Below are 72089 nucleotides of genomic sequence, written 5' to 3'. Positions count from 1 at the left end.
AACCAGTACTTCTTGGAGGCTTTGGGTATCAACATAATTAACTGTCTTCTCGCTCGACTGTATGGTGTAAACACGATTGCTTTGACAAACAAAAGAGGGGTTCTACCATCCCTCAGTCTTAATCCCATGGTCAAAACTACCTTGATATTAACAAGGATGTAACAAAAGCAATTAAAGATGTCAAATCAATGAGTGACCTAGAATTCTTCATTTAGGATTAAAATAACTAGTGTGTGGCCCAAGTGATAGACCATTACATGACCTCAACCTCTGCCAGGTCAAACCAAGCTCATTCCCTTCTGTCATGTAAAATACAGCGCTGTGTTTTGCTTCTCACACTGCTTCCAAGGAGCCAACGAGTTCTGTTAAACCAAAATTAGATTAAAAGATTGTACGGTATTCTTCTTATCATATGTGTACATAACACAAACAAGGTGCGTTCTTCATATATTCAGTTGTCAGATTCAAAGCCTTGGTAGCTATGAAATAAGACAGCTAATTTCAAACAAGATAAACAAATATAGATGATTGTCATTCAAATTGAGCTTTTCTGTGCTAGAGAAGACATAGCACAGACAGTGAGTCTCAAGAAGGGTAACTTTCTTGAAATTATTAATTCAAGGGTCCATTATATCTGTTGTGGGGTTTTTTTAAATGTTATGTGGTTGTAAATTTAATATATCTGGTTTTCACTTTTGGTTGGGTAAAACAAGCAATTTGAATATATCATTGTGGACTGGGGGGATTGCGATGGGCATTTTATCTAAGATTTTATTGAAATCAGTGTCCCCCTCAAGAGGAAATGTAAAAACTTCTTTTCACCTGGCGCCATCATTAGGTCAAATTTTGTATCAATCAATCAATCTTTATTTATAATAGTGCCAAATCACAACAAAATCATCTTATGGCATTTTTCACATAGAGCAGGTCTAGCCTGTGCTCTATAATTAAATTTAAAGAGACCCAACATTCTCCCATGAGCAGCACTTGGTGACAGCGGCAAGGCAAAACTCCCCTTTAACAGGAAGAAACCTCAAGCAGAACCAGGCTCTAGGTTGGAGGTCATCTGCCTTGACCAGTTGGGTTAGAGATGGATAAGGCAGAGAGAGGAAAGAGAAAGAGGAGAGAGAAGCACAGTAACAAACAACATTGAAAACAATAGGAGCGTGATTTATGTGGTGACAGCAACTGTCCGCAAGGCCCTGCCTATCAGGACTCAGACATCATGGGATCAGGATGTTGATCTGCATACAGCTGTGAGGCGAGAAAGCACAAAGAAGTCCAGGGAAGAGTTAGTTAGAAGTTAGTGAAATGCATTAATAGCACAGGAATGTAAATGGATAGAGAGAGGAGCTCAGTGCATCATGGGAGTCCCCCGGCAGTCTAGGTCTATAGCAGTATAACTAGGGGCTGGTCCAAACAAGCCTGAGCAGTCCTAACTAAACAGAGCACAAACAGTAAGGACATTTGTGTTTGGTAGAGTATTTCTTTGTTGTAACAATGCTTCTTGGCAATAATTTTATACCATTGGAAAGCCTGTTTATTTCCCTTTTAAATGGTGCCACATTTGTAAGGAACATGCATTTGTGGGATGAACAGCAGAGCTGAGTATGTGGGTTGCGCCCATGAAAAATTTGGCAAATCTTCTCTGCCTTCTTTGGTGGAGGCAGTGTGATGATCACTGATCACTTTGGAGATTGTGGTGTATAAATTATACTCATAATGATAAGTACATTTAATAATGGCTATACTAGAGATTAAGATGAAGGGTTAAGTTAACTTTTTGTGTTTCATTATAGATGCTATCACAGGAGTCAGCCCAGTGCATTCCCTCTGATAATATGAGGAATATTAAAGAAAGCATAAAGGATTTCATCATAAAGGAAGGTTTGTTTTTGTACTCACATGATTATTTTTTAATTCCTAGATGAATTTATCTATCCTGATTCACCAGTTTTACATGATTTATGGAGCACTGCTAACCAGCTTCACATTTTACTCCGCTTAACGCATCCTACTGTGTCTCTGCCCTGCCATGTCATGTCACAGTTCATAATGTAAATGATTTCCTCTAAATTGCTGCAATCACTACTAATCAGATTACATTGGTGCTCCCTGATTTTACCTACCAGCTGCGTGCATCACTCCTGACTCCAGTTTGTACAACTGAATTAAAGTAGAACAATGCATGCAGCATGTTTACTTGCCAAAAGACACAAGCTCATAGATTAAAGCAGTGAGAAGAATGTATATTATGAAGGTCACAGTAAGTATTTGTCCCAAACACACTTGTGCCCTGCTGTCTCATTCAAAGGCAATTGACCTCACAGCGCACTGCTGAAACGTCAAGACAGTTGTTTGAAATGTAAGTGTGGGTTTAAACTAATTAACTGGCTTGGAAAAAGGATGTTCCTCTATCCAAACTTAGCAATGTCTGTTCAGCCGTTTTTTTAGCAGTTTGGCTAAAATTTTTGCTGACATCTGTCTCTCTGCAGGGGTATGAGTGCCATGTGTGTCTACACGATACAAGAAATTGACAACGTCTTCAACAACTCCCCTTTCAAAGGCTCTGACAAACAAAACAGCAGGCTTAGACGGGTATGTATTATTGGTATATATTCAACTATTCTTGTCACAAAACAATTTCTTATGATTAATAATCAAAAATTAAATTAAAATACTAGTAATTACACTGCATCTAGATAATCCATGTTAAGAATAAGTCAAAATGTTGCTTTATTTAAGAAATTATTACCAAAACAGGAGTTATAAAGTAATACTTGAGCCAAGTAGCTATTTATTAAAAGTACTATAAAGCCAATATTATACTGAATACATGTTTTGTTACCGGTTTTGCTGGTATCTTCCCCATAGTGAAAGTTGCTGTGTTGTAACTGATTTGGCCCACAGGCCCTCACTTGTCAGTTGTCTCTGGGTTGTGAAAAACCGGAAGTAATGGCCCCCTAAGATGTGGAGCCAGTCACGTCCTAGGCTTGTTTTAGTAGGTGTGTGATGTGACTCCCTCAGGCGTCAAACGTTTTATGGTGTGGATCTCACGTCATAACTTTTAAACTGAATGAAAAATTGAAATGCAGAGGTATGTGGTACAAGTTGGCTCAACACCAGAATTCCTTCTTTTCCTGGAAAAAAAATTCCTTTGAAGATATTTAGCTTTACTTTACTTTTTAAAAATGTTTTCTTATCACTCAAAAACAACTGACTGACCTACAGATGGCCTAGAACTACGCCTTCAGATTTGGTTTGACGCTAGTTGTTTGCAGTCCATTAGAGTCAAATTGAAATTTGTATTATCTTCATGTTCTTTTGTAAGGAAATGTAAACTATAATGATACTGTGCATAGTTTTTCAAAAGAGAATGAAACCATATTTGGACATATTTGCCTTACCAACAGCCTCCATTGATAGGTCTACATGTTCACACATTGACCTGGTTCTTTCCACTTTGTAGCAGTAACTGGATAAAGGTGTTAAGCAGATTTTGAAGTAGAAGGATCTTTTTTTCTATCAAAATGTTTGCTTTGCTAGATGAATCAGGAATCAGGTTTTTGTGTGTTTAAATGTTTTTGGTATTAAGTTATTATCCTTTCCCTCTCCTGTGGCTTTTAACAGAGAATAGAGGAGTTCACAAGGTAACAGAATAAAAGTCAGGCCTTTGTCATTGCGGAATTTCAACTTTTCAACCACAGAGACCACATCCTCAGCATCACCCTCAACCAACCCTCTGTGAGTAATGTTTTTCCCCACCCAGACACCATCATGGTGGGAGTATGGAAACTTTATTCATATTGCAACTGTGGTTATTGTGACTTAAATTAAAATAGTGATACTTCTTAAAATGTACATTTTTTGATTGCAATTTAAACTTTTCCCAGAACATTTGTGTTTTAATAAAAGGGTCAATAATGGATGTACTGTGTATTCTTTACAGAGGAAACTGTATGTGAGCTCCGCAAGTGAACTGGTCCAACTGGACGTGGCAGACTGTACCCATTATGGAGACACCTGCCAGGAATGTATCTTAGCCAGAGATCCGTACTGCGGCTGGAATGGCGAACACTGCGTCCTTGCAACACAGTAAGACCACGGATCTCTAGCTGGAAATCTTTAAACTAAATATCCAAACATCCATTTTTCAGTTGCAGCATTGTAACACACAACAAAAATGTCTTGTGGAGTTTGTTGTAAACCAACAAATATGACTTTCACTGTTTCTGACCAAAAGGCATAATGTGTGTATCTGTGAGGTCTAACTGATGTGTTGAGTCCATCACCTCACTCATAAAACAGTATCTTTAAGATAATTAGTAGGCTATTGTGGAAGTAAGGATGTCAGTTTCAGTTCATTTTGCTTTCAACAGACCGACACACATAAACTGTAAAGTAACTAGTTAAATGTTACAAAAAGTTGTGATGTAGCTTTTATTTGTGAGAGCTGTGCAGTCACTGGTCCGACCTAGCTTGTCTGCCCTGGTTAGCTTATCTGTTAGCTCATCCTTCTTCTCCTCAAAGTGTTTTCAGTGTGTTTAGTCACAGTAGCTCTCAATGCCATAACTTGAGGTTTTGAACTAGCTAGTGACTACAAGTCACTCTGATGAAGATGGTGACAGATCTGCTGCTAATTAAAACTGAGTGGGGTTGGTTTATTCTACACACTAACAAACACTCAAAAGCAGCACTACCAAACTGTTTTCAATCACATTTTTAAAACACATTTTTTGTAGTTCTTAGCATTAGTGTATTTACTGCTTGTAAAGATAAGAGAGGCCTCACTGGGGTCGCCGTGGCTCAGGAAGTAGATCAGAAGATCGGCGGTTCGATTCATGGCTCCTCCGGTCTGCATGTTGAAGTTTCCTTGGTTGAAAAATTGGCCAATGGTATATGAATGTGTGTGTGAATGATTAGATCCTCCTGATGAGCAGGTTGACACCCTGCATGGTAGTCCCTGCCATCAGCGTATGAATGCGTGTGTGAATGGGTGAATTTGACCATTTTAGTGTAAAAGCCTTTTGAGTGTTCAGAAGACTAGAAAGGTGGTATACAAGTGCAGTCCATTTACATAGGCTCTGATGTTCTCTTCATACAACAAAAACAAGCTGTCAAACAATGTAATTACCCAATAATAATATAATCTAATGCTAATAACATAAAATCACAGATAAAATCAACCTTAATATCTTATTTTTTTAAATCCACACCATAAATGACTAAATACAACTTCAAAGCCAGCCTTGTAATTCACATATAGCTCACCTGCCTACTTGCAGGTGTATTCATACTGGACTTGTGATGTTGCATCAGTTAATTTTGGCTGCTGAACAGACTCGTCCATGAATAATCATTAAGTTGTTTTATTATTTGCTGAGTGGACTGATGTTTAGTGAACTGAATGGCTGATGACAGGAAAATACTGCTCTGTGTGGCCTTGCAAGATACCTTGGATGTAAAGGGATGTCAGTCCCTGACAGGCAGATGTATTCTTAATATGATATAACAACTACTGCAAGCTAATATAATTCAAATGTAATGCAAATGATATTGAGTAAAGTATGGAGTCCTTAAAGCCATATACAGTACCAGTCAAAGGCTCTTTCTCATTCAAGTCAAAGTGTGTAAAAAGTTTGTTCTAGCCAAGCTTATATTTAGTCAGTATGTGTCGCATGTGTCAAAACCTGGTGCATACACAGGGCAGACATGGTTTCTTTTGGTTGTTGTATATTGTTTAAACCACCTCTGTTGATTTGTACACTTTGCATTTTTTTGTAAGTTAAGAAAACAGTTCCTTACACCTCTGTGTGTATATGAATTCTTCTTTTTTCTTATCAATGTATACATATACAGTGCCTATAAAAAAAACTATTCACCCCCTTGGATTTTTCCCCTGTATTGCTTTTGTAAAATAAAGTGATTGCATAAATATTCACCCCCTTCAGGTCAGTATCTAGTAGATGTGCCTTTGGCCGCAATCACAGCACTGAGACTGTGTGGATAGGTCTTAATCACACTTACACATCTGGACACTTGCAATTTTACTCCATTCTTTGCAAAACTGCTCAAGCTGTGTCACACTGCAAGAGGAACACACACTGCCATCTGCTGTCACACCAGCAGATGGCAGTGTAGGTTAATTTGTTTTTCTACAATAAAGATCAAAAAGTAAAATTAATTTTACCTCATCAGAAATAGCTAACTGTGTTATTAGGACCCTTTTTAATACATTTACACATACAATACAAAACAACTGGGATTTGAGTTTGGGATTTTGGGTCTCACATCACATAAACTCACCACATAGCTTTTGGATTGTGAGGAAGGATTTAAAGGAAAGATTTATGGACACAAGACAACATTTGACTCAACACAGATCTAACTCATGCGGAATATATATGAATATAAATGAATCCAATGAGATGTTAAGACAGAGTTTTGCTATTTATTAGTTCTGACTTTTTTTTTTCTCCTGGTGGACCTTTTTTTAGTAACTATTAAGCTTGATCATTTAGGCTGTTACTAAAACATTTTCTTATTTTCAAAACCAAGCTTTCTGTTTCATCTGCTTAGTCTAAGCAATGACTGTTTGATAGTGTAGCTTCACTGCCTTTGAACGTGTGCGTGTGTGTGTGTGTGTGTGTGTGTGTGTGTGTGTGTGTGTGTGTGTGTGTGTGTGTGTGTGTGTGTGTGTGTGTGTGTGTGTGTGTGTGTGTGTGTGAGATGCAGTACATGGGTGCAGTTTAGTGCACCTAAACATGGAAACACACAGTAATACCATTAAGCTAACTGCAGATGGCGCCAGATCTATTACATCACAGTAAGAAGAAGCCTGTATTGCAGCCCATACACATACATTTGACATCTCAGACTTAATGAGTGTTAATAACTTTTTGTTGTTTATTTTTAACATTTATCAAAGGGTAAATGTTCCGTCAACGACCTCCTTTACATTCAAACAGTTTCAGTGGAGTGAGAAGTGTTGAGGGTTGGTCACTCACTGCTTCTCTATGATCTCCGGGCTTCAAACTAACAATCTTCTGGTGGTTTCATGAACTTCCAAACTCCTGAGACCTGACTTGCTGTGTGGTTGAGTACAAATGAAGTGTTGTATGTATGTGCGTGTCTATTAGAGGATTGCATTGTGGGTAATGTAGGCACGCCCGCCGATAGGGGGGGACAAACGGGTCTGTTGTCCCGGGCCCAGGGTAGGTGGGGGGACCTCGAACTGGGCCCACATTAAATTATGGAATAATAGGCCTATTTGTGGAAAACATTTGTAATATTTGAGTTACATAAAAGCTTTTAATTGTTTTCTTCCTAATCGCTCTTGAAATAGTGGTCAAGAACCCCCCCACCCCCAACACAAAAATGGTTTGGCCACTGATCAAAATTTGATGTTGTCATTTGAAGTTCAGTACGCTAAAAATGTCCGGTCAGCACAAGTCCGGTGTTCAGAAAAGTAAATAAAAGAGAAGATGAAGAAAATAGAGGCCTTAGAGATTTTCTAAACAAATATTTTAAAAAAGGTGAAGCTGGAACTAGTAAAGTCAACGTAGAGCAAGGTAAGGTAAGAAACAGCGCAGCCAACGTTTACCGGCAGCCTTGTAACGTAACCTAACAGGTCAACTCTAATGTTAACGTCCATTAGCTTGTATAAAAGCCTGTCACACAACACGTTATCTTTGACAGAAACAGTTGAGTTTGGTAGACTTTTATTCTGCGTCACCTTGTGAACTCCTCCATTCTCTGTTAAAAGCCACAGGAGAGGGAAAGGAGGAGGATGACTTAATACCAAAAGCATGTCTAAATACACCAAAACCTGATTCCTGATTCATCCTGCAAAGCAAAATTTCTGATAAAAAATATTCTTAAGAAATCCTTCTACTTCAAAACCTGCTTAATGCCTTTATCCAGTTACTGCTACAAAGTGGAAAGAACCATATTAATATGTGAACATGTAGACCAACCTGGGCATGGACGCAGTATTTATGATTTGAAGCTGACAAAAACAGCTGAAGTGCTGATTTAGGATTGTTTTGGCTACTTGGACTGTGCCAGTTGTTGGGCATTTTATAACAGTGTTCAGTAGGTTCATTCACACTCACACTTAGAGGCTGTAGGCTACACTTGCTGTAGGTTGTTGTCATATATAAAGTACCAGTCAAAAGTTTGGAAAAAAACATGTACTAGTGAGAGTCTGGATGTCAAAGGAAGGTGATGATGATGAAAGTTCACTCTGTGTGGGGCTAACATATAATTATAGAGCACCCTAACTTTAGCTGATTTGGTTTAAAGTTACAAATATCCACTGTCCAAGTGTAACGCAAACTGATGACTGATACTCATACTAAGAATCTTCACAGATGGGAAGGACTTTATAGGAAGAATGACAACACTCCAGTCAGTATCACATACAGTAACAGAAGTTGGCAATGTGTTTTGTTATCAATGCTGACTCTATGTTGACAGTTGACTGCGGTCATATGAAATGAGGATAAGGCAAATATGTCCAAATATTTCATCCTGTTTTGAAAATTTGAAAAACGTATGCACAGTATCATTACAGTTTATGACAGTACAAATTTCCTTACAAAATAACATTAAGATAATTCAAATTTCAGTTTGACTTTACTGGACTGGAAATGTGTTTCTCTTCATTTTTTGTAAGAGCAATCATCTAGGACAAAGTGCCACAGAGAGTGCAGCCACACAGCATGTAAGTCATATGAGATAAAATAAAACACTATAAACCCACACGATAACTGCAGATCATGTATTTTTGGGAAGAAATGCAACTGGCCTTATACCAAAACCAAAGGCGTAGTTTAAAGGCCATAGGTCAGTCAGTTGCTCAGTCATAAGAACTTTTTTTTTCAAAAAAAGACTTCCCTTATGTATATTTTTAAGAGGCTAAGTAAAGCTAAATATCATTGATGGGATTCAAATATGGGAGTTTTGGTGTTTAGTCCAAGCCAACTTGTACCACATAGCACTACACTTCAACTTGGCGTTCAGTTTAAAAGTTAAAGCATGGTGTAAGATCCACACCATGAAACTTGGTGCGTCAAACCTCAGGCATCAAACTTGTGTTTGAAGCCTGAGGGAGTCACATCACACACCTACTACTATTCAGTAATGCTTCTCCCTACGATGATTCACAACCCAGAAACAATAAACAGGTGAGAGCCTGTGGGCCAAATCAGTTATAACCCAGCCGAAAATCATTTCTTGTGATATCCGCTGCTGCCAAATCTGTCATTTGTTTCTTCTCTTATTGAATAAAGAGTTACAAGTATTTTGCTCTCCTTGGTATATCCTATGCACTGCCCATGTATCAAAGCCAGTCTTATTTAGCCTTGTGCTAATGAATGCTTTAACACAGTATAACAAACTAGTTAAGGGATTTCAACCAGTGTGCGTAATCAATCTCAAATATGCACAAATATACAGTACAGTACATTATTATTAGTATCAACTTCCCTGATTCATGTCACTGTTGTACTCACTTAGAGACAGAAACAGGACCGGGTGGTGATTATTCCTCTTCTGCTGCGGACTGTCAGCAAGGATGTGAGTGTAGCTGTGTCGATGAATCAGAAGTGGGCCAGAGTTTCCCCCAGGCTGGACCCACTGCTCCATCTCTGAGGTCGTCTTGATCAAGTTCAGGGCTTCTAAAGACATCTTTATGCTAACTGCAACACACTGAAGAAAGAAGACTTTTGGTTGTAAACTAATGAAAGAGGGACAGACTCTTGCAACATTCATGGTAGAAGTGTTAAGTACACATATAGTCACGAAATTTAATCTATCGAGTTGTGTCCGTGGACACGAATTTTCCTTTTTTCCTGTCACTTGGCAAAACTTTCATACTATTGTCTTTCAATAGCAAATACATTCGGTGCCTGTGTTTATTTCATTTAAACAACTACTGTAATTACTTATTACATTATTCAATATTTAATCAGATTTTATCCTTGCTGTGTCTTTATCAGTTCTGTGGGCAGACCAGATAACCGGCTGCCATGAAGTATTTTCAACATTTCTCAACACAGAACCACTGAATTGTTCTTGATAACTGAACTAAACAAAGGGAGAATGTTACGGCCATTGGCTTTAATTCTTTCACCTTCAATTCTGGGAAATCCTTTTAGACAATAGCAGAAGCAGCTACATTAGCCTACCCATGATCCCCAGCTGCCTTTACAGTGGTGAAGATGCCAGCAAAACCATTAACAAAACATGTTCAGTATAACATTAGCTGTAGTACTTTTCCTCACTGCTGACTTTAACTTTCTCAACATTTCTCAACACAAAAACACAGCATAGAGAGGGTCATTTTTGACTCGGCTCAAGTATTACTTTATAATTTGTCCTTATTTTTTAATGTCTCGCCGGGTTGCTATGGTGGTTACTATGAATGTATCCAGTATCGCAGTGGGCAGTTGGCACGTTCAACTCCTGTTTTTATTATATCTCAAATAAAGCAACATTTTTATTTAACATAGATCATCTAGATATAGCGTAATTAATAATTACTAGAATATATTAATATTAATATTTTTCACTTCAAAGGGTATCTGGAGGACACATACCATTCTAGGCCTGCTGTTTTGGTTGACAGAGCTGGAACCTTTGAAAGAGGAGTGTGTGAAGACGACGTCAATTTCTTCTATCGTGTAGACACGAACAGCACTCATACCCCTGCAGAGAGACACAGGAGTCACCAAGTCTGTACTGAACTGTCTGCAGTAACAACAAGACATTTCTTGGAGGTCAGCAAAGATTTTAGCTATGATCCTTAAAAAAAATAGTAAAAAAGGCTGAGTAAAGACTGTTTTTAGAGACACAAATCTTTGCCATCACAAAAGAACACGCAGACAAGTAAAGACAGAGTACTCATATTCTTGTATTTCTGTGCATGCTACTACTTGTATTTAGTCTTTATTCCCATGATATGATATGTTAGATATTTAGGTTTGTTTTTACCGCTGGACATAATGTTTGACACTGTTTCATGTGAAGACACAACAACGGCTAAGTCATTCTGGACTTGATACCACATTCTTGTTGCTGAATTTAATTACCTGATACCAGTGGCGGCTGGTGACAAAAATGTTTGGGGGGGGGCGCAGTTTGATGCCGTTTCAAACAAGCCGTAGCACCACTTCATACCGCAGCATAAAAATAAGAAAGGAAAACCAATCTAAAAATAACACAACACACTATAATGTTCCCTGGTTTGTCCCAGTATGGTATCTCTGCCCCACAGAGAGAGGAATAAAATATTATTATTATCAGGGTGTTGACAGGTTGTGATGTAATCCTCTGTTAACCTGCTCCGGAGCAGGTTAATTCTAATGCCTAAGATGCCATGGTGATGTACCATGCAGTTTTTTACTTTCATTGCAGATCTCAGTCTCAGATAAAAGAAAAAAGAATGGCCAGGTAAGTTGTATTGTTTTTGTAAATCTTGAAATGCACAAAGGCCTTCATCACCACAGACATCTTTGAGTACATGAATTCCTTTGTCTGACCACTCAGGAAAGGTAAAAGGGCGAGAGTCAGATAATAATGAATGGTTGTGGAAGATTGGAGAATTTGAATGCCATTTTTGGGTTGTTTTTATTATTTTCATTGCCACTCGCCAACTGACTATCAAATGGGTAATTATGGAACCAAACTGTAATTTAGTTTTCTTGAGAGTAATTGCAGAATGAACTACATCCTGGAGTCTATAGGGGTGGACTAAATGTTCTTCAATAGATCGCCAGGACGTCTGTGCGTGTGGATCAAACCAAATAGATAAAGATCTCAGAGTATATGCCAGAGCATATAGTTTCAGATTGGGGAGAGATAATCAGCCAGCAGTTCTGTCACGTTGCAGAGTAGATAATTTTACTCTCGGCTGTTTACCCTTCCATATAAATTTTGATATAATAGAATGAAAATGTTCCCAATACTTTGGTGGAGGAGGCAAAGGAATCATTGAAGAAAAAAATTAATACGAGGTAAAATATCCATCTTTATAATAGAAACACATGCTTGGAATGAAAATGGCATATTAGAGTTAGACCATCTCATTAGATCTGCCTCAATTTTCTTGAAGGCATTTGTAAAATTAAAATGTACAATAGAATGAAGATTAGAAGGAATTTCAATACCTAAATAAGTAAAGCTTTTCTTAATTGGTATGTTAAATGAACTCAAGGAATTATCAATGCCTGAATTAAGTGGCATCATTGCAGACTTAGACCAATTTATCTTGTAACTCTTTAAAAAGAGTTCAAATATGAGGTATTGATTCTAAAGTTCTATGTATATATAATAAAAGGTCATCAGCAAAAGCTGACACCTTGTGGTGAGTACCATTAAATGAAATTGGATGTATTTCCGCAGACTGACGAATAGCTTGAATCAGAGGTTCTAATGAAATAATTAATCATTTAGGAGAGAGAGGGCAACCCTGCCGAGTAGAATGTTGTATAGGAAACTGAGAAGAACAAAGATGACCTGTGGAAACCATGGCAGAGGGATTGGCATATAGTGTTTTGATCATATTAATGAAACTAGAACCTAGTCCCATATGTTCCAATACAGTCCAAAGATATTCCCATTCCACTTGATCAAAAGCTTTTTCTGCATCTAAAGACAGAATAGAGCAGGAAGAGGGACTATCTTTGGCAGCATCAATGATATGTAGCAGTCTGCGGATGTTGTCTGAAGCTAACCGAGATTTAACAAAGCCTGTTTGATCACTATGAATGAGAGTTATCATTAAATGGTCCAGTCTATTGGAAAGCAGTTTGGCATAAAGTTTAATATCGGATGTAATCAAAGATAAGGGACGGTAGTTGGAACAAAGAGTCGGATCTATGCCTATCTTTAGTAATAGAGATATAATTGCAGAGTTTGTATTCTTTGTAAAAGCACCTTTATCGATAACTGAAACATGGATAGTAAATAAGCACCGAGTGTATCCCAAAATGTTAAATAAAATTCTGTCGGGATACCGTCCCATCTAGGAGATTTACCTTTATTCATGCCTTTAAGAGCATTTTCTATTTCATCAAGAGTTAGTTATGAACCTAAATCTGCTGCATCATTTTCAGAAGGATGAGGTAAAGAAATATTAATATGGAATTTTTTACAGTTATTCTTGTTGAAAGAAAGATGAGAGGCATAAATGTTCTTATAAAACAAGCTGAATTCATTATTTATTTGATGGGGGTCTGTCAATATTTCATCTTTACTAGATCTAATAGATGCTATATCTGTAAGTTGCTCATCATTGTGCAGTTTGAGCACCAGAAGGTGGCTTGGTCACAAACCATTAAAATAATAATTGCGCCTTGTTCTGTGCATCATAAACTCAGCCCTATGCTTTAATGAAGCACAAAGTTCTGTCTTTATTAATTTAAGCTCCTTAGCAATAGTCTGAAAATTGTTGTTGTTGCTTGTGCTCTAAAAGAGCTAGTTTATCCTCCAGTTGAGTGATCTTTGCCAATTTAGATTTATTAAGTTGGCAGATGGGGCAGAGAGCTGGTTGGCAGAGGAGGATCTGAGCATCCGGGAAGGTGTGTAGATGTGAATAAGTTCAGAGAGATATGATGGTGCCAGGTTGTGAAGGATCTTGAAAGTGAGGAGTAGAATAGAATTAAGAATAGCATTTAAAATCCTTCTCCTCACTTTTAAAGCTCTTAATGGTCAGGCTCCATCATATCTTAAAGAGCTTATAGTACCTTATGTACCTACCAGAACACTGCGCTCCCAGAACGCAGGCCTACTTGTGGTACCTAGTATCTCTAAAAGTAGAATGGGAGGCAGAGCCTTCTGTTATCAGGCTCCTCTCCTGTGGAACCATCTCCCAGATTCGGTCCGGAGGGCAGACACCCTCTCTACTTTTAAGAGTAGGCTTAAAACTTTCCTTTTTGATAGAGCTTATAGTTAGCCAGCTCCTAGTTTATGCTGCTATAGGCTTAGACTGCCGGGGGACTCCTACCTCCATGATGCACTGAGCCCCTCTCTCCTCCTCTCTCTCTCTCTATCCATCCATCTATATCCGATAACATTCAAGTACTATTAATGCATTCAATAACCTACACTTCTTCCCCGGAGTTGTCTGTGCTTTCTCGTCTCACAGGCAATCTGGGCCTGTAGACGTCCGGATGACAGATTCCAGTCCCGGACCTTCTAGCTTCAATGTTTATTTTCTATGTGCTTCTCTCTCTCTCCTATTCTTGCTCTCTCTCCCCTCTACCCCAACCGGTCGAGGCAGATGGCCGCCCACTTTGAGCCTGGTTCTGCCTGAGGTTTCTTCCTGTTAAAAGGGAGTTTTTTCTTGCCATTGTCGCTAAGTACTTGCTCATGTGGGAATATTGGGTCTCTTTAAAATTAAAACCTGAAGAGTTCGGTTTAGAACCTGCTCTATGTGTAAAGTGCCTTGAGATAACTTTGTTGTGATTTGGCGCTATACAAATAAAGATTGATTGATTGATTGATTGAGTAGAATCTTAAAGTCAATGCGGGATTTGATAGGGAGCCAATGAAGTTGCTGCAGGGCAGGAGTGATGTGTTCAATAGAGGGGGTTCTGGTTATGATACGGGCGGCTGTGTTCTGTACCAGCTGGAGTTTGTGAAGAGATTTCCGTGGAAGACCAAAGAGGAGAGAGTTACAGTAGTCCAGACGGGATGTGATCAGGGTGTTTACCAGGAAAGCGGTGCAGGTTGGTGAAAGTGAGGGACGGAGACGATCGATGTTACGTAGATGGAAGTATGCAGACCGAGTAACGTTATTGATATGGGCTTCGAAAGATAATGTGCTGTCCAGGATGACACCCAGGCTCTTTACCTGAGGGGATGGATGAACAGTGGAATTGTTGATGGACATGGAGAAAGTGTTGAGTGTTGCTAAGGTTGATCTGGGACCGATGAGGAGGACATCAGTTTTGTCGCCGTTGAGTTTAAGAAAGTTGAGTGAGAGCCATGATTTAATTTCCAGTAAGCAGTTCGATAGGGCGATGGGTAGCAGAGTGGAAGAAGGCTTAGTGGAAAGATAGAGTTGGGTATCATCAGCGTAACAGTGGAATTGAATGTCAAATTTCCTGAGAATGTGACCAAGAGGCAGAAGATAAATAATGAACAGGAGGGGGCCAAGGACAGAGCCCTGGGGAACACCACTAGAGACTGGGGAGGAGCCGGATCTCAGGTTCTTGAGTTGAACAAACTGTGTGTGACCAGAGAGATATGATCTGAACCAAGCCAGAGGAATGTCAGTGATTTCAATGGAGGATAACCTGTCCAGGAGGATGTCATGAGAAACGGTGTCGAAAGCTGCGCTCAGGTCGAGTCCAGAGTCAGATGCCATCAGGAGGTCATTTGTGATTTTCACTAGGGCTGTCTCAGTGCTGTGGAGGGGATGGAAACCAGACTGAAATTGTTCATAGAGATTGTTGTCAGACAGATGGGTGTGGACCTGAGCTGCAACAGGTCTTTCTAGTATTTTGGAGAGAAATGGCAGGTTTGCGATAGGACGGAAGTTGTTCAAATCATTCGGATGGCCGCCAGGTTTCTTGAGTGTTGGAGTTATTGCAGCAGTCTTTAGTGATGATGGAACAACACCAGCAGTCAATGAGGATTGAATGATGTCAGTTATTAACGCGGACAGGGCAGGTAGGCAGTCTTTTACCAGGTGGGTAGGTAGGGGGTCTAACTGGCAGGTAGATGATTTGGATTTATGGAGGAGACCAGTTATTTCAGAGACAGTTGGCAGTGTGAAGCTGGCGAGCAGAGAGCTGAAGGAAAATGTAGGCCAAGTGTGTAGAGAGGATGCAGAGTTATTTGTAGCAGTCAGTGTCTGGTTTTCAATTTTGGCATTGAAGAAGGTCATGAAGGTATCTTACTGTATAACTGTGAGTAAGTGAGGTGGTAGAGCATCAGGTGGTTTCAGAATATTGTTGATAGTTGAGAATAGGGCTCTAGTGTTCCCATCAGCTGTCCTGATTAAGGTTCAGTAGTATGTGGTCTTGGCTGAAGAAAGAGCATCCTTGTATTGAAGTATGTGATTATAATACATTTCTTTGTGAACTGCAAGGCTGGTTTTTACATAAAGGCGCTCCAAACAACGGCCTTTAGTTTTGAGCTGGCGTAGTGCTGGTGTGATCCAAGGAGCAGAGTGGGTCAAAGAAACAGACCTATTTTTCAGAGGTGCAAGCGTATTTAGCAGTCCATGAAGTCCATCATTGTAATGAGATACTAGTTAATCTGTGGTGGATACATTTTCTTTGCTGGGGAAGTCATCAATTCCACTGGAGAGAGCCAACAAGTCAATATTCTTAATGTTTCAGAATGTGATAGAGCGATGCATATAAGTCTTGGATAATCTTAGATTGACAATGCAGGATATTAATTTGTGGTCTGATATAGGCAGATCTGAGGCACAACAGTTATGAGGGGTTACACCAAACAGCAGATTATGTCAAGAATGTGTCATTTGGAGTGTGTCAGAAAGTCAATATATTGCTGTATTCCAAAGCTGTCAAGGCATGAAGTAAAGTCCCTTGTAAAAGCATTGTTGATGTTATCTAAGTGAATATTAAAATCACCCAGCAAAAGTAAATTTGGGGACACAGAACATAAGGTTGGTAAGGCAGAGAATTCCTGTAGAAAGGCATTATTCGGCTTGGGTGGTCGATAAATAGTGGCAAGGATGGTAGGAGTTGGCCCCTTGATTTGGAGAGCAATGGACTTTTATAGATATAACCTCTTAATGTTGCTCTCAGAGTGCACCACAATGATGCATTTGACTTTATTTATTTCGTCCTTAAATTGGGGACCATTAGACCTATCGCTCATTTCAATTAGAGACCTTGCAGACGGAATTGTTGTTTGTTTATTCAAAGTCTAAAGATAGTCCAAAGTAACCTGGGCTATTCAAAGTGTTTTCAGTTTCATCCATTTTTTTGAGGGTCTGAAGTGTATTTCACATTTTAGCTGCCAAAGCTCCACTGCCTTACCTCTCTAACTCTTGTCCTGCGCTGTGCTCAATGTACTGTGTGAGAGGGGTAGTGGCCAGCGGCAACAGCAAATGTGTGCTTCTTTTACCCATATATGTATCTATATCTTTTACATTTCTTATCCAAACAACATCAACTTGGCACTGCACTTACTCGTGCCCGTAGCAAGACACCTGTCACGTTTGAAATCAATCGGATGAACAGTTCGAGAGATATGCGAATAACAGACAAACAAACAGACAGACGTTCCTGTCATTTAGAGATAGAAGATGAACAATATTTTCTTGGTGTCAGGACACTATCTACAACAGAATCGTTAGGTAGGTGGGGAAATATGGCAAATGTGTTATGAGCAAAGCTACAGACCTGCAGATATCTGAAAAAATGGTGCTACAAATACTATATCTGCAAGTGAAGAGGAAAAGAAGAGAAAATGCAACATTATCATTACAATCAGTTTCTTTAAGACAGTTTATTAACAGTCCATTACATGATACAAATACAAAAGCTCAGGTGATTCACTGGGAAACCATATGTCCGATCTGTGCTCATAAGATTGACCTCAATCATTGTTCCTGTTTTTGCAAGATTTTACAATCTTGCAAAAACTAAGCACACGGTGCAACCGTGGCCACAATTAGAGAAATCATATAACCACATCAATGTCGCGCAACTCTGAAGAGTTGTGTAAATGTGAAAACCAAGTGTTTTCAGTTTCATCCATTTTTTTGAGGGTCTGAAGTGTATTTCACATTGTAGCTGCCAAAGCTCCGCTGCCTTATACCCTCTCTTACTCTAGTCCTGCGCTGTGCTCAGTGTGCTGTGTGAGAGGGGTAGTGGCCAGCGGCTAGAGCAGCAACAGCAAATGTGTGCTTCTTTTACCCATATATTTATCTATATCTTTTACATTTCTTATCAAAACAACATCAACTTGGCACTGCACTTACTCGTGCCCGTAGCAAGACACCTGTCACGTTTGAAATCAATCGGATGAACGGTTCGAGAGATATGCGAATAACAGACAGACATTCCTGTCATTTATAGATAGATGAACAATATTTTCTTGGTGTCAGGAAACTAACAGAATCGTTAGGTAGGTGGGGAAACATGGCAAATGTGTTATGAGCAAAGCTCCGGACCTGCAGATATCTGAAAAAATGGTGCTACAAATACTATATCTGCAAGTGAAGAGGAAAAGAAGAGAAAACGCAACATTATCATTACAATCAGTTTCTTTAAGACAATCTATTAACTATGGAGCCCCTCTGGTGTCATGGTAAAAAAAATAAAAATAAATTGAGGCCACGAAATAGGTATAACGTGTGCACGAAATCAGTGGCGGCTGGTGACAAAGATGTTTGGGGGGGGCGCAGTTTGATGGTTGGTGGTCCTAGGGTTAGTGTCAAACAAACCGTAGCACCACTTCATACCGCAGCAAAAAAATTAAAATAAAAAAGGAAAACCAATCTAAAAACAACACAAAACACTATAATGTCCCCTACGCTGTCTTCTGGGCCGAGGGGTCCTCCTCACCCCGCCCTCCCCAAAATCCTGTGTGGGGATAACTGCTCCAAGCGGTGTGACCTGAACGTCCATCTGCTGTTGGGCCGCCAAACGCAGTGGCCCCCTTGAAAGGTGCTGTGGGGATGGGGCCCCCTCTGCCTGATGTGTTTGCACAACCGTAGGAGACCGGGGATCCTGTCTGTGGTTTGGTTGGTTCAATCCTCGGTATGGTGCCAGGCGGTCGCGGTGTATCACCACCACTCGGCCCCGTCCTGTCAGCCTCACCCTATAAACTACCTCCCCCACTCGTTCCAACACCCGGCAGGGCCCAACCCAATTACTCTGCAGTTTAGGTGACTTCCCCTTGGTCCGCTTTGGTGCATAGACCCACACTAAGTCCTCTGCCTTGAAGTGAGTCCCTTTTGTGTGTTGGTCATAAGCTCGCTTTTGCCGGGCACCCGCAGTCTCCGCTTGTTTCCTTGCAAACTCGTGGGCCTGATCCAGCTGGTACTTGAGGGGGTATCTGGGGGGGTATCTGGGGGACGCCCATACACCAGAGTAGGGGGTGTCCTGAGCTCCCTACCCAACATCAACAGAGCTGGCGTGCACCTCGTGGTCTCTTGTGTCGCTGAACGGCAAGCCATTAAGACTAGTGGTAGCTGCAGGTCCCAGTCCTTCTTATCCTTGGCTACCACCAGGGCTAGCTGTGCCCCTAGAGTGCGATTAAACCTCTCCACCAGCCCGTCACTCTGGGGGTGTAGAGGCGTCGTCCGGGTCTTGTGTATTCCAAGCTGTTTACATATTTCCATGAATAGCTTGGCCTCGAAATTCCTCCCTTGGTCGGAGTGCAGTTCAGTGGGCACCCCGAAACGGCTGAACATCCCTTCAATCAGCACCTCACAGACAGTAGCCGCCTCTTGATCCGGAACAGCCACCGCCTCCGGCCATTTGGTGAAGTAGTCCAGTGCCACCACCACATAACGATTTCCACGTGGCGTGCGGGGAAATGGGCCTAGTATGTCAAAGGCCACTCTGTCCATTGGTGCCCCAACCTGGTACTGTTGTAGTGGTGCTCTACTCTGGCCTGTGGGTCCCTTGCGGGCAACGCAGGGGTCACATCTCTGGCAAAAGGCTTCTATATCACGCCTACAAGTGCTCCAATAGAATCCCTGTCGCACCCTCTTCAATGTTTTGTTTACCCCAAAGTGCCCCACTCCTGGTTGGCCATGATGAAAGCTAAGTACCTCCTCCTGTCGACTCTTTGGCACCACCACCTGCCATCTCTCTCTTCCCGACGCCGGCTCCTTCCAACGTCTCCAGAGTACTCCATCCCGTAGCGCCAGGCCCTCCCACTGTGACCACAGGCCCCTCAAGGATGGGCCCGATGCAGCAATCTCTGACCAATCTGGACGCTGGTTGGCCTCCAGCCACTCTAACACTGTCCTCAACTCAGAGTCCCCCAGCTTCTCTCTGGCCCAGTCTGTTGTATCATCCAGCCGCAGGGCCATACAGTGCTCTGTTTGCTCCTTCATCGCCTCCCTGTCCCTCGCTTCAGCGTGGCCACAGTGCACACAATCGGGTCCACAAGGTCGCCTGGACAGTCCATCCGCATTTGTATGACTGTTCCCTTGCCTGTGTACCACAGAGAAGTTGTACTCCTGTAGCTGTTCGATCCATCTCGCGTCCTGTGTTGCATAGCCCGAACGGCATGACTGTGAATTGCCACAGTCCAGAACCAGTCGTGAAGGCTGTCTTGGGCCGGGCCTCCGGGGACAGTGGCACCTGCCAATAACCACTCTTTAAATCAAGAGAGGAGAACCAGGTGGAACCTCTGATTCCATCCAGCGCATCATTGACTCGGGGCAGGGGATATGAGTCTTTGACCGTGATCTCATTCACCGGCCTGAAGTCGACACAAAAGCGCCACCCTGGATTAACTTTCTTTGGTACCATTACCACAGGTGACACCCATGAGCTGTTTGAAGGTTCGATCACTCCAGCTGCTCTCATCTCCACCACACACTGTTCAGCTGCCGCCTGTTTATTCAATGGTATGCGATGCGGGCGCTGACGAATTGGATGCGCTGTGCCTGTGTCAATCTCATGCTGGATTAAGTGGGTCCTGCCCAGATCCGAAGGTGAAGTGGCAGGAATTGATCGAAACTCACACAGCAAATCCCATAACTGCTGCTGCTGCTCTGCGGACAACCCCTCTATACTACTCTCCAGCACAACCTTGATAGTTTCCTCTTGGGTGGGTGGGCTTTGTGGGATACAACACGTGATGCTGCCATTCCCAGCTGCATTATTGGCGGCAAGTTCGCCAGTCAGGCACAGTTGGGGGTCTGAGCCGGTTAGTTTCACTGGAAGATCCTGATAAAGAACGGCACCTGTGGACAGGGGTATCAAACCTAATTGGCCTTTATCCCGCACCACATCCACACATGGAAGGGTTGTCAGTTCCTGGGAGTGGGTGTCTGTCCAACTGTTGGATGGTTGTGGGCCCTGAGAAGAAACTATTGGTGATGGCTCTAGTCGAACCACACACTCACTTGGAGACTCAGGGAGCTCTGGACATAGATCCGTCGGCCATACTGTGGTGCCAGTGTCCGGTGGCAGTCTATTAGATGTGCTGGGTGCCTGGACTGACTTACACAGATCATCATCAGCTATCAGGGTTAGTGGGGGACCATCCATGAACGTCACTGTCCTCTGCCCCACATCCAACACCGTATTGGTGTCCTTCATAAAGTCAAAACCTAGCAGGCACTCCTCTTGAATTTCTGCCACCCACATTATGTAAGGGAAAGTCTGCTTCCCCAGCTGGATATCGGCTGTGCAATGGCCCAGCATGGCTGCTTGATCTCCGGTCACTGTGATGAGGGGCCGTACTGTTGAGCACCACTGGAGGTCCTCCGGGAGCATGTCTGGCCGTATGATCGTCACTGTTGAACCAGAGTCCATGAGCGTACACACTGATTTCCCATTAATCAGGGACCACACCCGTGACACTTTAGGTCCTGAAAGGGGGGACGCAGGGCCCACTACCTCAAAACACTTATTCCTAGCAGCTGAGTGCATGGAAGGTGCATGACCAGGGGCGGAGTAACATTCCTCACCTCCGCTCCCCACCCCGTTTCCCGACGGCTGGCGTTGGGCAGGTGGCATGGGATCGTTGAGTTCAGGGCAATGGTACTGAATGTGACCCCTCTGGCCACATCTCCAGCAAGTCTGCGCCTGCGGGTCTGGTGGACCCCTGTAGTCTTGAGGCCTAGGGGGTCTTTGGGCGTCCCGTTGTGTAGGGGGGGGATAGAAGGGCCGTGGGCGAGAGGGCTGCGGGGGTTTCACATTCCAGCTCTCTGTAAAGATCTGTTCCACCTCCTGTGCACGCTCCAGTGCCCCCTCCCAAGATAAGGGGTTGCTAAGTCGCACCTGCTCCCGCAGTCTGTCAGGTGTCAGCCCACTGATAAAAGCTTCCTTTGTAAGGATAAACCTCTGCTCCTCACTGAACTCTGGAAATGCTTTGCGAGCTAGGTGGCGTAGCTCAGCTGCATAGACCCCAATTTCTCACCTTCCCGGCATGTTCTCTCATTAAACAGTCGCCTTGCGTCGATTTACTGGTGGGATCGCCAAACTGTCTTTCTATGGCCCATGCTATAGCTAGGGGATCAGTCATGTCCATCTCTGAGAGGTCTAACAGAACCCTTCTAGCCTCTCCCTCAAGGGCTGCGGCCAACTGGACCGCACTTTCAGTCTTGTCCCACTGATTGGCTCTCGCTATCAGCTGGAATTGCGCCCAGTATGTCTCCCAATCAGTAGATCCATTGTATCGCCCTGCTTTCACTTGGCCTTTCGTCTGATGAGTTGTAGCCGCATTAGCTGTGGGGGCAACACTATAGCTGCAGCTAGGGCTTGTGCGAGAGCAGTGGTCAGCAGTGCAGTAGAGTCTGGGAAGGACACTGGACCAGAGTGAGGGGGGTCGCCGGAGGCACAGCCAAACCGATCTGCCATTGGGTTGCAGTAATCCCATTGGTCGCCGCTAGCTCTGTCCCCGATCCGTCCCGGTGTGAGCAAGCTCATGTGATTAGCCTGGTTAGTTGCAAAGCTAACATCACCCTTCGGAGCCGAGGTTTGGGTTGCTGGAGTCATCGGAATATAGTTCCTACCACTAGGGCTCATGTAGTTAGACTGGTTAGCTGCTATGCTAACAGTCTCCAGTTGCGATATCATAGCATCCTGGTAGCTAGCTCCCTCAGCCGATGGGCTATCCAACCCAGGCCAAGGTATCCGCGCACAATCAGCCTGCGAGCTAGCTGGTTCAAACTGGGATGAAGCAGGGATATTTTGATTCGGAGGCAACACTTTGTCAGTATCTTGCAGTGAGGGTTGTTTAGTAGGAAACTTTGAGTCATATTTTTGGTTACCAGCCCTGCTGTGCTGTTCAACCATCTCAGCATAACTTGCCTTCAGCCACTGCTTGAACATTTCCCTCTCAGTTTCCTGCTGAGCATGACTTGAATGCATCATCCTCCCTTTCTGAGCTTGATCTGAATGCATCATCCTTCCTTTCTGAGCTTGACATGAATGCATCATCCCCCCTTTCTGAGCTTGACTTGAATGCATCATCCTCCCTTTCTGAGCTTGACTTGAATGCATCATGTCTTCCTCATCTGCACTTGAACACACCATCATTACTTTCTGATCTTGCCATGAATGCACTTCCGTTTCTTCCTGAGCTGCACTTGAACGCACCTTCATTTCTCTTTGAGCATGACGCTGCCGCCCCTCGCTCGCCTTCATCCCTCCCGACGGAGGCAGAGTTAGCCATCCACTCGCTTCCATCTAGCTACCGGAGATGCGGGGTAAGTCCAGCACTTCTGACACCAATGTAACGTTGCGGGGTAGCTAGGTGGGTAGAGGAAGGACGACGAAGAGGCACAGTTGCAGTTGCCAGCTCAACAGAGCCCAGATTTATTACTTTGCCGTAGCAACAGCTAACCCGAGGTTGAGGTGTCCAGCCTGTCTCCTCACTGAACTTCTGCTCATCTCATCTATATCCCGTTCCCGCTCCCCTTCCAACCCAGTCTGACGTGAACTGTCGTAACATCCCTTACCCCCTCCCCTTCCAACCCAGTCTGACGTGAACTGTCGTAACATCCCTTACCCCCTCCCCACAACTTATCAACAAATACCCCTACGGTGGACACCTCCCTCAATAGAAATATTGTACTCAACACACATAATAACAATCACTATATACCCAGCGTTACAATATTAATAAGAGGAATGCAGCAACTACCTGATCTTTTGTATGTCCTGTTGGAGCTGCTAGATGCAGCCACTGATATGGACTGAATCTATGTTCCTCTTCTGGAGCTTGGCATAGCGGAGGTCCAGATGTGGCCAGCTGCAGACAGAGCTCAGCAATGCTAAGTCTGCTAAAAACAACTTAGCTCCATGCTATTGTCTTGACGGCTGCAGCTTTCTGTTTGCATTTTTTCAGAGAGATGTTTTAGGCCTCGTTCCCCTGTCGTTGGCCACAACATTTCGGTGCTGACACTTTGAAACAGTAAACAGATAAAGCAATAAAAGGGAATAACTCACACTGCATCCAGCTAGCCAGCTCCGTTTATCATAACAGCAGCGGTAGAAGCTCTGGGTCTCAGCTCGTCCTCCATCACCTGCTGCTGCTGAAGCTGGTCCGGTGCAAACTGCTTTATCCTCTTTCTCTCTTCAAGTGAAAGTCTTGTAAAATTATGTTTTTGTAGAGAAATTACCAAATAATCTTCTTTAATTTCCGTGGCTCCACTTTAACGTCATCTCCTGAAACTACCGTCAGCAGGAGTTTGGGTGACAGCAGCTGACGGGAGGGTGTGAATGACAGCCGGAACTGTCCAATCACAGTAGATTAAAAAACATGAAACAACAACAATTCGCTGCCAATAAAAGTGGGCGTGTCCAGGGCGCACTGAGCTGCGCCCCGTGGGAAACGTGATGCAGGCCAATGAGAGAGCAGCTTCAGGTCATGTGCTTGTCAAAAGTTTGAGGGCTTGCTAATGACTCCCATTAGGCCAGCGCCCCGCATACAGGAAGTACATATATTAATAAGATTAATAAAATACAATTTGGAATCGATTTATAATGAATGCTGACAGGTGCTGAGAGACTAACAGGCGCAATTTACAAGCAAATACTTTTTTATTTCATAATGATTTAGCATTATCTAATTCATTTATATTTAATATGTTTAAGTAGACTTTCTCTAATACGCGCCCCGTATTAACGAGCCGCCACTGCACGAAAAACTAATTAATAATATTAATATCATTCCTGGACAGCTGGGTAAGCAAATCGAGCGCACCTTCTCTAGAACCAGCAATAGCCTACGTCCGGTCCAAATTCTGTCCACAGTTTCAGCTTGAAATCAGCTTAAAAAGCCTTTTTCCCTGATCATCTCCTTTGAAAGTAGCATCATATGTGTCAGTAGCTGAGGTAATACATAGGAACCGCAGCGTTTAATGATGCCACTGGACGAAGCCGTGCAGTTACAGTAGCGCTCACTGTATGTATCACGTTGCCAAGGGAACCTATAGCCTATCAGTGATCAGAATCTAGTTTGTATTGATTTGCAGGTTGTTGTTGCTCTGACTGAACTACTGAATGTGTCTGTAGTGTTCTCTGGACATGTGTCCTTCAATAAAATCACATAAGATTTAAAGTTCACTATATTATTGATCAGTCTGACGAAATGTGCTATAATTCCTTTAAACCATTATGTTAACACTTTGATGATGTTTTATGCTTGGTCCTGATTTGCTGAAGTCCGTTTTACACTGCTATATTACAGCTAATAGAACCCTGATTAGAAAATTGCGCAATCCTTTATTACCACAGATAATATCTGATCAATAAAAATCATTCCACTTTGATTTGCCGAAGACTAAAGTGATTTCATAGGACAGTGTCAGAGCTTGAGCATAATGTTTAAATCAGCTGCATCAAGTTTAAAGTTTCAGACCTCTACTATGTGCAGCTGTCACCAGAAATACGGGAGGCATTGAGAGTGCACCAAGCACCCCGGAATGATATTAATAAAAATATTATTAATTAGTACTTCATGCGCACGTTCCTACCTATTTCTTGCGCAAGTTATAGCTATTGTGGCCACAATTTTTTTTTTTTTTTTCCCATGACACCAGAGGGGCTCCGCAATTAACAGTCCATTACATTATACAAAAGCAAAAGCTCAGGTGATTCACTGGGAAACCATATGTCCGATCTGTGCTCATAAGATTGACCTTAATCATTGTTCCTGTTTTTGCAAGATTTTACAATCTTGCAAAAACTAAGCACACAGTGCAACCGTGGCCACAATTAGAGAAATCATATAACCACATCAATGTCGCGCAACTCTGAAGAGTTGTGTAAATGTGAAAACCTTAATACAATAACATAAACCTGTAATTCACACTGATATGTTTGCTGCTGTGCAGCTACTTTGTGTTGTTCACTTTGGTAATGTATTGCATGTTTGTACAGGCCACTCATACTCCATTCATTGATAGATTCATAGTGACTAAAATAAAGTATTACAGAAATAAGCTCCTAATTAATATTTTTACATTTGACATTGTCATTTTTTAATGAAATGTATGTTTTGTTGAATTTAGTTTCAGTGCAACACCATAAGTTATTCATTATCCATATTGTTAGATTACTGATCAAATATATGATTGAAATAAAAAGCCTTTATATTCATTTTTCTCACCTTCAGTATTCACAGACAACTGCTGTTTGATTCTGCAGACTAGAACTGATTCTCAACATTATAAATAATTTAATCTGAAATGATCATAAATGAAGAAGTTTAAAATGAATGAATTAAATTATTAATAGCTATGCATCCAAACAAGTGTTTCTGTTATCTAACATCCTGTTAATTTGGAAGGCATTGTGAGCCGTTAATGCAGTTAATATACATATTCTGAAGTTCAGTAATGATTGTCCAAACTGTGAGATATGTCCTGTCAGATCTTCCACTGGTATGATTTAGTGGAGATAAAGTGATACTTTACAGTGATACCACTGACAGGGGCTCTTTAACCTAATGAGTGCATATGATTTAAATACTTTAAAGTACATTTTGCTCTTAACACTTGCACACTTTCAACTTTTTCAGTGCATGCATTTTCTTGTGAAGGAAGAAATAGCTGATAAAAACTTCCTTTTCCATAATAGATCATTTAGCTGTACACTTTTTCTTCCTATAAACAAAGATGAAAGTGTCTGTTGAACAGTGGTGCAATGTAACTAAGTACATTTACTCAAGTACTGTACAATTCTGAGGCACTTATAATATTGTAAGTTTTACTCTACTACATTTATTTGACAGCTTTAGTCACTTTGTTCATGTTTATAGAATAAAATGCATTGGTGAAGATAAAACTAGTTTCCCAACCAAACAAGATCAACTCTAATATTTTAACAGAAAAAGAAAAGATTAGAGAAAAGTTAAATCATGAATTCAAATCTTATCTTTGTTCCGACCTAGATTTTCTGCAAAAGAAGAGAAAAATAAAAAAAACCTTTCACTGATATTATCTACTTTTACTTGAGTTGGATTATAAAAGCAGGACTTTTACTTATAATGATATACTTCTACATTGTTGTGTTGGATCTGAGTACTTCTTTCATTACTGTTGTTGAGCAACATGCTATATTTGGATGAGAGGTAGTTGCTCTCCCACCAATATAAGCTTGAGATCTTCTGTCTCTCTGGATGTCTTCTTTGTCTGCTGTTGCTGTCCTGTGACCAGCCATGATCCTCCAGACTGCTGTGCTCAGCATCTTCCTCTGCTCTGTCCAGAGCTTCACTCTGCAGGTAAGCATCAACAGACACCTTTAGATTCATACAGTATTCACACAGTATTGCAAATGTTTCATTCAGTAGCCTCTGAAATTGAAGTTTGCAGGATTTAAACTGAATATTTCAACTTGCATAAAATATTATATTGAATTCAGATAAGACCACAGTGGCAATATATCAGTTTAACAGCATTTGACCAACATCTGCATACTATTACAGGCTTCATTTGAAAAGAGTGATGAATCCTCTGGTAAGACATACTTACTATTCATGAAGTGAAATGTATTGAATTTAGAAAATATTTAGTATTCATGTAAATATATAGCAATTCATTAAGTTACATTAAAGTACATGAACAAACAGTTTCTATTCCACAGGCAACACCATTGAGGAAGATGATTTCAGTGTCTCCACACTGATAGAGAAAGCCAATGCCAATCTGGGTATGTTCATCTCCACTGCAGCTGCTTTGTGTTGTTCAGTACAAATCTCATAATATATGATAACATGTCATCTTTGGTGAAATGTTCATTCCAGCAGTAAATGCATAGAACAAGACAATCATTTTACACCTGAACTGATATTACATAATGCAAGTATTACAGTATATTAGCCTAAAGAGACTCAGATTTGACCTGCCTGAATGAAATGCAGTACAACAAACAAGATGAAAACTTTTTCTCAACTATCATCATGTCATTTTACAGGAAAGAACCCTGGGGATCCTGTAGTGATGTTTGGAGACATAGCAGTGCCAACAGATCTAGGGAATGCTGATCCCTGCACCTATGACAACGACGAAAACTGCATGTGGCCTCAAGCTTCTGATGGCAACGTCTATGTTCCTTACCTCATCTCCAATCAGTACTGTGAGTCTTACTAACCATCTAGCTTTTGCAAGGCACAATGTTGGTTTTAAGAGAGGTGGATTAGCAATATATAACACACCTGTCTTCAATTCAGAACACTTATGGGCTACAGCCTTAATTATGGTGGCTGATGTGGGCAAACTGACACTGTATGACAGACACTATTAAGTGAGTTATCTGACTTTATTGCTATTGTGTAGTGCTACTCTTCCACTCTCTTCCACTATGTTTTAGCATGTCACAGATTAACATTTGAATTCAGTGTTCCATAATGTGTAAGGTGCTGGACAAATATTAAATAACAAATCTTTAAACTGATGCTACTGAACTCAATAATAACAACCAATGAATGAATGTACACCTGAACCAAAGACAGATAGCAGTTCTGAACAACATGTTGATATGTAGTGCATGTGAACAACGATGCATTCATTTGCTGTTGTATTATAGTTGTATATCAGTTTGATGCAACTAGTTACTGTTGTATATATACTGAATTACATTTACATAGTCAGCGACTACAAATCTTAATGAAATGATTCGAGTCAGCAAAGTGATTTGTGATCTGATTTGTTTTTTTCACCTCTAGTATCAATCAATCAATCAATCAATCAATCAATCAATCAATCAGTGCTGAGGAAGCACTATCCCACTCTCAGCAATTTGCAGTGAGGAATCACCAGAGACTGGATAAAACTAAATAAATAAAAGGAACTAAAAAGAAATAAAAGAAATAAATAAAATACAAAGTTCATTTTCAATTTTCAAACAATCATTTTCAATAAACTAAACTGTTTAAAATTGATAAATAAAAGAATCTAATATAATAAAACCTATAAATACAATTTAGACAAACCAGGCTAAAAAGGTAAGTCTTAAATTTGCTTTTAAAAATGTCCTAATAATTAGTAATAAGTAGTAATCATCCCATTTTTGACTTGTTGCCCATCAAGATTAAGATAAAAAAAAAACGGACTAAACTGATAATACGTGGGTTTTTTCTTTCAAGCCCCTGAAAACAGAAACACCATCATTCGAGGTCTGAATTCATTTGCCCGGTCTACTTGTATCCGCTTCATCCCCTCCAAAGGACAGAAGGACTTTCTTTACATCTGGCCTGACAATGGGTAAGGACCACACATGCACTATAGCATGCTAGCATATCTGAATGCAACAGCCATGGTGTGTCTCAGGTCAAAAGGACACAATGTGGGATATTCTTGGGGAAACATTAAGGCTCTTTTACAGTTTTATTTTTTACTGCTCGGTTTCAGGTGTTACTCAAATGTCGGGCGTCGGGGTGGGAACCAGACATTGTCGCTGGATATTGGATGTATTGAACACAAAATCATCCAACATGAGCTGCTCCATGCCCTGGGCTTCAAACATGAACACAGTCGGTCTGACAGGGACCAGCATGTTCAAATCCAATGGGAAAACATTGAAGATGGTGCATGTTACAATCACAGTCTTCATCAAAAATTTGAAAAAGTCATTATCCATTATATAGAATAAACTATGAATTCAATGTTACTTTTGAAATAACAACAGCAACAAAAAAACCCAACCAAAATCAGGATGTATGAATATACATCTGACCCTTAACACTTACTAATAAATGACTTGACTTCATCATTTCATTTCAGCAGATATAAAGTAGCTCATGGTGTGAATCATGTTTATCAAGACCTCTTGAATGAGCAACCATTGGTACAGAAATAGTGACATAAGTAGTTTCCTGCATATGCTGTTCATGCTTTTCACTTACTGCACTTTTCAGACATTTTGACTGACAAACTGTAATGGAACAGACCAAACTTGACTTCTGTGATTCTTTCGCAGGACAACAGAGACAATTTGAAATTGTCGCGACAAGGAACCTTGGCACTCCCTATGACTACAACTCTGTCATGCAGTATGGAAGGTAGCTCTCATAGTTTACTCATTTATCAGTACACTTAAGCAAAAGTTAAATCATGTTATTATAACATGAAAAACCCTTCTTTTATACTTATCTTATATACAATCATTTGCTTCAATATTCCCCCTTTTTTTGTAACTGTCTCTCAGCAGTGGGTGGGTATTTTGTACTAAAATGATTATACATTTGGAATCTTGCTACTCCTTTAATTTGTCTATCACAGTGTTTGAAGCCTCTTCATGAAAAGAGAATATTGGACTTACATAAATCAAGTGTATACAGCGTCTATCCAAATGAATGCTAATTGTAGTCTGTGTGTGTCTGCTAGATGTACATATAGGCATGTTAGCCAGAACAACCTCATAAAGTGATGACATGTCAGATTACATTATATTATTATGTTTTCAGTTTGTTGTTGAGTTTTTCTGCCCCCAGGTGGTGAAACATACTTAATGCAGCTTTAATCCTCCCATACTGTACATCAGTAGTCACTCAGCTCTACAGGAAGAACTATTGAACAAGATCTGAACAGTTGTGAAAACAGAAAATGGTTACAAGTTTACATTTTAAACTCCTTCACTACTGCCTGTTTGCACCACAGGAAAACTTTCTCCAAGAATGGGAAGCCAACCATTGTTCCCATCCCAGACCCCAACGTGCCCATTGGCAAGGCCACCAAGATGAGTCCCAACGACATCCTTCGGGTGAACCGTCTTTATAGCTGCAGTATGTATCTTTTGACCCATGAAGCCTGTTATTACTATTCCCTCTGAACTATCGACCTGCTCTTGTTTCTTCTCATCTTCATCCTTCCTACCTTCTAACCTGGCTACCCACTAGCCTACCCACCTACCAACACTACTCTCTCATCATACTACTGTATCTATCACCCTGCTGACAAAATGGACAGACTAGTAAATATACAGTAAACCTGGAAAGATGAAATTATATAAAAAAAATATAAAATATATATGTTCACTTTACAGCATTTCTTTAAAGAAATGAAGCAACTTTTTCAGAATTGTCTGTCTTTTTTAATTCATTTCAGATCAACGTGTGCAAAGGAACCAATTCCTCTAGAAATGAAAGTAAGTTCCTGTGGACACCATCATCAAAGTGATTTATTGTTAGCTTGTATTTATTGACTCATTTTCTATTTAAAAATCTGATGATCTAATGTGTAGAGATAATGTATTTTATGAAATGTTAGAGTTATAACCAAAGGACTTTAATGTTGTACTGCATGTATATGCCGGTGTGTGTGTGTGTGTGTGTGTGTGTGTGTGTGTGTGTGTGTGCGTGTTCGCGCACTTGCATGCATGTACATGTAATTATTTTGAACATTTTCAATTGTTTTTTCAACAGGAGGCAAACCATGCAGCTTCTCATCTACAAGCAACGCCAGTAATGCATCTTATGATTTGTAAAGTGCTTAATACAATTCAGAAGTTGATTAAATTTTAGCAAAATATGATACTGATTTCATTCACTTTAAAAGTATAGGCAATGCAACTGTCCAAAGACAACAGCACAAGTTTACACTTACTGTATGTGTATAACTGCTTCTGCACTTCATTGAACATTAATAATGAATAAAAATGCTTTCAGATACAGCATATCATGTCAGCCTGTTTCTGTTTGATCTAAATGAGATACTTACCTGTTAAGATTTCTGACACGGGAAAGATAAACATGACCAAATGTTGTTCCAGCATTTATGTCTACACGGTGTAACCTGTACACCACAGTCACCACCAGCTACAGAGACTTGTTAGCGTATATCATCCGTTACATAATTAATGGTGGCAAGCAGGCCAGCTGACAGTCTTGCCTGGGCCCGGGACGAGATAATCTTAGATGGGCCCCCACGCACCCGGATCTCTCCTTTTCCCTTGCTCTTCCTCTCCTCTGCTCTTCCTCTCCTCTCCTCAGTGTTGGGGAAGCTACTTTGCAAGCATAGCTTGTAAAACTACATGTAGTTCAGCCTGGCAGTAGTTTGAACAAACTACATTTCTACCCCTGGAGAAATGTAGTTTGTAAAACTACAGCTAAAAAAAGTAGCTTTAGCAACTACTTATACTCATTATACTCATTTAACTCAGCGTTAAATAAATCAACATGTGGTGTATATGAAACTAAATATAATAGCCTACAAAAAATTCACATGCCAGCAGAAATATGCCTCTCAACTCAGTTTTATTTTTTTAAAGAAAAAAAGCTGGTCAACATACTGTAGGTTCACCATAGACATGTTGGGTAATCTATAGATATGTTGGGTAATATAAAGAGAAAATGAAAAGCCTACCCCAATACCCACATGTAAATCAGAAATGTAAATCAGTCAACAAAAAATGTAATAAAAAACCCAAAGAGGTAGACATATTCTAGATCGGTGTGTCTTCAACAACAATATTGGCATGTCATGACATGATTCATGCCTTTTTTTTAAAAAAATGTTTAATTAACATTTATATTATATAGGTCTTTTTTTAATAAAAAATATTTCATGTGCAGGTGGTCGAGTGGTTAGAGCACATGCCATATACGCTGCTAAATAAAGGCGTCCATGCCAACAAAATCTTAAAAAAAATTAAATAATTATATTTCATGTTATTGACCAAAATTGTAGTTTGTAAATTTAGTAGTTTAACTACAGAAAATGACCCAAAAAGTAGTTGAAATACTTGACGCAGCACAACATATGAATGTAGTTTAACTACCAGCAAGTCACTCTCTCGGTCACCTGACTGCAGCTGGATCTCTCTGACGGAGCTACCAAACTCAACTGTTTCTATCAAAGATAACGTGTTGTGTCAGGCTTTTATACAAGCTAATGGACGTTAACATTAGAGCTGGCCAGTTAGGTTACGTTACAAGGCTGTCAACTTTGGCTGCGCTGTTTCTTACCTTGCTCTACGTTGACTTTACTAGTTCCAGCTTCACCGTCACCACTTTTTTTTTTAAATATTTGTTTAGAAAATCTCTAAGGCCTGTATTTTCTTTTTCTTCTCTTCTTCTCTTTTCTTTACTTTTCTGAGCACCGGACTTGGGCTGACCGGACATTTTTAGCGTACTGAACTTCAAATGACAACATCAAATTTTGATCAGTGGCCAAACCATTTTTGTGTTGGGGGTGGGGGGGTTCTTGACCCCTATTTCAAGAGCGATTAGGAAGAAAAACAATTAAAAGCTTTTGTGTAACTCAAATATTACAATTTTTTTTCCACAAATAGGCCTATTTTGAAAAAATAATTCCATAAATTAATGTGGGGCCAGTTCTGGGCCCCCCCCCTATCCTGGGCCCGGGACAACAGACCCGTCTGTCCCCCCCCTATCGGCGGGCGTGGTGGCAAGGCACGACAGCTTTACTGTTTTTAATCCCAAATTTGTCACCCCCCCCCCACTAACCGTCTTGTTGTCTTCTCGACCAATCAACTCCTGGCTCAAAAGTGGTTTGACTGTTTATAAAGCTTAAGGTATAAATGACCACCCTGTTCTGTGTTAGACCTTTTTAGCCAACTGCATTCCAACTCATTACCACAGCCTTCACACTTATGTTTGGAATTCTGGTCAATAGGACTCATTTAAATGAAATTATTCCTCATTTTTGAGTTAAAAAAAGCAGAAAATGTTAATTATTCTAACTAGATTTAAGATCAGAGGAAAATATGTTTATGGATTATCACAGAATATCTCAAAATTGACCCGGTCTGGTTTATCTGTTTATAAAGCATAACGTATAAATTATACACTACACTACTTTTTCAAATTAATAGTCAGCAGACCTCAATTACATTACATTTTTGAGTAAAAAAAGAAAGAACAAACAAATTATGAATTATTTTGGTTATATTTCAGATCAGAGAAATATATGTTGGTGGATTATCACAGCCTGGTATATAGATAGATAGATAGATAGATAGATAGATAGATAGATAGATAGATAGATAGATAGATAGATAGATAGATAGATAGATAGATAGATAGATAGATAGATAGATAGATAGATTATGTTATTGTTAATGACAATGTTTATTCAGTTAACCATCTACCACAGATGTTCCAACTCATGTTCAACAGGTTTCATTGCAGAAAATAATCATCATTTCCTGTATGGCTGATATGGTTCTGAAGAGAATGAATGAAAAAAGAATACGTCCCTCTTTCATTAGTTTACAACCAAAAGTCTTCTTTCTTCAGTGTGTTGAAGATAGCACAAAGATTTCTTTAGAAGCCCTGAACTCGATCAAGACAACCTCAGAGATGGAGCAGTGGGTCCAGCCTCTGGCCCACTTCTGATTCATCAACACAGTTACACTCACATCCTTGCTGACAGTCCGCAGCAGAAGAGGAATAATCATCAAAATGAATAGTTTGAATAATAACAGGAGATTGTGGACTTGATTGAAAAAACAAGCAATGAATCACAATGCAGGATAAGGACAGGGAATCAGTGGTGGACTGGGACAATAATTCAGGCTGGGAATTTGACTCCATTTCAGGCCACTCTTTTCATACAGACCATCAGACCTCTAATTTCCTCTCAAGAGATGACATAATATTTGTTTTAATTTTAAAAAACAAAAACGATGAACTCATTTAATGTTGTTTTGTGTTTGGCCAAGTTTTTTTATACACAAATACAGAATACAAAAATGTCCCCCCCAATTTAGTTTTCTTTAGAAATGACTTCAAATTATACTTAAAATCTTTAAAACTTGTCAATGGATGATATATTATTTTTTAAGAGCTTCCTTGTGTTCCCTCTGAAGCTGATAATCTCACACACTGTCAGTTAAAAATTACCATGTTTGTTATTGTAATTGTACATGTATGTTTGGCCAAACAATCATTAAAATCAAACACAATAAATATCGAAATACTGGTAAACAAGGACGAGGTCAAATCCATTATCAGAAACACATGTATAGAGTCTGGCAGGAATATTGGTACAGTAAGGATACAGGAAGGCACCTTTATAATATAGGTTACAAACATAATTTTTAAATAGTAAAATACGGAGGAGGGACCAGAGGGAAGAAATGATCATAACTCAACTCAGGATAACTGATTATATTTTTTGGGGTTTAAAAAAATAATAACGGATCATTCTGTCCATCTTGTTCCACACTCCAGTCCAGTAGGTGGCGGTAAATGCATCTGTAAGCTGGTTGCTAACAGCCAATACAAATCAATAGTATAGGAAGAAGAAGAAGCAGAAGAAGCATCGTGTTTGCAGTATTGAGCGCTTCACAACATCTTGCTCCCGCTTAACGTTAACCCGGCAAAGTCTGTTGTAGATCTCGACATGGTGAAATTATCCGCGGAATTAATTGAGCAGGCTGCTCAATATACCAACCCTGTGAGAGACAGAGAGTTGGATTTACGAGGTTAGTTTTTTTTAATCTGCATTGTTGTGTTAAGTTATTCTGCAAAGACTTCACGCAGGCCTCACGCCTACTGCATTAAAACCAGGACAAATAAGTGTCTGTGCTGATACGAACACTAAGAAGTAATGTTATGTCCGGTTACAACATTTGTACCAGGTAGCTGTTATATTGTAACGTTATGTAACGTCTGAATACGACAAAACTGTGGCAACTAACTATTAGTGGATGTCGTGGTCATAGCTTTGCGAATCGAAGTGATGAGGGGACAATAACATATTGGGACTGCTGCTGTGGGTCATCACGGCTCAATGAGCGGAAATACTGGTAGTTTGAAGATCGGTGTGGCTATTTCAAAAAGAGAACCGGGTGCTAGTCGCTGTTAGCATAGCTTGCCAGTAAGGCTCCGGGAGACGGAAGCCATCGGCTGTGGTGAAGTTAGTTTGAGGTTGGATATTCGACAGATATTCATTATGGGTTCCACAGTGGTTTGTACCCTTCTTTCACTCAGTGCAAAGATAATGCTGTATGGTTTTGCTATATGGCACTAATCAGACACACCTCAACTTAATGGTGGTTTCCTGCACCTTCTATTTTATAAATAAATTAAAAAGAAATTCCAGTAGTTTCCTATGGGAAAGTCTCTTTTCTTCAATAGCTTCCATATTATATGACCCAGAGACCCCAAACCAATGCACAATGATTCTACTATGTGGGACCAACCAGACACACCTCAAATATTTGTCGTTCTTTTTTGCCATGGTGTCTTTTAACCGGCTGCAGGTTCAAGTTAGAGGAGGTAATGTTGACTCGCCTGCGGGACTTCCGTTGATTTCAAATGTCGAGATCGTGATATCATTTAGATCGATATTCGATTTACAATCGAGATCGTGACACCCCTACTAATGATATGTAACAAAATAAGAACCATGAACTACTGATATTTGATACAATTGTCCTCTAACTGAAAGACTTAATAGGACTTAGATGGCGCAAGCAGTTATACGAATAGAGATGTTCAGATACCATTTTTTCCCTCCCGATACCGATTCCAATACTTGTGCTGTGGGTATCGGCCGTTAATTTGGTGTTTTATTGAGAATTTGAGGGTTGTTAAATAAGTGTATATACATTTTCATGGTGCACTTATTTGCATTGTCAATTTGAAATAATGTTCTATTTTTGAATACAATTAAAATAACCCTAACCCCTTTTTTCCTGATTCATCGATTAATCGAAAAGATAATTGAACGATTATTAAAATAATCGTTAGCTGCAGCCCTAACTTATGTAGCGCTTTTCTAGTCATTTGACCACTCAGAGCACTTTTGCACTGCAAATCACATTCACCCATTCACACACTGATGTCAGGGGTTACCACACAGGGTACTACCCTGTTCATCAGGGTGAAGCTAACATTCATAAACCGTTGGTACAGCCATCAGGAGCAATTTGGAGTTAAGTAATTTGACAAAGGACACTTTTGGCCCTTTTCCACTATACAGTGGCACTACTCGACGTGGGTTTTTTTTGTGTTTCCACTAGGGATGGTACCTGGTACCTGGTACTGTTTTAGTACCTGCTCTGCCAAGGTTCCAAGAGAGCCGAGCCGATACTAAATGTGACGTCAACAGACTGCTGGCCACTGATTGGTCAGAGAGTCTTAACTGGAAGAGTCATGAGCCGTCCCACACAATAATCAAACTTTCTTGCTTTGTGTGTGACAAAAAGCCACATACAGCAGCAAGTACACCACTGCCTCCATGTCCTCCATTGTTTATGTGTTTGTGTCGCGTCTAAAACGAAGTCACAGCAGTTTCGCGCAGCCGTGCTATGACGACCCCGCCCACGTTGAGTAGGTACTATAGTAATGGAAAAGGTCGTTCCTGGTATCAAGTCGAGCCGAGTAGTACTAGAACTGTATAATGGAAAATCGCTATTTGAGGTGGGGATCAAACCGCTAATCTTCTGATTAGTGGACAACCCACTGTAGCTCCTGAGCACAACAAAGCTTTGAAAGCTTTTGAAAGCTCTATCCTTCACTGTGCCTTTTGAGGGTGTGACATTTTTCTTTTTTACTTAAACAAAGCAAACTGTTCAAAAAAACAATCTGTTAATGCATTTTATCACTTCCTCCTTTCATCTCACAGGTTATAAAATTCCAGTCCTTGAAAATCTTGGAGCTACTCTGGACCAGTTTGACACTATTGACTTCTCTGATAATGAAGTTAGAAAACTGGATGGTTTCCCTCTGCTCAAGAGACTCAAAACACTGCTAATGAACAACAATAGGATTTGGTAAGTTATAGCTGCAACATTCTTTAATGTCATGAATGGGAAAATACTGATCCAATTTTAAAGAAAAGAAAAATAATGTTGATGTTGCAGCATCAACTGAACCAAGGAGAATTTCAGTGCTGACAACAGGTGCAATAGAGAGGCAAAAGCAAGACGACCCCCAAAAAGGCTCCTTTCTGACTGATTGTTCTCTAATGTCCCTGTCACTATTGTGTGTGTGTGTGTGTGTGTGTGTGTGTGTGTGTGTGTGTGTGTGTGTGTGTGTGTGTGTGTGTGTGTGTGTGTGTGTGTGTGTGTGTGTGTGTGTGTGTGTGTGTGTGTGTATGTGTGTGTGCACACTATATATATATATATATAAAGGTTGTCCATAAAGTCTCTTTACAATTTAACACATTTATTACAAAAGCAAATGAATAGACAAATCTGTGGAAATGTAATCATTTAATAATTAAATGTATTATTATCATTTAATACACCTCTAAATGGGAACCCTTAGTTGCACGAAGCGCATCAAGACGGTACTCGACTTCTTGCCATGTTCGCTGTAGCATAGCCTCATCAATGTTGTCAATGGCATCAGTGATCTTTTGCTTCAGGTCGTTGATGTTTGTAAATTCTGGGAGAAGATTGACCATATAACAAAAATGAGCAAAATATTAGTTTGCACACAGCAGATTACTTTTAGAGAAGCACTGGGTTGGCATTAACAGCCTTTCTACAAAGCCACCTCTTGTGACTTCATAGCTCTATGCTGCTGGATGGGTTTTTTTGGCTGCATGTTTTTAACGTTATAAAATGTTTCTCCAGCCGTGTAGGTGAAAATCTGGAGCAGTCCCTGCCTTGTCTGACAGAACTGGTTCTCACAAACAACAACATTCTGGAGCTGGTGAGTATATTTCAGCAGCAGTACAAGAGAATCCTCTTAGGGCTGGGCGATAAAACGATAGACACGTAATCAATATCAATAAAAAATACGTTCGGTAGAAAGTTCGACAATTTCATTGAACTTCATTGGAAGAAAGGCGAAGCAAGGTTGGTTGCATGAACAAACTCACTCGCTTCCTGGTAACCTAGCAACGTATGGAGTGACATGCTAACAGTGGGGTGGGTCTTATACACGATGTGTCCTATTCACCAGTAAACATTTTTTTATTAAATTCCTTTTTTTCCCCTCATCAGTCTACACACAATACCCCATAATGAATGAATTTTTTTGCAAATGTATTTGTTAAAAATAAAAAACTGAAATATCACATGTAGGGAGACCGGGAATTGTTGTAACACTTTTTGACTCAGCTCCTATAACTTGTAGAATGTTTGTGGTAGGGCACTCAAATTTTGACACAAAGTACCCTCATTTGTCTACTACAAATCAATGTTTTTAACTTCTCCAACTATATCACAGAATTCATTATTTAATGTCAAATGCAAGGAGTGCTATTGTTACAACCTACCCCACTACCAGGGTATGTTGTAACACAACCTGGGGTTAATTGTAACAGTAAGATTGAAGAACTAAAAACTGAGACTACACCACAACATATGCATCTATATAAGTTTATTGTGCATGTGCCAACACTAAAGCATCTTCTTGTGCTTCACTAAGAACAAAAATAACTCATCACTGATGGCTAAATGAAGTACAGTGTCAGTGGTATGGATCCTAACATTAGAAGAGCTTTCTTATATTACATATTCTGATAATACCTGAAAATTACAGGAAGACGTTTGACAATTAAACAACAAACATGCACACAGTCTGTCTTAAATGATAAAACATGAACTTGAGTGTGTATCTGTGTGTGTTATCCATTTAATCAGAGTGACAGTCACAGTGAGGACAGATGTAAGTGGGTTTTCCAGGGGTGCAGTTTTCGTGGGCCTAGAACTTGCAATTTACACATCTGATCCACTTTTCTGTGGGTTTGGAATTTCCAAAGGGCTCCATGCACACAATAAAAAAAAAAAAAATCTCCTTCTGAGGTGTCCTCACCCATATCCTTGTTCTTCTTGGATCTCTTTTTGGGTGTCTTTCTCTCTGCATTATTTTGTTTGCGTTCCCTATTTCCAAATATGGCCATTTTCACATTCTTCTTACTACTCCTCTTCTTTTCTTCTTCCTCCAAGGCCTGCTTGACTGGTGTATCTGTATAGATGTCTGACTTTCTCCTTCTCCTTGTCGTACCAGTGGTCTTTCTTGGCCCTGCTTTGGGAAATGGTCTTACAGTTGAGGGACTGAACACTTTAGTTAAGGGCTCAGCAGGAGCAGAGGATGTCGAGCTGCCGAGGACACCTGAGACAGAGTGGAGGCCTCTGTAGCTGCAGAGGACACCTGGGGCAGGGTGGATGCTTCTGTAGTTGCAGAGGACATCTGAAGCAGGGTGGAGTCTTGCTGGGAAACTACAGCCAAGCCATTGAAGCTGGGTCTGGACGGTCAGTCACTTGGGAAGGTGCAAAGTCATGGTCCTGAAAAATGTCTGGGTTAAATGGCCGAATGCCTGTGGATCTGAATCCAGCCTGTGTGTTGCTAGGAGATGCAGCAGTGGGAAGAGCTGTTCTCATAAGTGATGGCACATCATAAATGGTCATCGTTTTGGCAGGATTCATCCTCATCCAGGCATGCCCAGCTGAGTTTACAGCCTTCTTCAGTGGACCGTAGACACTTCGATCTAGTGGTTGAAGTTTGTGTGAGCAATGTGGAGGTAGAGAGAGTAGCACAATTCCATTTGCCTTGCAGTAATTAACTGCTTTCATTGAAATGTGCGAGCTGTGATTGCCAAGCAGGAGTAACACCACCTTCTCTGGACTGACTTTAGTATGCTTGGCAAAGTGCTCCAGAAACAAGAGAAAATCATTTTCTTGCATCCACGTTGATCCATTGCCGCTCCCAACACTACCAGGTGGTCCAAGGTGTACGAAGAAATCCTTGTTGTACTTGCGAGGGAAAACAAAAAAGGGTGGGATGGAATTTCCCAGTGCTTGCGCTGCACATGCCACTGAGACCAAGGCACCTCTCTCAGCAGAAGTCATTGATCCAACCTGCTTCACTCCACGACGTGCAACTACCCGGTCTGGTGTCTGGACGGTGGTAACACCAGTCTCATCCAAAGCTATACCTCTCAATAACATCCCCAAGCTTCATGAAAAATCCCTCCATATTCGTACGGTTAAAGCTTGTAGCACGGGCCAAGCTAGTTGCCTGCGCACTTCTCATGGACAAGTTAGGAAGCCTTTTCGTAAAGCCTGAGAACCAATCAGGACCTGCCATGTTGTTCTCATCCCATGACTGGGGGTGTTTGATGTTGTACTCCACCGCAAGTTGATATGCAAACTTCCTGACCTAAAATAATGTAAAACTAGTTAGTCAGTTAGTTGTAACCTAAATACATATACATAAAGGAACTGATGCATACAGTAGTAACTAATTCCTTCTTGGGGCACACTAATCTGCACCTGTCAAATGCTCAGTAGGCCTACGTCATGTGGAGTGAGTCCATAGTACAAATCTGCTGCCTCAGTCAAGTAACCAGTCAACACCTCCTCTTGCTGTGCATCGAAGACTGCTGTGATAGCCCACACTGGGCAGCTTTCTTTAACCTTGTTCTCTGAGGTATTGCAATTTCTTGCAGTATCTGTAGTAGTAGTAGTAGTAGTCTTTGGCGACTGACCTCACTGTTTTTCCCGGCCTCACTTCATCTGATGCATATGTGCAGACACACCCCTATTCGTTTTCCTCACCCACTGTCTCTGCGTGTACACCTTTACTCAGTGCTTTGTTGAGGCACCCTTGGCAGCCATTAGAGTGTGTCCAACCAGTTCTCCAGAGTGGGAGAGTCCTCTCTACACCACTCTGGTATTTTGACCAGTTATCTGTACTCACTTTGCACATTTTCCCTTGTCAGGTTACACAAGTATAATGGTAGTTCATATCCCAGTATTTTTTTACCTCCAAGCCACATTCCCTCCTCAGACTCTGAAAGCTTTTAATTTTGCCCCTATCAATTATTGTACATAACGCTGTGATTCCCTTATTTATCCGTTGTTCAAAACTTCTATCCATTGCTCCTGGTTTAAATTTAGAGTCATAGGCCACACAAGTCAAAATTTAGATTTCCCTCTCCAAATTGTACTTCCTGACCACTGTAAACCAGATTTCCAGAGTGGATGTAGTGATTGGATCAAGCGTATTCTTATTTTTCTTAAACATATCCCTGTTTGCTACCACGCTTTGAACATGACATCCCTCTGTTTTTAATTCAATATCTTTCCATGCAGTATATTCAGAATCACACCAATACACCAAAGGTCGGATCTGTGCAGCGTAGTAATATTCTAGGAGGTTTGGTAGGGCTAACCCGCCTTTGTCTTTGGAGATCTGGAGAGTTGTGTACTTTATCCTTCCTATTATCCTTTATCTTACCCTACTAAAAATAATTAATTAATGTTGTGACTTGAGTTGCTATATATTGTTTAAAAATAAAAGACTGTTTTTAAATACAGACATTTCAAAATAACACATTTTAGAGCTGTAATCATAATACCGTGAAACCGTGATATTTTTGCCTGAGGTTATCATACCGTCAGAATCTCATACCGGCCCATGCATAGTGTGTACCTTTCCAAATCATGTCCAATCAATTGAATTTACTACAAGTGGACTCCAATCTAGTTGTAGAAACATGTCAAGGATGATCAGTGGTAACAGGATGTACCTGAACTCAATTTTGAGTGTCATAACAAAGGGTGTGAATACTAATGTACATGCAATATTTCAGTTTTAAATTTTTTATACATTTGCAAGAATTTCTAAAAAACCTCTTTCGCTTCGTCATTATGGGGTATTGTGTGTAGATTGATGAGAATTTTTTTTTTTTTAATCCATTTTGGAATAAGGATGTAACATAACAAAATGTGGGGGAAGTGAAGGGGTGTGAATACTTTCCAGATGCACTCTAGTGGTGGTGAAAAATTCATAATTGATAGAGTGACTGTTCTGTATTCAGTCTCTGGAGCTCTGAACCAAGTTTTCATCAGTTCTTGTATATGTCCAAAAGAGCTCCCAGGGGATTGTCCTATCATCCATGTTCCCTTTCATTCTGTTGAGCTTAGACTCATAAGACAGGGTCTCCACCATGGTCCTTCAGGTCTGGTGATACAGCTGTTTTCCAATGTCTTACTATAATTCTGGAGGCTATAACCAAACCCATCATAATAAAAAATATTCCTTTAGATACATTTGGTATTTGAGATCTATCTCCTAATAAACACACAGCAGAAGTCAGGGATTTGCTGCACCCGATCAGTTTTGTACATGTGTCTAAGCATAATTAAATAAAATAATAAAATATTTCCCTCGCCCGTGTCACCAAAAACTGAATAAGACCAGCCACATAATGATAGAACTTATTTCAGGGATGTTTTTATTGGGTTAAACGTCACTGATGTTATATTTCACTATATTTGAATGTTTTTCTGAATCATTGTTCTATTCATGTTTAGGGGGATTTAGATCCACTGGCCACAGTGAAGACATTGTCCCTTCTCAGGTATCACTGATCAGTACTCAAAAAAATAAGTTATTATTGACTTGAACTGTGCACCATTGAATTATGATCCTACATGTTTGTGATAATCCCTGACTTTCCAGTCTTTTGAGGAATCCAGTGACAAACAAGAAGCATTACAGGCTCTATGTCATCAGCAAAATCCCACAGATCCGTGTACTGGACTTTCAGAAGGTAAAGCTCAAGGTAAGTGCAAATGAGGTCCCAATAGACAGTTTTCTGAGTGACGTCACAGTGAGATGCACTTACATCTCAGTTTTGTCATGATCATGTGTTGCTGATCAATAATACTGTGTGTGTGTGTGTGTGTGTGTGTGTGTGTGTGTGTGTGTGTGTGTGTGTGTGTGTGTGTGTGTGTGTGTGTGTGTGTGTGTGTGTGACATGAAATGGGAAAGGTGAGCTACATGTGGGAAACTGTAATGACAACAAAAAATCATTTAACAAATTGAAATGTACACAGTAAGCAGATGAAGAAACAATACATCATTTTCACTGCTGAAAATATCCGCTGCCGTTAATCTGATCTAGAGCAGGTAAACTGTTCAGCATAAGTTCCCATGGTAAAAAGTGACCCACCGTCATAGTTCTGAAAACCCAAAGTTAAACCTGAAATGACCTCGCTAACTCCAAAAACCTGCTTTGTAGTACACTCCCCAGCAATTGTGGGCGAAGAGACGGGGAGTGGAAATGGAGAAACAAAAACGATGGGTTGATGCTTCATTATGTTATTGGAGATCTGAAAAAAGTTGGTCAACTTAACTTTGATTTGTAGTGCATCACACTCATCATGCAGCAACAAGTTACGGGCTTAAAAGCTTAATTTCATAACAATATGTTTAACTCTTTTGCACAGGAGCTGATGCCCTGTTAAACATTCAAAGTAGTTCTGGTGAACTGTGCATTTTCCTACCTGGCCTTGGATGAAATCTCAGTCTGTATGATTTAGAGTTTTCACTTTAACTGTGTTATTATGTCATAGGAACGCCAGGAGGCAGAGAAAATGTTCAAGGGCAAACGAGGTGCTCAACTTGCAAAGGATATTGCCAAGCGAACAAAAACGTAAGATGAAAGTCTGTGTTAGACAGCAGCTCCTCAGAACCGCTGCATCCTGATTGATGAAACACAACCTGTGATAAAAAAGAATGTTTTTGGACATCATCAAAATTCCCAAAAAATCTGAAACTTTTTTTTTTAATTCAAGGAAATCCTTTTTTTTTTTTAAAGAGAAAAAAAGAATCCGCACCAAAAGCATGTAATTTGTTTTGTTGCCCAGCAAATGCAAGCACAAACATACCTTGCTTGGTGGAAGTGATAAATCTTACACCAGAAACATTCACCTCAGTGTTGTTCAGGACTGCTGTCTTTGTATCAGTTTATTTGACCCAAGAAAAGATACTACACTGGTTGAGAGGTCAGAGAAGTCCATGTGTGTCCAAGAGTTCTCTAACTAGGGTATGTTCTTTTCAGATTCACTCCTGGAGTGCCGGTGCAGCTTGAGAAGAAGAGGACGGGGCCATCTCAAGCAGATGTGGATGCTATCAAGGTTTTTTTTGTTTTTTTCTCAGACATCCATACAATCAAAATTGTGTTTGCAACCAATGGATTTTCCTCTGATAGTCATTAGAAAGAATGCAGATTTTAAGACACTTTCACATTAGCGTTACTTTTCAGACCCCTTGATCTTTCTTGGTAATCCAGACTTGTGTTCAGGATGACCTTTGACCTCTTCACAGTAGATGCTGTTAGCAATCTGGTGCTCACATACAGCTGATGACATTTATGTGTGTTTTTGTATTTCAGAATGCAATTGCTAATGCCTCCTCGTTGGCAGAGGTGGAGAGGTTGAAAGGGATGCTGCAGGCAGGTCAAATCCCTGGCCGAGAACTCAGACAAGGTCAGTGCTGAAGAGATACTGTTCTAGAACTCTACTGTTGAAGCTGATGAATTTTAGAGGGTCAATGTAACTTATAAATCTTTAAATCTGGTTATGGCAGCTGGCAGGTTAGCTGAGACAGCAATATAGCCAATCACAGTATTGGTTTCTGAAAAGTAATTGTCCATAGTAGTAGTTTTAAATGTTTCGTGGTAAAAAGAAGAAATCAACTATATATTGATCTATTAACAACTATAGTGTGTGATTCTGTACTCACCCATTCTCACACACACTCATGTCTGCAGTTCAGTATCATGTCCAAGGACCCTTTTACACTAGGGATTGGACCCCACTGACCTTAGGGTTGGTGGATGACTCACTCTACCTCCTGATCCACAGCCTCTCATCATTATTAGCCGTTTCCAAAAAAGCAAATCAAACTTTTCAGCGATGAAGGCACATGTCAAGTCACCATCGAAATACTTTTAAAGACTGTTTAAGAGGTATTTTACTCTAAAGTTATACACAGTTTGAGGTGTGAGGTGATCTGTCTTCAATTTTCAAGCAAGTGACTAAACTTAGACAGGCTGGTTTGGCTGTTCAACCAAGTAGTTAGAAGTTAAACTGCTCAGTTTTCAGTGTTGTGTGCTACCTATGCTATACAGGTCCAGCTGAGATGGTGGAGGAGGAGGAGGAAGAGGAGGAGGAAGAAGAGGAAGAGGGCAACACTGCACAGATGGAGGCACACGTGGGTGGAGGTGCTGTAGAGGAAATGGATGATGGAAATGAAGAGGGTGATGAAGATATGGATGAAGAGCCACATGTTAATGGCTCCTGAGTACCCTGAAAGCATGTTGTTTTTTCCATGTTGTAGATTTCTTTAGGTTGAACATTTACAAGGGTGATTTTTTTTAGTACAATGACATACATTAAACTGATTTCTCATATTCTTGTGTGGGACCAGTTTCTTTAAGCAGGTAGCTGATATTCACAGCTGAATGCAGTCCACATGGGTATATGGTCTGTAAAGGGTCCTGTGTTTTGAATGGGTGTTACTGCTATTTAGTGTTTCACTGTAGAGTTGGGGGAGCCACAAGAGATTGACCTCTTTTAAAAAAAAAAAACAGTCAAATTCAACCCAAGATATCCTGACTGAGCCTCCTTGGTATTGGTCATACTCCATAATATACTGAATCCTACATTTTCAATAATGCAACCAATAGCTTAATTTCTTCTGATGCTTGCCTGGTCAAATACGCACCCATGCAAATTCCATGCACCAATTTCCAACAAACTCCTTGTTAGTGTCCAGGCTTGAGGTGAGATGACTGTGTAGACCTCTTTGTGGCATCGTCATGTTTATTTTCTGACTGTCAAAGCTGAGGGTAATATTGTGTGTATCCCAAAGATTCCATTTGTAATGTTTGAATCAAAACAGTCATCAGTTTCTATTGGAAGAATATATATATATATATATATATATTTTTTTTTTAAGATAAACTGCTTTTATGATTATGCTGTTTTCATAGGAGTTGCCTATCAAACTATCACAAAGTGATTTTTTTTTGTTGTTTTTTTTAAGTAAAGAATTTTTATGCAATCCAACTTCCAATCCAACTTTATTTGTTAAGCACTTTAAAACAACCACAGTGGACCAAAGTGCTGTACAGAAGAAAAGGCATAGCAGCTCGCATTAAGCATAGAATTGCATATGGAATAAAATAAATGTAAGACTTAAAACATGATTTAAAAATAACAGGCATACAATAAAAACAATCAAATCAATGTCTCACAAGGTGTCAAAGGCCAAGGAGAAGAAATTGGTTTTAAGAGGCCTGTCTAATGTGCAGAGACAGATCGTTCCATAATTTTGGAGCCCCACAAGCAAAGGCACAGTCCCCTCTGAGCTTCCGCTCACTCAGTGCCTAAAAAAAACCTCGAGAATATTGTGCTCTTCCAGAAAGGCCCTTAATTGAGTGTGAACTATCTTCTCGAGGATTTTTGAAAGAAAGGCAGTTTGGAGATAGGCCTGAAATTAGCAAGAACTGCAGGATCTAGACCAGGGGCAGTTGTAGGATCAGAACTTAATGGTGTGATCAGACCAAAAGCGTCTGACGTGAATTGAGCAGCAAGTCTACATAGAAAATCAATGTAAATGGCGCGATAACACGAGATTTCATATCAGGCGGCGCGAATGAAGCGTCGTGAATAAAGTTGGAAAAATTGAACTTTTCCGGTGACATCCAATCAGCAGCGAGTTTCTCCTGACGTCACAAGCGCGAATGAAGCGATGATCCAAAAATTGATATTTATGATCAAGCGGCGCGATTCAAGCTTTTTTTTTTCACGTCAGACGCTTTTGGTGTGAACGCAGCTTAAGGAGGCTCAGCTCCTAATGAGAACTTGACATTCAATTCCCTTCAAGTGTTAAAAACAACAACAATAATAAATCAGTGTTTCCTAAAGAATTTCGAGAGCCTATGGTGGCGTCAGTTGTTGGGTGTGTGAAAGGTGCTATATAAATAAGACTGATTATTAATAATGTCATGGATAATAAAAGGGAGATATTTAATAATAAATTATGCACAGTGTGATCTAAATCTGTTGCCAAATTGGACGAGTGTGAAAGTACTACAGCAATTATTTCACAACTTACAACATAGGTTTATATAGTTTTGCACACAAGTTTTAAAAATGTCTCTAGAGGACTGATATTTGACAGATGTAAGAATTATAATGCACTCAATAAATATTCATTAATTTTGTACTTTGTTTTCTGAGCCTGTCATGTCGTCAATGTTTCAACGCAGTCGCTCTTAGCCGCTTAGTATATATGAATAAACCTGTTTGAAACACACACGCACGCAAAAATTGTAAAATGATCTATAGGAGTATAGGCCAAAAGTTGAATTCTAGAAATTGAGATAAATACAGCAACCTGATTGGCTGAGCTCGACATGATCCTGAGTTCGACATGATCGCTGACCGCAGCCGCGGATGGCTATTGGTCGAAAGTGTGAGTAAATGGGACAGAGAAGAAGTTTTTTTGGGGGGTTTCGGGACAGAGAAGAAGTACATGACGGAGGGGCAAGGATAACACACAAATTCGTGAAGCGTTCAAAATAGCAAAAAAAAAAAAAAAAAAACTACAATAAAACCTCCTAAAAGCTAAACACACGTTTCCTGTCATCATTGTTTCTGTGGATGAAAACACTTTGTTTGTGTCTGTATGTGTCAGTAGCAGTACAGCAGCCAGTTGGAGACATATTAAGCATTACACAGTCACTTCAAATCTGAAATTTCACCTAAACTCACCATTTCCTCAACAAACAAAACTCAACAATACATCTTTTAATGCGTTACACAACTTCTCACATGTTAAAAGAAAGTCATTAACTGAAATATACAACATTAATAACACACATTAACAGCTCATCTTGCTGCGGACAGTTTAAAAGCTCATAAAAATCAGGAGTGAGCTGAAGATGGTGAAACTCAGAAGTATAGAAACCAGCTGCAGTTGCTCCAATCCGCCACTGAGTGTCGCTGTCCGGCCGCTCTGTAGGAGGCGTTCAGGGACGCTGCTGAAGCGCCGGAGACAAGAGGTTCTTATTTCGTTTATTCACGTATTATTATATAAAGCAGAATATATATACAAGGCCCCGAGGACTCGAGCGATTTGATGTGTGAGTCTTAGCCATATACTGTATATACTCAACATATCTGGTCTGAATCATTGTCTTTGGTCTGCACACTCAGGTTTCCCACAGTAATTAAATGCAGCACGAGGACAACACGTCATCCTAAATGTTGCTCAGCGTTTTGAGTTTAGCTAGCATGTTAGCTAGCACCATAGGAAGTATAACCCGAAACGATAAGTGATTTAAGAGCCGGGTTGGATACTCATCACTGCGGATACGCGTTTCTGTGAAATGGATGAGGTGGAGATTACAGATGTTGATGACTTGCCTCAGATGGAGAAGGCGCCCATTAAAAACCAGGATCTGAATTTCCTTAGCTTCTCTGGTAAATTGGCCTGGTAACACGTCTCATATATGTTTATGTTGGAGTACGCTAGTTTATAGTTACGCTAATAGGAAAAGAGTATCATGACTTGATGGACATTTAGCTGGCAATGAGAAACCAAACATTAACGTGCTAGTAGTTAGCACTGTTTGTTTTGAAATACAGTCACCAGCAGGTTGAGATTAGCCAGCGGCTGCATTGTGATCACAGATGTTTTACAGTATCCTATTATACATCCCTGACTGTGATACACATCTTCTTTTCTTGTCAGCATGGTAAAGTCAGCAGTTTTAGCAAACAGAGGCTCAACAGTTCAAAAATTGTTCTAACACCCCTACCCTTAAACAAATGACTAGTTTACCCACAAAGTACCCACATCTACAGTTCAACGCGTCACTAATATATCACATGAGCGTGCACTGGGATAAATGATCACCATACTTTTTTATTGATTGTAATGCATTTTACCTAGCACTTCAAATGGGATGAATGCTACTTACCAAAGTCATAACGCAAAGGTACAGCAGCTACATCAATTAGTATATTTCTTTCCTCAGTTTTAATGCAGTCTGATTTATAAACTGGGTATAAACATTGTCAAAGTCAAATACAATGACTTTAAAAAAAGAAACATTGTAGTCAGAAATGAAGTGTTTGCTCATTTCCCCATTTCCCCTCACAGCAGGAGATCTTTTATCTGAGTATGGATGGTACCTGCTGGCTGTGACTGTGCTCATCTACCTGCTTATCCAGCACCTGAGCAAGAGGAGATCCAGAGTCCCCTCCAGCCCCCCTGCACAAACACCTCAAGGTCAGCATCAGCATGACCAATACAATAATAACACTACAATGTTTTAGTTTTTTTTGCTGTATACTTTGTAATGTTTTTTTTTTTTTTTTTTAAAGAGCCAAATAGCTTCATTGGATATAGAGTATGTAACAGCTAACCCCTGTGGCACCAGTTACTGTACGTTCAGACCAAAAGCGTCAAAAGCGGACAGTACGCCAAAGCCACCCTGTCTGTCCCGCTGAAGTCGCTTTTGTCGCCTTTGTCGCACTTTCGTTCTTGCTTCTCAATTTAAAGGGGCCGCACGTCACTCGCATAAAAAGCCCGCCGTGCAACAACTGCTGTAGCACAGCTCATTCATTTACGGGGATCGACATGGATGAGAGAGAGATCGTTGCTTTTGGTGCTTTATACTGTAGGACTGATATGTTGATAAGTCTGCAGCCTGTGAGATGCTGCACAGAGCACAGTGCCATTACGCACAGCCTCACTGTTTATTAAATCAGCTGATGACACCAGGCTGCTGCAGTATAACCACACACACCACTCATCAGACTGGTTGTAAAAAAAGTAACTTGCATTGCTTGTCAAATGCGCCGTTATAATAGCAATCTGTGACAGCGCTTCTGGATATTAGAGGGAATGGGAGATGACACTCACCACACTCATTAACAGATGAATACAGATGTTTTAACTACAGATGTGCATATACTTTTCTTCTTGATAAGTGGCAGCGGAGTGTCTTTCCTCCAGAAGCAGACGTGGTTCTGAGACCCATTCTCCTACCTACTACAACTTCATTAAAAAAGTTAAGCTTCAAGCTGTTGCAACATATTAAATATCATTCGACCCACTTGACCAAGGGACGTCAGCAGATCTAGACATTCCCATTGGTTATTGCATGGCTATCCGCTTTGTGCGCTCTGGCGCGTCATAAAAAGTTAAAACCTTTTTTTTTTTAAATTTCCCGCCTTGTCCGCTCGGCTATGCCTTTTCCACTCAATCCGCTTTGTCCGCCTGGCTCCCAATAGAAAGTGAATGACTTCTGCACGCTTTGTACGCTTTTGGTCTGAACGTACAGTTAGAAAGTAGTAGTTCATGTGAAGTAATTCCTGGATTGTTCAAAGTAACTGGGACACTGTTTCTGTGAAGAGATAAAAATAGAGATGTACGATAATATTGGTATGTCATCAGTATCGGCTGATAAAGGCTTTAAAATGAAATATCGGCATTGGCCCAAAAGGACCCTTTCTGCCAATATAATAAAACAATTCATTGTCCCCTGTGGTGGGAAGAGGAGCTGCTGTGGTCAGCTGCACAGATAGGAACACCTTGGCTGACAGGATGTACCACCTTGCTTGAAAATAATTCTTCTTTTTGGTTTATACTGGTGGTTGGCAACCAGTGTATTAGGACATCAGTGCATATACGTGCAAACATGCAAATGTGCAGGTCAGTGGTAATTTAATTGACGAATAGTTTTCATCATAGTTTTCGTCAACTACCAAACAATATCTAAATAAAAACGAAAGCACGAGGACCGAAACACTTTCGTCAACGAATAAAAACAAGACGAAAATGTTTGCCAGACACGAGATCCAATCAGAAGGTAGAGATAAGGAGCACCTCGGTGGTCGAGTGGTTAGAGCGCATGCCATGTAATCGCAGCGTCCCAAGTGCTCAAACAACATGTTGCTGCTTGGACGTCCCTGAATTGTTAAAGTAATATTAAATTATAAATAATAATTTAAAAAAAAACAACTACATGTTAATGTCTGATAGCTTTAACAAAATAACATACACATGTATGATACACAAAAAGAGGGATTTTCTGTTGAATAATAATATAATAAATAAAATCCACAGTCCCCATACTGCAAGAATGCATTCCAAAGTTCAGTTGAGGCCTCAAATTCAGTGGGTGTCTTCCTCCATGTAGTCATATGCAGGTGAATTGATTTCTCCTGGTAACAAGCTTACATGTATACCTCAACATATCTGTCTGACTGAGCTGTGTCTACAGTACTAACTAATGATTATTTTCACATTTATAATCTATTTTCAACAATAATCTGTTGATTAGTTTTTTCAAATTGCAGTTTTTTTTTCAATTGCTTAAGCATGTTTTTTGGAATACTGCTGCAGTTCTTGAAATACTAATTATTTTGTCCATTTCTTTGAGATTTACATACATTGACCCAAAAGAAAAGACAAATATTCTCTACGGCCAATTGAACAAAGTCTGGTATGTTCATACACATCACATACAGGAGTGAGCTCTTGTCCCTCTGTGATGTCTGTCTGATCCATGTCCAGAAACTATGGAACCTATGTAAAACTCATTTTCACCCTCTGAGTGTAAATGTGTTTTGATCATCGTTTTTAAATGTCTTTATTAAGATGCCGTGTTAGTGGCAAGAAGACAAGAGGGCATGGAAGCAGCTCGGCGAAAGATGCAGGAGGACCTTGACACCAAAGCAGCCATCTTCAGAGAAAAGCAGGCACAGGTGCAGTACTGAAGCAGAATGTTTTTACATTATCAGGAAGATGATTGTCTATCCATGATACCTGAACTTAATGTGTACTGTGTTTGGTGAGCAGCAAGAACAAGAGAAGAGGAGGCAGAAAATAGAGATATGGGAGAGTATGCAACTGGGAAAGAGTCACAAAGGAACCACAAAACATCCTCAGGTGAGTTTCTTCAAATCATTTCAAGTTCTCCATCCACACACAACACCAAAATAATAGAAAAATGCGATTCCTTCTCCATACCTCTCTTTGAGTTTGTGAACGACAAAATTGGGCATCACTGCCAGGAATGTAATGATAAAGTCAGCTCCCATAACAGTTTCATTCATGATATGGGGACCAAATTTCAACGCATTCATGACAACTTGAATTTGCCACTTGAACGTTTTTCATGTGAACCTACATAGCTGGATAACATCACTTGGTGTGTCTTTGATCACTGTTGTCACTGTGGAAATCTCTGTTATTAGATGATTATGCCAGTATAGCCAGCAAGTGTCAAATATGTCCACATTGGTGTGGACATGATCTCAGTTCCTTACTGCAATGTCTGATAAATGCATTTCACTGCAGACCACTGAAGAGACCAGTTCATCAACAGCTGCGTCAAAACCAAAGACGGACAAGAAGTCACTACGCAGTGCTGGTATGTACTTCACAGGACCGGAGCTGAATCATTGACTGCTTTAAATATTCAGTGGGTTGGAGGTTCATTTGGATGTTAAGACAAATTGTTCAAGTCTGCCCTAAAACAACAGTCAGGTGTCCAATTAACATTAAACCGATTTTGTTTGGCTGTAATCATTCCTCTTGTTCATACTGACCTTTAGAAGATCCCTTCATAATGCACTTACAATTTAAGTGATGGGGGCCAAAATCTGCAGTCCTACTTCTGTGCTAACATAAATTTAAAAATTCATCTACGGTTAACATAATGCTTCAGACTGTGGATTTTGGCCCCCATCACTTCCACTGAAAGCACATTTGAAGGGGAGCCAATATGAACAGGGGGAATTATTGCATTGAAGGAAAACCTATTTCAGTGTTCATATGTAGACGCCTAACTGAAAACTTGCGAACCCATCCTTTAATTGTGTACCGCTAGTTTTTTTGTATTTTTAAAAGTACCTGATATTCCCTCTCATAATGTACCTGGAATTATAAGAGGTATAGCCTTAACCCCAGTATTTCATTACCCTCTCTAGTTAAACATTTCAAGCTTGTTTCACATTTGAAACATTTGACTACACCCAGCATCACTGATCATAGTCTTTACTTCTTGTGGAGTTTTCACATTAAAGGCTTTCCAACAACAGCAGGGAGAGTGTGTGTGTGTGTGTGTGTCCTGTAGCAGCATTCTACATTCTGTTCTTCTGTGTGTGTGTGTGTTTCAGACTACAATCCTCTGACTGGACAGGGAGGCTCTTGTTCCTGGAGACCTGGCAGGAGGGGGCCGTCATCTGGTGGATGAGGTTAAAGAAATTCAGAGTCATTGGTCTGAATGACCTTTAACCTCTGAAATCCTTAAGTGCACACTGACTGACTGAATCAAGCTGACAATGTCATCAAGCCTACACATTAAGATTGTTTTAAATTTTATCCACTGATCAGTTATATAATAATGCCGGTATACATTATTAATAGTGTATACCTGCTATCCTGTTTGATTTTCTATTCTGTTGTTTACTGTCGAATCTCCTGGCTGCATCGTCATTAAGCATGCTGCCCAGGGCTCAATGTATTGTGGCATTGAAAGCTTGTAATGAAGCCCTTCCTGTAAATGGTACCTAACCAGTAGGTTTGGCTGATAAATTTCACAGTCAGTGCATTTTGTCTAATATATTTTTATTTTTTCAATGTGTACCTTCATACCTTTAGAGTTGATGTAACAACAGCAGTTGTAGCTAGTGGAAAAATGGTTAATTACAAGGAATATGTTTTCATCTGTCAAAATGTAAAGAGAATATCATCTACACCGTCACACACAATAAAGTTACTGAATTTGTCCAACTGGGAGTCCAATGCTTTTGTAGCTGTCTTTAGTAATTAATGAAATGACACAGTGATGAATACAGTAGTGGTAGCAGCGTTAAGCATAATGGATTGTGATGGTTATTTTTCTGTTGCTAAAGCAGAAACGAGCTCTGCTGTGGTACAAGAATACAATTCATAGTTTTAGCAATTGTTTTTGTTTGTATTGTGCTTTTTATGAATTTGTTACTTAAACAGTGAGATGTCACATATAAGATACATAGACACACATTAAATGTGCATAATACATTCTCTTAAACATCCTCTTAATATTTGATTGGACGAGGGCACTGTTCCAGTAACCCAAACTTGAGTCTTATGGCTGGCATTTATTTGCTATTAACTACAACTGGGGGGTATTTCAGATAGGAGGTTCAACAAACTGAGTCTAACCCTGAACTCTGAGATGGAAAACTCTTGAGTATCCAGTTCCAGTTCCAGTTCCCGATACCTCGATTCACCATGGCAACTACTGAGAAAAAAAGCTTGAGTTACCGCACTGGAACTGGAGCTCCCCCTGCAGGCCTCTGGCGAATATGATCATATATTTCACAAAAAGTAACACCACTGCAGACGCTAAGGAGAGAGAAGCGGCATGGGAGAAAACTGCTGCCTGAGTCAATGCCTAAGTTTTAATGCACCACTCCACTGACTTAACTTACCTCACTTAAAATTATAGCATACAGGTGAAAAAGTGGTGTAATGTATTTGGAAGCAGCTAAAAATGAAATAAAGTAAGGCACATTTTGCTGGGCTATGATTGTACCTCGCTTTGATTTTATTCATAGTTGACGTAGGCTATTAAACAAAGTAAATTCATTCGGTGGCTATTTCAACATAGTAAATTAAACCCCCAACAGAAAGCTGTTTAACACATATATCCTCTCATCTAATATCCTGCTTAGTAGATTAACATTTTACACAATTTTAACACTTTTATTCAACACAATTATTATTATACATATTGGAGTCATTGATTATAAGACTAACGTGACGATGTGTACATGAATATTACATAAAATACTTTACAAAAATAAGATTAACAAGAAGGCAGATATGGCCGGACAATGTTAAGAAATGATTGAGTGTAATGAACAGTGATACCGTTCTAACAGAGATATTCATCTCAGAATGAAAGCACATCCAGTTGAGCCCTGAATACATCTCCCGACATAAGGCATTGCCAATTAATTCTGCCTTGATATCTATCGGATTGCGAAGAAACGGACAACCCATGTCCGTCAGCTTGCTTCAGGTGGGAGGAGACAGGTAGAAACTCAGGGTTTCTTAAAGAAAACTTATGTTCTTATGTTCAGAGTCAGTTACCATGGTGACTGACTCAAAGTTTCAGTTACCTCTCTTTCTGGAACGGATAACACAGAGTTTCCGTCATCTCAGGGTTAACTTACTCTGAGTTTTCCACATAACCCGCTTTCTGGAATAACCCCCCTGGAAAGGCTCTACAAGAAAACACACCTCACAGTTCACCTTCAAGCCTACACTGACTTCCTCCAAGAGTACAAAGACGCCCCAGTCCACCTCCAACTCTCACATTATTAACTCTGGCTCCATTAACCCCAAGGCTCTCTTCTCCACCATCAACAAACTCCTCTCCCCCCTCGATAACATTTTCAACTCATTCACAGCGGACCAATGCAACTCTTTTCTCTCCTTTTTTCAAAACAAAATTGACTCCATCCACAGCAGCTTATCCACCTTACCTGCTCCTCCTTCCTCCCCCTCTCCTCCCCCCATTCCTCTCAACATTCTCCTTCTGGCTCATTTCTCTCGTCTCCCCCTTGGAACTGTCCAAGCACATCACCGGAAAAAATAATTATTCATCCTGCCTGGACCCCATCGCAACTGCCCCCCTGTCATCTCCCCTCTCATCACCAAGATCATCAACACATCTCTCAGTACTGGCTCTGTCCCCCTACCTCTCAATCTTGCCTCTGTTACACCCATCCTCAAGAAACCTGGACTTGATCCCAATTTCAAAATAATTATCAGCCCATCTCCAACCTCCCCTTCATATCAAAAACTCTTGAACGTGTTGTTGCTGGCCAGCAGAAAACTCATCTCACCTCCAATAACCTGTATGAAACTTTTCAGTCTGGATTCCTCACCAAACACAGCACAGAAACAGCCCTCCTCAAAGTCACTAATGATCTCCTCCTCTCCTTGGATTCTGGACAGCTTAATCTCTTCATCTTCCTCCACCTCTCTGCAGCGTTTGATACCATTAACCACTCCATCTTCCTTTCCCGTCTCCAACCCCCCCTCAACATTACTGACACCACCCTCACCTGGTTTAAATCTTATCTCACTGACCAACAACAATTCATCAAGATCAATAACTGCACCTACTCCACCGCCCCCTGTCCCACAGCGTCCCTCAAGGGTAGGTGATTGGTCCTCTCCTCTTCATCCTTACCTCCTTCCCCTCAGTGACATCAACAACAACCTCCATTTCCACTGTTATGCTGATGACATTCAACTTTACATCTCCACCAAATCTATCTCCTGTACCACCTACACCTCTCTCATCAACTGTCTGACCGAAATTAAACTGTTGATGCAAAAAAACCTTTCTCAAACTCAACTGTGACAAATACCAACTCATCATTATTGGCCCAAAATCTCACACAGTCCCCCCACCTCTCCATCACCATTGATAACTCCACGCTGTCTCCCTCTCCTCACATCCGCAACCTTGGCGTGATATTTGACACTAACCTCACATTCGAACCCCACATCAATCAGATAACCAAAACTGCATTCTTCCACCTCCGCAACATTGCCCATATCTCTCTTTTTCAGCTGCTGAAACCTTCATTCACACCTTTGTCACTTCCTGCCTAGACTATTGTAATAATATTCTCTGTGGTTCCACCTCCAAAGCCCTCAATAAACTCCAGTTGTTGTTGGGGCCTTCAGGCCTAGCACATGGTCGTCTCTTTGTCTGGTCTGGACTACATGTAACCTTTGAAGCCTAAAGGGGCTTTTCCACTATACAGTTCTAGCACTACTTGGCTCGACTCGACTCTACTTGGTTTTTTTTGCGTTTCCATTAGGGATAGTACCTGGTACCTGGTACTTTTTTAGTACCTGCTCTGGCAAGATTCCAAGCGAGCCGAGCCGATACTAAATGAGACGTTAACAGACTGCTGGCCACTGATTGGTCAGAGAGTCGTCAGTGGAAGAGTCATGAGCCGTCCCACACAAGAATCAAACCCTGCATTTTTAAATACCGGCAACAGTGTTACAGCAATTCGGCTCTCTTGCTTTGTGTGTGACAAAAAGCCTCATACAGCAGCAAGTACACCATCGCCTCCAAGTTCTTCATTGTTTATGTGTTTGTGTTGCGTATAAAACGAAGTCACAGCAGTTTCGCGCAGCGTGCTATGACGACCACGTTGAGTTGGTACTTTAATGGAAAAGGTCGTTCCTGGTACCAAACCGAGCCGAGTAGTGCTAGAACTGTATAGTGTAAAAGCGCCATATGTGATTTCCCCACGAAGAGCTTGTGGATGTTTTTCCCATGAATAGCTGACTGATTTTCCTCTGAGAGAAAGCTGGAAATCTATCGGACATTATAAACGGACAGTACTCTGATTACTCAATTTCACTTTATTATGGCACAGACGTTTCGTATGAAGGACAAAAAATGACATAACAATAAATAAATAAATACACATATAAATATATAAATGCATTAATAAATACATATTTTTTAGTCATGAAAAAGGCTATTTTTACATTTCTACATGTATTTATGTATTAATGTATTTATTTATTTGTGTATTTATACATTTATGTATTTATTTATTTCTACATTTATTTATTTATATATTTATTTATACATTTATTTATTTATATATTTATTTATTTTTACATTTATTTATTTCTTCCTACATTTATTTCTGTATTTCTACATTTCCACATTTATTTATTTCTGTATTTCTGTCTACTTATGTTAATAAGGTGGGCGTTTCTATCATTAGTCTTAAGCACGATTGGTTTGAATGGTGTGTGTGTTACTATCTACTACTACTGCCTGGACTGGAGTGATAGCTACACGAAACTTTTCGCTGTAGACCTAAGTGCCAGACATCCCAAGTCTCCCGCAAATTGATAGCGGCTCCCTGACGGCCGCAAATGAGACACAAACTCCCGGATTCTGGAGTGAGCGAGCAGAGTGCGCACTAGAGAGTGTCTGCGCGTGTGTGTGTGTTTGTGTGACTATAAATGCAGCGTGTGTGAGAGCAAAGCGTCCTTATAGCTCTGTGTTGCTATTTATTAGACCAACACCGATCGCACCAATGTGCAAATTTAGAAATACAGAAATAAATGTAGGAATAAATAAATAAATGTAGAAATACAGAAATGAATAAATAAATAAATAAATGTAGACATAAATAAATATATAAATAAATACATGTAAAAATAAATAAATATATAAATAAATAAATGTAGAAATAAATAAATAAATAAATACAAATGTAGAAATACACAAATAAATAAATACATAAATACATGTAGAAATGTAAAACTAGCCTTTTTTACGACTAAAAAATATGTATTTATTTATGCATTTATATATTTATATCTGTACTATTTATTTATTTATTGTTATGCCATTTTTTGTCCTTCATAGTTTCGGGCAGAGCGCTTCCTTAGTGCCCTTCCTTTCGTTTATATTTTCCATTGAGTTCTTTTGAGGCTCAGCACCCTCCGTGTGAGTGCGTTTTGTGTTGGAATATTAATTCCTCACAGTGACGGCACGAGTAGTTGTGCATTCCATAAATTCATGTTTCTGCAATTATGCCATGTGTGACCATTATTATTAACCTCATTATTTCAGATGCAACCCTAGTGGAGCTAAACGGACTTGGGAACAAGTACAAAAACATACTTCAAAGCAGTCAGACATCAGACCCCGGTGGAGGTAGCAGCACTCAGGGCACCTCATTTATTCAGTATGTTTCAGTGAGTCCATGTTAAAACACTGGGTTGTTTATAAAACAGAATTATCCAATATACCATTTACTGTGGGAGCAAGTAGCCTAGGCTAACATGCATTTTCTCTACAGTTGACATATGGCTCCATCAGTTGACAAATGTAGCGCAGTCCATGCAATGAAAATCTTTACCTTTCGCATAGGATGTCATCGGGGACATCTAAAGGATTGCATCTATCCCTAAAAACTCTTTCTCTCCTAAGCGCTCCTCTCACAATCTGCGCACCAATGTCGACAGGATCTTCTAAGACTGGGCAGGCCATTTTCCAAGAGAACTGATTGGTCAGGAGGTGGTGCTTTTATACTTGTTGATCTCTTATCCAGAACATAACCTGCTCCGGAGCAGGTTAGCCGTTCAGCTTAAGTTACCATGGTGATTTACCCCGGTAAGAAGTGAACCAGCGTCGTAGGACGGAAGTTACCTCGATAAGAGAAAATCGAGCTTTGTAGTACAGGCCTCTGGTCCGGACAAAGTTAGTTTGCCAGCATATGTTACCGTGGTAACTGAGCTTGAACTATGCTGAGCTTGCTATATAGAACCGGAGCCGCTGGAAAGTTAGCCAGACTAATGAAATAAGCCTGGTGTATTTGGTAATCCTGCTCTATGGAACAGGGCCCTGGTGGCCAAAAAGAAAAAAGAAAACAAAACCGCGCCCTGTGCCATTTGGCGATATTTTGAATTCAGACATTTTTTTCTAAACACATTAAATAGGTCATAAATGTATTTGTAAATAAGGTGTAAAAAGCATTTCAACCATTTAGATTTGAATTGTGGAGCTAGGCTTCACAAACTGTGTTTCAAGATTTCTGTGTCTGGATTGAATGGGCGGGTCTGAAAATCACTGCTGCATTACGTAACGCGGTGGTGTTAATCAATAGCACGGTTACACACCGGAGCATAAACCCGCCCCTGCTGCTGTAGAGGTATAAATACATTCAGCGCACACTAATACTACTACAGTCTACAGTTAGCCAGTTAGCTGAGTTAGCCGCCGCGTTAGCCACCGAGTTAGCAGCTGAGTTAGCAGCAGAAAGCTCTCAGACATAACGTCCATGTTTCTGGTAGAGGTGGTGACTTTGATTGACAGGTGACACTTGGTAGGGGGCGGGGTTTCAGGGGACTCGGCGGGCACTCCCACAGCGTTTGGGAGCAGAGAAAAAGGTGGATTTTTACACAACTTTGAAGCCTAATTTCATATATTTGGCGATTTTTTTAATCATTCAAATTTGGCAGGGTGGTTAACAACACACTTTTCTGTGGTATGTCAAACTCAGAACACATATTTATTCTTACTTTACACAGACTTTAAGCTAAGCGACATAGAGCAGAAAGAGGTACTCTGTAAAACATCTAAAATGAAAGTCTCTATTTCACGCGGCAATAAGCTCCTTAAACAGCTCAAGTAAAAATGTGAAGAATGCATTGCAGCAAAAGCGGTAACTAATAAAGAGACAAGTGAAGGCCAGCCTGTAAAAAAACAAAACAAAGCATAATTACAAATGTGTTTGTGGGGCCGGTGTGAGGAGCGTATGGTCATTATAACAACAGATAACAGCACTAACATTGTGAAAGCTGTGAGCTTATTCAGTAGACTCAGTTTCAGTGTTTTGTACTTCACCTTGCTATCGGTAAGTGACATCATCAGTAATGATGTACTCATGAGACCATTTTGTTTATTATATCGCAATTGCAATATTTCCCACAATAATAGCAACGACTTTTTCACCAAATCGTGCAGCCCTGATTTTAAGATAGTTTCTCATTATTTTGAGATACTAAGTCATTATTTTTGAGAAAGTTTCTCATTTACATTTTTTTCATCACATTAGCGGAAATGGGCTTCCATAAGCTCCACTCCCAGTGTAGTTATATGAATATACTGTAGCCTACATGAAACAGACTCACAATTAATGCTGTGTGTGTGTGTGTGCGAACAATTTTTTACAACAGCGTGTCTGGAAAGAACATAGGGCTTGAAGCGCCTCTTCACTCCCCTGCCCTATGAATATGTGCCAGGTCTTATTTGGACGGAAGCCGTTTCATAGTAGTATCACAGCCCACAGAACTGATCGCACCAGACGGGGAGTCAGACACAGAAACGGCACACCTCTGGCCAATTTTCAAAATAAAACTACCTGTGTAGTTCTGGTCTTATTTCCGCAACAAACACAAATAAAACACACAACTAAAGAGACCATTTAACTATGTAGCCTACTGACCCACAGTAGAAGCAAAAAAAATCAAGGAAATGAACAAATCAACTACATTTGAGCAAGTTGACAAAATGGGGCGTTTAGTTGTGCTAATACTGAAGTAATTACGGTAGCCTAAAGGCACTCTTTCGGATTTGATTGCTCTGCCGTAATTACTGTATTAACAATACAACTAAATTTAAAAGGCGGATTGCTTGCCCATAGTACGCTACGGTCCGCTCCCGGTGGGGTAATACACCGTGCAGAGGACGGAGCAAAACAGTGGCGCAACGGATCACGGTGTATCAGTGTCAGGTGGAAACCCGAGTCAGTTTGCACAAGACAGCGACGGGCTGCTGCAGACGACTACAAGCACACGGGGGAGCTCGAGACCGGAGAGTTGGCTGAGAGCTATGTTGCGTTTGGGAAATTCGACTTGATGCTCACTTTGTCCCTTTCTTTTAAATAACTTTCTCAGTTTAGCCAGTTTATATATGTAATTGCAGTGTTTTTTTCGGGTGCTGCAGAGATGTAGTTAAAGTTGCTTACAGACCCAGTTCATGTGTATTATTTTACATAACAGCATGGATTTTTTTAAATAGTCTCCTGCCTCTGATGTTTGCTGTAGCACAATGGTTAAAATAAATACTTCAACAATTCCTTATATTCTTCGTATTTTGTATTATTATTATGTTTATTATGTGTTTGCATTTTATTTTATATCTACATGTTTACATTGAATTTGTCAGTTGCTTCATGTGAGTTGTTTCTAATGTTTTTTGCAGTTTTTTCATAGGTGTGGCTTATCTTAATTTCTGCTTTTTAGGTAAGGACTACCACTTGGTAAAGCGGTGGGAAACCATAGCCTAATTTGTTATATAACTACTACACTACTGATAATAAAGATTGGTGGAAATAATTATGATATTTTATAAGTATTCTTGTTTTTCCTTTTATAAAACCCGAAGAGTAATCCAAGTCTAACGAAAATTGGCTTCACGTTGCAGTGGTCCTGTGCAGGGGGATTTTCCTATATGACTTGAATGCAGCATCGATAGGTCGAATGACTCAAAGGAATTCATCCAGTCAGAACACTTCTACGGAAAGTCCGTTGGGTCAAACCTCTCTTAAACCCTTCACAATCAGCGATCTCGACAGTCCGACATTGCTCTAATGACGAGATAATGGCAAGAATGGAGCCGGTATTCAAGTCAAAGAAAAAAGCTGCTGTATTTGTTGGGCGGCACTGATGTTTGCCGATGGTCGATAGCGACGGACAACTGGATGATACCTTGGCAGCAGCGGTAGAGACTGTTCAGGTGGCGGCTTCAAGGAGACTGCTGTGATGCTACGTAGGCAACTGGAAGAAAAGGGCTTTTCTACCATGAGAGAGTGTGTGTGAACTCGGTTTTTCTGGAGACACACGAGCTCTGCCTGCCCAATTTTTGTTTTTATTATATATTTTTTCTCATTTTTTGATAGATCTGCCGTTTTGTGTTTGTTGGCTTCTTTTTTCTTTCTTTCATTTTTTTTTTTTTTTTTTTTTTTTTCTTTTTTTAAAGAAACTGCTTAGGATACAGTGAGGATAAACAGCGAACTGGTGAAGTTTTGGGGAATGGCAGGTCGAAGCCGAAGAGCATGGTTTAGTGTTCTGCTGGGACTGGTGGTCGGTTTCACACTGGCTTCCAGGCTAATTTTACCCAAGGCGACCGAGTTGAAGAAAGCTGGTCAAAAACGAAAAGCAAACCCTGCCGGTTGTGGGTTGAACGGAGTTCTCCGAAAGGAGTACGGCGGAGTATTATGGCCGCCGCAAAATAACGGTTTACCGGCGACCGAGAAACCTGGTTCCAGGTCCAATCATTTCCTGTTCGTTGGTGTCATGACTGCCCAGAAGTATCTGAACAGCCGAGCAGTGGCGGCGCACAGGTATGTGATGTGTCAGACAAGAAGGCTTCCTTTTTAAAGCACCCATTCAGCTTCTCTCTTATATGGGCGATAGCGGCCCTTTAGTCTCAATTTAGAACTGTAACACTTCAATGTGGCCCTGTTCACAAGCTTACCTGAAAGGACTTGGGCTGATAAAGTCGTTTATGTTGTATTATGTGTTTGGTAGCCAGCTACCAGTAGTTATTCGTACCCATTTTTATTCGTTACCATTGGCTCATATTGACTGCCACCACATGTACCGACTTAGGTACAGCATGATATGTCATACTGTATGTGCTGGATTCACTAGAATATCCCGCTGATTTGTTATGTTCTGTGTAAAATTATGTTCTACAAAGAAACTGTTAGCTACCTACTATAAGTCTGACGTTATCCCATTTAACATCTAGCACCTCTGCTATATTGGGGACAATGTTCTTCTTCCACTGTAATACGTGTACATCAGTTTTGCCTCTCGGTTGAGGTGTGTGTTTCCACTGAGTGGAAATATTCATAGCCACCACTTATCCCCTGACAATATTTGGCATATTTGGGAAATTTAGGGTCTGATGATTGTTTTTCCAGTTCATAGATTAACATTTTAGCTATGAAGGTGACAAAAAATACAGACATACAGTTATTCATCTTCCAATTTCTTGTTTTGTCTGACCAAATAGTAGATTCATTTTCTCTGGGATTAATTTATTAATTGACTTATTGCTTCAGTTCTGCTGTGGGGTTTCCACTGGCATTTAAAAATAAACCTCTCTGAATTTAAACAGTGTTTGTTTGGCTGCACAGTATACTTAGGTACTGACTAGACCCACTGGCAGCGGAGTGGAGTTTAAGACTTAAGCAGGACAACATTGATCAGATCTGTTTCAGTGAACATAAAGTGCTTTAGTGGGACTTCTAGCTCTACCAAGACAGAATGTCTAATAATGCTGGTGTAAAAATAAGACTCATTTTCAAATCAGAGGAATCCTTAAAGGCTCTACAGAACTGAATGTAGGCCTAAACCTTCCTCCAAGCCTCTGATTCCAATAGTTCTATTGATATTGGTGCAGTAGATTGTTGTTTCAATGTGAGTTTCAATGAGAATCAGGCTGGATTGTGTACACTTATGAAAGTATAATAGTCATTAATTCCACCAGATTCAAATGCCCAACATCTGTAATGAATGTGTATTTCAGGTAGAGTTATTATTATTAATTATCAATGACTAATTAAAAAAAAAAAGAAAGAAAAATAATCAAGGAGACCAAGAAGTTTTCATGAAAATTGAATAATAACGACTAAGTAAAGTGCAGCATTAGAGCAGAAAAATCTATCTATAAAGGAAGAATCTCTGTATGTCTGTGTGTACTTTGTTTTTCCCTTGAACTGTTCATCTGATCGACTCCACACTCGGTGGGTGCATTGCTTGGAGAAAAACGGACTACCATGTATAATTTGGTACAATTGGCAAACGTGACACTAATAATTTTAGTACATTTAAACTCTGAAGAAACAAGCGAACAGCTACTTTGCTCTGCAGCAGTGGGACAGGGCCTCTGGGCTTTGCGAGTGTGTGTCATGATCTGAGCTATACAACCCTGCCATAAGAAAGAGGAAGGGAGGACATCCTTCTTGGTTTGATAACATGAAAAGTAAGGCTTTGTTGTGGGTTTCCCTAACTCATTTAAATAATACTAGAGAGAGTGAGAGGGCAAGCAAACTGAGTGCATGAGCGAGCAACAGAGAGACCGTGTGAGTGATTTCTGATTGTTTCACGGTGGTTAGGTTATAAAGCATAAATAAACAACCATTACTCAACAGGTGATTTACTGTGGTTACAGAGGCTCTTTTGGTGCAATATAGACATGCAGCACATTTAATATTTATAAGCTTTGTATAAACTAGTGAACATCAAGCTGCCTAGCTCCGTGTCTAAGTGCAGTGGGGGCTGTTTGATATAAAACCCACAGTGTCACAACGGGGTGGGTATTCTGAGCTCAGACTCAACAACACACCTGGCGGATGTACTGCTGAGGATTCAAGGAAGCGCAGTGTCGAGTCTGAAGTTATTTTGAAATGTGAAACGTTTAATGAACTTTGGACAAACTGGCCACCATCGAGCTGCCCAGCTCTATGTCTGAATACAGCGGGGGCTGTTTGGTATAAACACCCTAACATCACAGCGGGGCAGGGCCTCTGAGCAGGACAAAGGCACGCGCGTGTGCCACTCACTTAAACTGCCCGAGAGAGAAGAACAAGTACAGACAAGAGAAAAACACAAAGACAGAGGCAGTAAAATTAGCCAACTGGAGCACAGACACATTTGATTAACAGCAGAATCAACCAGTGGTAGGCTGTAAACTGCTTACAGGTTAACCTTAGTGTAGTCTCACTGGTGAAGTCTGGATTAAAACCATCAGTGTTGGGGAAGCTACTTTGCAAGCGTAGCTTATAAAACTACATGTAGTTCAGCCTGAGAGTAGTGAACAAACTACATAGTGTAGGCTGCTCTGTTTCACAGTAGGCATGGTGTTCTTTTCTTTGTAGGCTTATTTTTTTCTTATGTAAATAGGGTTGGTGTGATTTACCAAAAAGCTCTTATTTTGTTTCATCTGTCCACAGCCCATTGTCCCATTCTCCCTGGCTTATCAACAGGCATTTTGGCAAAATCCAGTCAGGCTTTTTTGTGTCTCCCTCTTAGAAGTGGAGTCTTCTACCATAGAGCCCATTTACATTCATACAGCGATGGATAGTGTGACTTGAAACTACTGTGCCTTGTACTGCAAGATCTGTACTGAAGTTTTCCTTGGTTCTTTCTCGACCATTCAAGTACAGTTGTGACCAAAATTATTAGCCCCCCTTATGAAATTAGACAAAACTCTTGATTTCTCCATGGAAATATCCATTAACGACACGTGTTTGTTATTGTGGAAACAAATACGCTTGAAACAAAAAAGTGCAAAAATGAGACATCCAAAATGATTAGCCCCCTGGCCATTAATAGTCAACAGTGTACCCTTTCTGAGCCACGACTGACAACAACCTCTTAGAGTAGTTCTTTACTAGGTTGGCACAGGTCTCCATGCACCCGAACAAGGCTTCCTGTGCCTGAGGCTGCAAAACAGCCCCACAGCATGATGCTCCCACCACCATGTTTAACTGTGGGAGCTGTGTTCTTAGGGTTCAAGGCCTCTCCCTTTCTTCGCCAAACATAAGCAACATCCATGTGTCTTTCCATGTCTCCTTGTACGTGGCAATGATGCAACGTACAGCGGTTCTAGACACTGTGAAACGCTTGGAAATGGCAGTATAGCCTTCCCCCTTATCATGAGCCTCCACTATCTTCTTTCTGAGCTATTGACTGATTTCCTTTGTCTTTGGCATGGTGAGTAAAAGTAGTCCCTCTCAATAATGTGTTCAAGTGCCCTGTTCCTTGGAGTCCTTTTATGCTGATTGAATGTCCAGGTGTTGTTAGGAAGCCAATTGACTGCACAGGTGTGGTTTGAAAGCTGATTGGTTAATTAGGTGTGTTTTTGAGGGCAATAATTCACATAGGGGGAAATATTATTGGCCACCCCATCATGGGGGCTAATATGTTTGACATCCCCATTTTTCTCTATATTTGATATAAAGCAAGCCTAAAATGTTATTTTATATTCCGAAATGTACCAAAAGCTACTAAAAAGCACTGGTGAATGTTTGATTATATCGAGTTTTATCAATGCTGCAAACATTGGAAACATTTTAGGAAAATGTTCCATAATTCCTGGGGGGCTAATAATTTTGGTCACAGCTGTAATTGTTCTGTTCCATCTTGGGCCAATTTGGCCACAGTTCCATGGGCCTTAAACTTCTTAATAATATTGGCAACAGTGGTCACGGGAACATCAAGCTCTTTGGAGATGGTCTTTGTAACCTTTGCATTGACCGTGCTTGGCTTTTCAGACCACTCTGTAGTCGTCCTTCTGATTTCCATGTTCAATATGATGCACACAGTGGCACAAAACAGCAGGGTGAGTCATTTTCTCCTTTTTAAACTTCTAAGAAAACACCATTTGATACTAATTTGTACACAATATACTGCTCCAAGTATCACAACAAATCAATCATTTCTTACAACTTCTAAAGGGAACCAATCATTTTATCCAGGCTATTTTAGAATGTCTTTATAGAATAAGTTCATTCATTTTCACACTATTTTTTTCCCCACTGCGAATCAAACAATCATGCATTGACCATTAAAATGTATTTTGATTTCAACACTGTTCAGGACGACTGGTGCATTATTTTAATAAAATTGTACCAATAATTTTGGCCATGTCTGTAAATTAATAAATACATAAATGCCAAAAATGCTAAATAAAAAAAAAAAGGAAATAATAATGAACTAAGACAAAAATTGTGATAACCATTAGTAAATCAATTACTCAGAGACAGATAATGAATCATATAAAGACACAAAGGCCCCACACTTAAATAATAGAATTAATTTATTATCTTAACTTATTATTAAGTTGTGATTTCAAACAAACCAATGTAATCCAGTATGAGTGAGCATCAGCATCTCTTCATTTAAGCAGGTGAGAACTCACTAAGCCAGTAAAGAGATAAAGGCGAGCATAGCCTGTTGTGTTTTGGGGAGGAGCAGATCTTGTGGGGAAAATGCCAAAAAATTGCAGTCGGCTCAATGACGCATTATAACATTTCAGATGTTTGGAAGTCTGGGTTCCAAAATTCCTCATTTGAAGGGCTTTTCAGACTACATGAATTGGGCAGGTGCATATACATGTATGTCACAAGTTGGATCCAACTCTGGATGAATTTCCACTACTTTAGTTTTGGAAATTTTAATACCATGTACTACTTTGGCACAACAAGAGGGGGAATGTCTTTTACTAAGCACTAAGTCCCAAATGTTATCTTGTATTTTTGGTTTGAATTTAATTAGCATGTAGACTAAACAGCAATGTTATGGAGAGGACAGACATGTTTCCAGTAACTGTGAATGCAGTGAAAGGCATTCTCTTGAACCCTCACAAATCTGTTTCATGTTTCATGTTCAAGCACAACTTCACAATTTTTGAACCCAGTCTCTAAACTCTCATTTACAACCCTACTTAGAAAAGTAATCAGTCAGAATCTTCCCACCCTAATGCAGCTTCTCATTGTGCTTTAACAGTCCAACTGGGAGTAACAATCATTTAGGATTTCGAAATATCATGATATCTGACATTGTAGTCACATATGTCAGCCATGTTCTCCTGCTTTATGTCAACTGTCAACTGACTTTATTATTCACAACTTTGTTGTCCTGATGCAGATGTAGTGAAGAAATTCAATGAAATGCAAAGAAAAGCCTGCACCAGAGACTTCTTTATATGCTAAAAATATGACATGTCTGACAAAGCAAAACATATTTGACTAAGTGTTTTCAGTGGCTTAAAGATAGTTTAGCCCAATGAGTGAGACCCATAGGTGTGAGAAGTTTAGTGTGACTGTTCCCTCCTGTGGTGTATTAAGGGGTATGTATAGCAGTTTTCACACATGAACTCTGGGTGATGAGTTAAAGTTACCCTTTCACACAGCAGGAGAGTGTCTGTCTTTGAGGTGTTAATATATACTGGAAATACAACATTTGGTTTAGGCGAGGCATGTAGGAGGCATTCAGCGATTTATAAACTTTTTTTACCAAAAATAAAATGGATTTATTTCATGAAATACCCTCCCTCCTAGTAGCACTAGCTTCACAGCAGAGCATTCAGGCCCAGTTAAAATTCATGCAATGCATCTTAGCTGGCCTGCTGCTGTTCAACTAGTTCCAGTCACATGTAAAATAGCAGCTGTTGATGAGAGGGGATGTGACTGCTGGAAGTCACAGATCTGGTGTTTAAAATTATGTTCTGCTTTTTTTTGGATACATTGTTGTATTCACGCATGGGTTCACACTTTTAGCTTCTGCAAGGGGCCTTGTGTACCTCCAGACTGTACGAACTGACAAACACATGCAGACACATATCTGTGTATGCAGGGTCTGAATGTAGTTTAAACTGCCTTTTCTCCTGCCCTTTAATTAATACAGTGTAGTCATATGCTATTATATGCTTCAAGTCGGGCTGGGCAAAATGTCTAAAAGGTTAAAGGTTTTTAATTTATTTTTTTGTCATGGTGGCGCCACGCTCGGCTGCGGCTGCACCGGCTCTCAATAGCAACGGACGTTTAATTAGTTATGATCAACTTAGACAGCACAGTTTGTTAGTTAATTTGCAGAGTAGTAACAGTAAACTTGTATATGACCGCCAGTTATGCTGCAATTACGGTGATCCCGCAGTTTGGGAGCCGTGGATGGGACTACTATCAGCTGTTTACAAAGCCTTGGACTGCTGCACCTAGCAACCAACGTAGCATCCCACACAGCAGCGGAGTCTTCTACCAGCACTGTCCACTACTTAACTGGAGGAGACGTCTCCAGTCTCAAGTCACTGCTCTTCAGACATAGAGTTTTTGACTATAAAATGTAGGCCCTTCGATCTGCCCAGGGAATGTACTGTTGTTACCATGACGGCAGTATACATTGCCCCCAGTGCAAATGTTAAGGAAGCCCTGAATGTTCTCTACAGTTCCATCAGTGACTTTAAAGATATTCATCCAGAGGGTGTTTTCATTGTGGCGGGGGAATTCAATCAGGCCAACAAGACAGTTCTCCCTCACTTCCATCAGTATGTGGATTTTGCAACAAGGGGAGAGAATACACTGGACCTAGCCTATACTAACATCAAGAAGGCATTTAAGGCAGCAACCCGCCCCCACCTCGGCTCCTCAGACCATCTCTTTGTGATGCTAATTCCTGCATACAGGCCCCTGCTAATCAGAGAAAAACCCACTGTGAAGCAGGTGAGGGTCATCTCAGCACCCGTATATATATATATATATATATATGTATATATATACATACGGGTGCTGAGATGACCCTCACCTATATATATAATACATACATGCGGGTTCTGAGTCTAGTGGGTAGATTGTAGACTGTCAAATAAATACAGTAGAATTCTAGAATATGGCAACAACATTCATTAGTATTTACACTCAACTTGTTTATTTATTTATTCAAATAAATAATAAAATAAGAATTAAAGAAGAATGAGGTAAATACATTCTTTTCTTATATCAAATAAAGATGGCATTTTAAAATAAAGTGCATTCCAGAAAGCTTTTGATGGTGTTTTTTAGTTTTAGAAAAATGAAAAGGAAACCATAAACTTAATTTCACGTCTAATAACTTTATAGCAAAACATCTCAACACATATTACCTCTTTTCTCTGTGTGTATCTCACTGACAGTTGAGTCTCTCCGAGTGTCGAATGCACGGATATGATTGGCTGATAAGCGTCATGTGAGAAGATTGGCTATGCACAGCGGTCTGTGAGTTTCTGAGGGCCGCTCCACTTTTACCGTAATAGCTGGAGGAGCTGCGTCCATTAAAATAAAAACATTTGGACAAAATTTAACAATCTTCAATATTTCATCAGCTACAGGTCTGGGTCCAGACCGTGGTGACCTCTGGTTTAGGGTGTGTGGTGATGAGATGATGCTGTAGAAGAACTGATATTCATCATTCAGCTGTTATGATAAACCTGATCAGTATTTCTCAGTAGCAGAAAATACCTGCCTAACAAAGAGTGATGTTTTGTGTTTTCCCACACTCCACTAAATAACTGTTGATGATTGGTAATCATATATTGATCTTTAAAAATTGGGATTTGACCTTCAGTGTACATTATACCTTACAACATACGTTCATGTACAGTAGATAAATTGGGCGCCAATGTGTGAATTTGAGTCTGCATGATGTAAATTTCATCAGTTGCTTACAGTTTGTGTCCAGAATTAATGACTGACTGCACTGGTGTGAAACCAGTGGAGTATAGTTTGTACAGAACCATGTGTGTTTCCGCTGTCCGTGTTTGCTTTGGGGCTTTTACTATTTGTACATGTGTTTCATGCTATTACATGTTACAGATTATCCCATGTATTTGACTATGTGACTTTTTTTTAATCTACCCATTTGTGTGTGTGTGTGTTTAGGACATGGGCACAGACAATTCCAGGCCATGTTGAGTTCTTCTCCAGTGAAGGCTCTGACACCTCCATACCCATTCCCATAATGGCTCTGAGGAATGTGGATGACTCGTATCCACCACAGAAGAAGTCCTTCATGATGCTCAAATACATGCATGACCACTACCTGGACAAGTATGAGTGGTTCATGAGGGCGGA

General features: G+C 40.3%; 4 protein-coding genes across 5 annotated transcripts in view; all 4 read left to right on the top strand.

Moving 5' to 3' along the window:
• Nucleotides 1-27342: 27342 nt before the first annotated feature.
• LOC133979268 (low choriolytic enzyme-like) lies at nt 27343-32002 on the top strand. Its single transcript, XM_062417769.1, has 9 exons — nt 27343-27405; nt 27610-27640; nt 27768-27833; nt 28098-28259; nt 29269-29386; nt 29534-29709; nt 30102-30183; nt 30782-30906; nt 31929-32002. Exons 1-9 carry the CDS (start codon nt 27343-27345, stop codon nt 32000-32002), a joined length of 897 nt encoding a protein of 298 aa, XP_062273753.1.
• A 3393-nt stretch (nt 32003-35395) lies between these two features.
• Nucleotides 35396-46249, top strand: snrpa1 (small nuclear ribonucleoprotein polypeptide A'). Its single transcript, XM_062419352.1, has 9 exons — nt 35396-35570; nt 37718-37865; nt 38673-38751; nt 43365-43411; nt 43513-43615; nt 44409-44488; nt 44897-44972; nt 45230-45323; nt 45968-46249. The coding sequence occupies exons 1-9, from the start codon at nt 35489-35491 to the stop codon at nt 46138-46140; spliced, it is 882 nt and encodes a 293-aa protein (XP_062275336.1). The 5' UTR covers nt 35396-35488; the 3' UTR covers nt 46141-46249.
• A 2847-nt stretch (nt 46250-49096) lies between these two features.
• selenos (selenoprotein S) lies at nt 49097-54654 on the top strand. 2 transcript variants are annotated; one of them, XM_062419827.1, is made up of 6 exons: nt 49097-49328; nt 50014-50139; nt 52516-52622; nt 52717-52806; nt 53218-53290; nt 54039-54654. In XM_062419827.1, the coding sequence occupies exons 1-6, from the start codon at nt 49235-49237 to the stop codon at nt 54113-54115; spliced, it is 567 nt and encodes a 188-aa protein (XP_062275811.1). In that variant the 5' UTR covers nt 49097-49234; the 3' UTR covers nt 54116-54654. The 2 variants fall into 2 exon arrangements, with proteins under 2 accessions (XP_062275811.1, XP_062275802.1); XM_062419818.1 differs by having other exon boundaries at nt 49101-49328; nt 50011-50139.
• Nucleotides 54655-63497: 8843 nt separating this feature from the next.
• The window catches only part of chsy1 (chondroitin sulfate synthase 1), a 60647-nt gene continuing 52055 nt past the window's right edge, over nt 63498-72089 (top strand). Inside the window, exons 1-2 of the mRNA XM_062416017.1 lie at nt 63498-63815; nt 71898-72089. The exon at nt 71898-72089 is cut by the window's right edge and continues 304 nt beyond it. Coding sequence (XP_062272001.1) covers nt 63505-63815; nt 71898-72089 — 503 coding nt within the window. The 5' untranslated portion in view covers nt 63498-63504. The remainder of the gene's footprint in view (nt 63816-71897) is intronic.

This window comes from Scomber scombrus, chromosome 1 (genome assembly GCF_963691925.1).
Source record: "Scomber scombrus chromosome 1, fScoSco1.1, whole genome shotgun sequence".
Taxonomy (NCBI): domain Eukaryota; kingdom Metazoa; phylum Chordata; class Actinopteri; order Scombriformes; family Scombridae; genus Scomber; species Scomber scombrus.
This window is presented reverse-complemented; position numbering and strand designations above follow the sequence as displayed.

Excerpts from the sequence above, each read along its gene's own strand:
- LOC133979268 (XM_062417769.1), top strand. The coding sequence starts at position 27,343 with ATGATCCTCCAGACTGCTGTGCTCAGCATCTTCCTCTGCTCTGTCCAG. Across the intron at positions 30,184-30,781 it reads TCTGTCATGCAGTATGGAAG|GAAAACTTTCTCCAAGAATG; the intron begins GTAGCTCTCATA and ends TTTGCACCACAG. Across the intron at positions 30,907-31,928 it reads GAACCGTCTTTATAGCTGCA|TCACCACCAGCTACAGAGAC; the intron begins GTATGTATCTTT and ends TGTACACCACAG.
- selenos (XM_062419818.1), top strand. The coding sequence starts at position 49,235 with ATGGATGAGGTGGAGATTACAGATGTTGATGACTTGCCTCAGATGGAG. Across the intron at positions 49,329-50,010 it reads GAATTTCCTTAGCTTCTCTG|CAGGAGATCTTTTATCTGAG; the intron begins GTAAATTGGCCT and ends TTCCCCTCACAG. Across the intron at positions 50,140-52,515 it reads CCCTGCACAAACACCTCAAG|ATGCCGTGTTAGTGGCAAGA; the intron begins GTCAGCATCAGC and ends GTCTTTATTAAG.
- snrpa1 (XM_062419352.1), top strand. The coding sequence starts at position 35,489 with ATGGTGAAATTATCCGCGGAATTAATTGAGCAGGCTGCTCAATATACC. Across the intron at positions 37,866-38,672 it reads ATGAACAACAATAGGATTTG|CCGTGTAGGTGAAAATCTGG; the intron begins GTAAGTTATAGC and ends ATGTTTCTCCAG. Across the intron at positions 38,752-43,364 it reads ACAACAACATTCTGGAGCTG|GGGGATTTAGATCCACTGGC; the intron begins GTGAGTATATTT and ends ATTCATGTTTAG.